This window comes from Podarcis pityusensis, assembly GCF_964106645.2.
Source record: "Podarcis pityusensis genome assembly, chromosome: 5".
NCBI classification, from domain to species: domain Eukaryota; kingdom Metazoa; phylum Chordata; class Lepidosauria; order Squamata; family Lacertidae; genus Podarcis; species Podarcis pityusensis.
Window position 1 is genome coordinate 98,284,600 of NC_138032.1, and position 65,781 is coordinate 98,350,380.

Sequence of the window (65,781 nt, forward strand, 5' to 3'; positions counted from 1 at the left end):
GCACTTAAATGCATGGACATTTGAGCTGAGTCTGCTCCCCTCGCTTCCTCGAGCACATTGGGGTATGCTTTTTCCTATTCCCCAAGTGAGCCCATAAAGCTTGACATTTTTCACACTACAGCAAGATTTTGTGTGCCATAGGAGTGGCAAATGCAATTTTCCTGTAAAGTCCCATGTGGCCCAACACGCTTTTCAGTCCTGCAAAGATCTCTCAGCACCAGCTGCCAAGTTAGTGATTTTTCTCTGTGGCCTCTGCGCTGGAGATACCACTTCCCTTCTCTTCCCCTGTGCTAACCAAAACCAGAGAGCTCTACGTAACAAAAATGCTTCTTAAAACAGATCAGCACAGTTGACTTCCACCAAAAGAAGTGGAGGGTGGGCAGTACCTCACGTAGCTTGGGCAGCAATGGCACCACATGGACAACGGCTTTTAACACTGACACAAGCTCACTTTCAGTGAGACCACAGGAAGTAGGCATAGATTGAGCTATGGCCCTGTGACGAGATTTCTTTTTAGGCCCATATTTATAGCTGCTGCTTATCAGTGCCTTGTAGAATTTCTTCACTTTGCCATCTAGCACCACCTCAGCATGGTGCAGTTGTGCTGTCCCCCTCAAACTGAGTCTCAAATTGATGTTGTTGATTTTAATGGGATAATAAGAGTAATTGAGAAGTGAGCCCATACTGATCCTATTGTTCTGTCTTTTCTATATGTGTAACTCCTCTGGGTTTCATTTCATGATGTTTCACTGTGACCTGGAAATAGTTATATATGTTGAATTTGCTGTGCTTCTCCGTTGTAAAATATATTTGATGTTGTGCTGCTATTATTTAATCAAACGTGATTGTTTTGATCCATTTCATATAAATAATGCCATGAACAAACCTATAGAAAATTGGTGGTGTAACAATTTTTAAAGAAAGCATTGGGTTAAATTTAATTTTTCACAGTTCTAAATATGCAAATATTTTCAATAATATGGACACTTTCACAGATGAAAAATTGGGAGCTATATATTATAGGAGTAATGGGCTTGTTTAGAGTTATGTTGCAGTTACAGTTGCCATTCATGTGCAGGGTTAGTTCTTCAGTGAGTAAAGGAGACTCTAATATAACTGTTTACAATAGTTATAAACCTGAATTTTACAGTTTTTAGGATTTTTATCTGTGGTCTAGTAGGCATAATTAGACCCACCAGCTTATTTCTGTTGCTATAAACTTTAGATTTAAGTATGTTTTGCACTGAATTTGCACTGAATTTGTAATTAAAACTTTTTAAAAAATATATAGGGAACAATTAATAAGCCAACATTGCTATGCAACCCACTTAATGTGCCAGCACCATTGAGATGGATGGGAGAGTTGCACAGCACCATTCCTTGGTAGGTTGTGCTATTTAATGGTGACTTTTGATTGCCCAAGGAAAGAGACAAGCCATAGAGACAGAGCCTGATGCTTCCAATTATGTCTACTTTGGAGCTAATGGAAACAAACCTCATATAAAAACATGTTGGTAACTTAAATATTTGTGATTTTAGTTTTATTTGGAAGCATTCTAATATGTTGCCTTGAGCAGCATAGGTGATACCTGCTCTACTTGCAAAGGCTTTTACTGATTGATATTTACAATTTACACCTCCTTGTGTAGAACAGTTTTAAAATGCGGGCTTGAACCAGAGTACCTAACTGACAACATAGTCTATAACTTTATTTTTCTGCACTGTTTATTTTTTTCTAGGCAGCAATAAAACAACCTGTGAAAAGCTCTATCAGATGTTTTATAACTGTATTGTAAGCTTGCTTTCTGAGACTCTGCTTCTGAATCTGTTATGCTCCAGGGTCATCAGGCTTTTCTAAAGATGTTTGTTAAATCATAATTGGGAGAGGGGGGAGCAAAGCAAGAGTTAGACTAAGAAAATGACCAAGGATCAAACCTCATGTCTGCATTTAGAATAGTTTTCACAAATGGAGACTTATTAAAGGAAAGATCTTAGGATTTCACCCAAGGATTAATGGACACTTACTCAATGAATGCAAGGTAGACTCATTACAGATACAGTGAAGGAAGAAATCCCTGAGCATCCTTTCTAATTCAATGACTTGTGTTGCTTTTTAAAAGCTTTACTAGCTAATGCCTAGGAAATGTACAATTAATCATAATTCTATCAACATGTTGATTTCCAAGGCAATGAAAGAAAACAGTTAGGGTTACACTGACATGATGGGCAAAGAGGAACAGTCATTTATCTAATTGATTCTTTCCAAAACGAGATCCCACTGACAAGTTGGCAAATGAGATGAAGGGAATCCAGGTTGCTTCAAATGCCCCCAGTTTAGATTGCCACTTGAACAATCTGATGTTTTCAGTTTTTTCAATACGCCTAATGCAACTATATCAGTTATCAAATGAGAATTCGGTTGAAGCTGGGGTTTTTTGCCTTATTTTGAATGTGGGTTACTTAATGAAATACTGGGGATGAGAACTTAACTCCAGACATCTCCCTTAAGAGAGGGCTGGTGGCCTTTAGACTTCCCAGCTCTGCCTTGCAGTTCAGTAGCTTTTAAGGAATTTTAGTAATATTTGTTCAAAACAGAGGGAAGAGAAACAATTTGGGTTCATGCTTCATGACACATGCTTCATGAGAAATGCAGCCCCTCCCCCACCAATAAAATCACCGGTGGGGGGGGGGCATGGCCTGGTTGGGTTCATCTGACTTCTCTATATAGGGAGCATCACCATGGTCTGATTTCCACAATGATTGGGATACTTTTAGAGCTGCCACTGTTGTGAGAATTTGTGCATCCATGTGCACAGTATCAAAGTACAGTGGTACCTTGGGATGCAAACGGGATCCATTCCGGAGCCCTGTTCGCATCCTGAAGTGAACGCACCCTGTGTCTGCGCGGGTCGCGTTTTGCCGCTTCCGCGCATGCGCACATCATTTTGACCGTCTGCGCATGCATGTGCGCGCAGCTAAACCCAGAAGTAATGGGCTCTGTTACTTCTGGGTCGCTGCAGAGCGCAACCCAAAAATACTTAACTTGAAGCACATTTATCCCGAGGTATGATTGTATTGAGTTCTATAAATAGTGCTTTTCTGCTAGACAGCTGCACTTCAAATAATCTATAGCTCTCTCTCTCTAGGGACTTGAGTCGGAGAAGGGAAAAGACTTGTTATGTTCACTATGAAAGTGGTAGTTGGGTAATACAAAGGGGGCATGTTAGCAGTTTTGCTTTGTTTCCCTTCAATGTGTTCCCTCATCCCACCTCAAGGGTTAACTTATTGCAAGACTTGCTATGTTTCACCTGCTTTTAAGCATGAGGCAGGGAGCTGAGAAATGCTTAGGCCTTCCACCAAAGCGGCAAAACAGCTTTTAGGAAGAGGAATGTGTACTATACTTGCTTTATAAATAAAAACACTTGAGAAATAGTAGTGGAGCAGAGCATTCCAGCTTTAATTGACCTTGCATTAAACAACAAAGCAATGCTTCACAACATTTTTCATAATGTAATAGTTGTAACTAGGGAGACTTCATCGTCTAGCACATCTGGATTTTGTGTTGGGTTTTAAATTCAGGTCCTGGTTATTGACCAGCTCAGTCTTTCAGTTCATATGATAGATAACAACATTCTGGTTGAATAAGCTAAATGCAACTTCAAGCTTCATAAAAGCTACCAGGATTAAGGCATGGGAAATCCTAGACATGCAGGTAACTTCTTGCTTTCATTTATTACCAGTGATCAGTTACAGGGTTAAAGCTGTGAAGCAGGGCAGCAGAGCAACTTGATTTTTAAAATGTTTTCCTTAATTCTACTATCCTGTCATGTGCCTTTTGGAGTGATCTGCAGGTTCAGAGACTTAAGAAATTTTGAATAGCAGTATTTAAGTACAGTATCAAAGTACTACATTCTTTGATACAAATGTATAAAAATGAAATAACTTCACACGTATTTTGGATTATTTGTTTTAAACTTAATTTTGAATTATATTGTGATGTACAATAGCCTGTGGAAATGCATCATGTTGTTCGCAAAAACTGTTGAACAGGTTTATGAGATTGGTTTACGTCATACTCTGCATTTACAGTTAAAGGAAGTGAAAATGAAACAAGCTCCTTTAAAAAAGAAAAAAGGAGAATTTGCACATTCCCCCACTGGTGGGAATGGATAGTGTGTGTGCCTGGCTGGCTGCAGGGGGCTGGACGAACAGTCTATATTCTTGTATGTTGCTTCTCTACATGATGGGGGATTCTTATGTGCCTTCTTTAGAGTAACACTAACAATGCAATCCTAGCATGTTCACTCAGAAATAAGGTTTTGCTGAGTTGAAAGGGGCTTACAGGATTGGAATCTTAACTCAGGTTAAATTCAGTAATAAAACAGCTGCATGTAGTAGCATTTAGATGTGGGTATGAAATCTCTTTGGGGACGCGGGTGGTGCTGTGGGTAAAACCCCAGCGCCTAGGACTTGCCGATCGCATGGTCGACGGTTCGAATCCCCGCGGCGGGGTGCGCTCCCGTCGTTCGGTCCCAGCGCCTGCCAACCTAGCAGTTCGAAAGCACCTCCGGGTGCAAGTAGATAAATAGGGACCGCTTACCAGCGGGAAGGTAAATGGCGTTCCGTGTGCTGCGCTGGCTCACCAGAACAGCTTCGTCATGCTGGCCACGTGACCCGGAAGTGTCTGCAGAAAGCGCTGGCTCCCGGCCTCTAGAGTGAGATGAGCGCACAACCCTAGAGTCTGTCAAGACTGGCCCGTACGGGCAGGGGTACCTTTACCTTTACTATGAAATCTCTTTAGTAAAATATGAGTTTTATAGAGGAGTAACATTGAATTCTTCCATTTTCTGCTTGCAGAAGAACTCACCCAGAATATTTAAATCTGGTCGATCCATTTTAGAATAAAAAGGCCTATTAATTGACAATGTATTTTTCTAATTTTTGACATTTTGATTTTCCTGTTCAGACAACAAAGGATTGAATAAGAAAAAATGTATTTAATGAGTCTGCTGGAATATTGTCCAAATCTGTGTGTACTTTAAACTCTGTAAGGACTGATGAATGTATGTAAAAACACTTCACAGTGTGATTTTTTCCTTAATGGTTTAAAATAGTCTTTCATAAAATAAAATATTCATTTAAAATGTATCTTAGTTTTTATTGTTATTACTTTAGATACTGAAAGCATTTTTACCCCTCCCTTTTGCCACACACAGTACAACCACAACCCTTAAGCTTATTCTGAAACACATGACACACAAGAAAAATGTAGGAAAAAAACAAACTCTGGGCACTATCACCCCCAGAGCAACACCTCTCACATTTAATGACAGCTTTTGTTCGCCTCTAACACAGGGGTGCCCAAACTTTTTTCAAAGAGGGCCAGATCTGATGATGTGAACATGCGTGAGGGCCAACCAAAGATGACCTTTTTTTAGGATTGAAGTTGTTGAGCTTTTTTTACCCCAGGAGTTTTTTTACCCACAAGGGCCAGATTAGGCCTCCAAAACAGACTTGGGTCATGCCTGCTCTAAGAAAAAGCATTGCATCTTGCACTTAATTGACTGATTATATTCCTCTTCTAAGGGACGCGGGTGGCGCTGTGGGTTAAACCACAGAGCCTAGGACTTGCTGATCAGAAGGTTGGCGGTTCGAATCCCCGCGACGGGGTGAGTCCCTGCTCCTGCCAACCTAGCAGTTCAAAAGCACGTCAAAGTGCTAGTAGATAAATAGGAACCGCTCCAGTGGGAAGGTAAACGGCGTTTCCACGCGCTGCTCTGGTTCGCCAGAAGCGGCTTGGTCATGTTGGCCACATGATCCGGAAGCTGTCTGCGGACAAACGCCGGCTCCCTCGGCCAGTAAAGCGAGGTGAGCGCCGCAACCCCAGAGTCGGTCACGACTGGACCAAATGGTCAGGGGTCCCTTTACCTTTACCTTTATTCCTCTTCTGCTTTTTGTTCAAATGAATTCTAAAGCGGCTTGCAAACAATAAATAACAGTAAAATGATAAAACACAATATAACATCACAAACACAGTATAAATAACATAGAATAAGTAACAAATCATCAGTGAAACAATTGCAATCTATAAAACACCGTTAACAAAGCAACAACTGAAAACGCCACCACAATTAAAGCAAAAGTCATATATGATTTCCCTTGGTAGTGAGAGAAGTTGGGCGTGGTTGATTGTCTTGGCTGTATAATCAAATAGAAAGAACTCCAGTGACACGGGTGTAAAACCACACATGCCCACTATTAAGTATTACCACCCCACCTCCCTCTCCCCCCTTTTCCTTCCCCAACAGTATTCAAAACAACACATTCTCACATCGAAAGTAAAGAAGATTCTACAATTTGGAAAAAAGAGAACGCATGTTCTTTTGTAAAACTAGAAAATCTTTAATAATTAAGTCATATTTGATTAACAAATCAATACTGCATTTATGAGGTATAAAACAGTATTCATAACAACAGGAGACAAGAAACAAGCTAAGCAGGGTTAAGTTCAGGCACACTCCACACCCCCATGACTCATAATCTTTCAGTGCATTAAAATACCCTTGCAAATAATGCTTGTGGCAGCAACTCCCTTCTGAAGGTTCCTCAGGCTGCAGGTGGGGCAGCACAGGTGAAACCAGCCCCCCCCCCCCATGGCAAAGAGAGTCTCCAGAGGAAGAACTGTGAGGGGAGAAACAGCTCCCCCCTGAAGACCCCTAGGGCTGGAGGGTGGGGCAAGACAGGTGTAAAAAGGCAGGTTGCAGAATTTTTTAATATAGCAAAGCACTACAGTGCTACACAAAAGAGCAACTTTTAAAATTAAAGGTGATAAAATGCTGCCTGCAACAAAGGCTATATTGAATGTGTGACGAGCTGCGAAAGGGTCACCTGCTCACATCCAAACCACACCTCTTAACACTTGAAACAGCAGAGCTAAGGGCATCTATAACTTTAGGGATTGTGCTCCTCTTCTACATTTCTCAAAGACAGACGCAGCCTTGGGAAACAGGAAAGGTGATGCTAGGTGAACAGGGCATGGCTGTTCTCCCTTAAAGGCCTTGTGTGGAAGCATCCTTCGATGCATGCAGTAGATGCTCGATCACGATTATTTCCTCTATTTCTGATGTTAAAGAGATGATCACTGGTCTCTGAAGTCAAAATGTCACCAGCTGCACACAAAAGGAGCTGTTTCAGGGGAAGGGAGGGACCAGCACGGTTGCAAAAGTACAAAACATTTAGGAACAAAAGCCATCACACTAAGGACTTGAAGGGTTTGGTGTGCATGCAATATTGGCTGAATGTTGGAGGAATGGAAAACAAGTGGAGGAATAGAGAGAAGTATCCTGAAATGGAGAACTTCATACTACGACGTTTTGTAAGTTCCACTTTACTTGCTCGTAGTTCAAAGATTAAATCTACAGCAGAAATCACTCAAATTGCACCTTCTACTCTAAAATGCGTATTTCTATCATATGCTACTGCTTAAAGTTCAAGGCTTACACAGTACTTGCCACATAGGCTGCTGAACTTTTGTGTGACTAGAATTTGTGGCTCCATTGTATAGAAGACATGCTATGTGTTCAGCAAATTTTGCACTAAGCTGACAGGCCACAATCTTGAAAAGTTCCTGCAGAAGTCCCACTGATGTGAAGAGGAGATACCAAAGATTTTAGTTTCTCTAAAATTCAATAGTTTTGCATTTTATTTTATTTTTTAAAAGTTTCTATACAATTAGATGTATTATTGGGATTTTGTATTTGATCTTTCTTGGTAGCCTAATTTAGGATGTTTGATTCCTTTGCTCATTATTCCCGCAATTCATTTGAGACTTCTAAAGATGGTAGTAAAACATGTGCTTGTTAAAGAAAGCTTGTAATGAGTGACCTGTTTGACACTAAGCAAGTTTGACTCTAAGCAAGTTATTTAGTCTTGGGATTGGGACATATTCTGAAAGTCAACATTTGCCAAGTCAATCCCTGAAAGTTACACTTTGATAAAATAACATACAGGGTTGCTGTTGGACAATCATAAATATAGCGTGCATTTTTTAAAAACAATCCTACGATATCATGACTTATTTGCTACCCTCTGGTGGTGACATTTAACACAGTAGCAAAATTATATGCACGTTACTTAGAGATGTGTCCCTCTGTTTTCAAGAGGGCTCACCTCCCAGTGGTGTTTTTTTTAGGATTGCACCTTTAGGATGCCTCCAGGTATGTGTGTGTTGTGGGATCTGTGCTCTCAAACACAAGGTTTTTTGCTGCATCCATATGACATCATGGTAATCAAAATGCCAGCCCACATTTTCCCCATTTAATTTAGTGTTCTCTTTTCTGGGGTAAGTGTAAAAACAACCACCACCTGTTGTCAATGACCCATTTGCAATTTCTCAGCAAAACCTTTATAGTATGAAACCCCTATGTGGTGCTCTACTACATCACTTAAATTCATTGCACCTATGCAATATTTATCTATGAAACGCCCTTAAAATGTAGTTTAATATCCAATAGCCAAGATGTTCAAGATAGAGAGGAAGGTCATTCAAGCTATTGTCTGTTGATGTGTTTGGATAGGCTGTGTGTGCTAAAGAGAGGTAAGACTGGTCATGCAATGGTTATTAAAATACAGCTCCAACACAAGCAGACTTCTGCAGTCCACATAATTTGCATGGCTTTGCTTCCCCCTAACAGTATTCATTTTATCCTTTCTTGCATAATTCTGGTTTTGCCAGTTGTGGAGAAGAGCAAAGGCACTGAAGATCTGCCCCTCCCAAATCACTGGGACTCTTCCTTTGCTTCACTTTCCAGCTTTCAGAAGCAATGTCTACAATTGCAGGTCTGTATTTGCAACTGAAAGAGGGTGAAGTCTTCCTTTTAACATAGCAAGCAAAATGAAGAATGGTGTACCCTGTATCCTGTTCTGTACTTTATGGGAGTTCCTGTGCAACTTCTAGAGAGCCTTAGGAATGGGCTTGGTCCTTTAAGTGTAGTTATTTCAATGCAGGCTTCCATAGTCATCGGCTGATAGATATGGACTGCTGAATTGTTGCTCTACCTGAACTACATTGAATAAGGCAGGATCTTGGTAGTTTTATTTCTTATGTTTTTAACCAGCCCTTCTCCAGCATACCTACTGGCTACTGGCTATGACAATGATTGACATAAAGGGGTAGCAAATGAGCTGCCTCGGGTGTTCAATTTAACCAACACAATTTTCATTGTTGAGCTGGAGGATTTAACTATTGATAACATCCCCTGGCATAATTATAAGATTTTAGCAGCAGGAAAAATTCTGAGGTACTGTTAAAATGTGGTGATAGCACAGAGAAGTTGGAGCCATGCTGAAAGTCATGACGACCCTTCATTGCCCCCAGGTGGTAAGTTTTTAATAAAATATGCAGAGAGGTGATAGAACAGTCGTAAATGCTCCGTTAGTTATATGTATGGTAATCACAGTTCATTATTCTTCTAATCTGGTGATAAAACTTTCCTGTTTAATCAATCAACAAGTCTAAACAGGAAAACAGCTCTGTCTGGTGGTGCTGAGGCTTGTTTCCTTACTTGCAGTGCAAACTTGTTCAGTGCATGCCTATTGTTTAGTCAGAAGTAAGCTGCACTTTCTTCACTGGGGCTTTCTGCCATGGCTGTGCTGCCTGGGGCTGAGGGATGCTCTAGTCCAAAACACCTGGTGGGCACCAGGCTGACACACTGCAAAAATTAAAATTAAATCCTCCATCTGAACTACTGCATAAAAACTGTTCTAGAAGAGATTCATCAGACACAGCTTTATATTTGTTACAAAAAACCCACTTGGGCCAAAAACAACCTAGTTTTTCTTTGAAGTCTTGGACTCTCCCTTTTTTGAAGATTGGTGTTGAGAATGAGTTTTCTTTTCCAAATCTTGCCTTATTTCCACTGGAAACTCATTTAAGTGTAACTTAAGACAGGGGAGGCAGAATCTTTTTGCGTAGAAAAGGCTACAGTCCTGAAAAAGAACAGAGAAATTCCTTAACTCACCAAACTTAACACATTACATCTACTCTTATGTATGGCCCCAATCCAGCCAAAAGGTTAGTCCAGGTGCTTTTAATGAGGCATAGTTGTGACTAACTCATTTCTTAGCTTTCAGTGGCACCTGAAACTCAAAGGACTTGAGGATGCTGCTGAACTGCTCCTCCTGCTCCTGAACCCCCCCTTGTGCTCGGCAATTAAGATACATACAGATCCAGCCACTTCTTAAAATTTAACAGCCAGTCTTGCCATCTGGGGTGGCTTGCGCTCCACCTGCTTGTATGAACTCTTTAAACGTTCCTCACAAGCAGCCTGTTTGTTTATTACATTTTACTACACCCATTTTCAGCAAGTACAATACACTGCTGGGTCCACACCCAATGGGGCAGCAGCTCGGTTGCAGCTGGATTGAGGGTGACTAATTAATGAAGCGAAATATAAGATCAAAGGTCTCTTTAATCCAGCAGGTGAATTATGATGTTCACAATCCTCCTCCACTTAAGGAAATCGTGGTCAGAAGACATGGTGATGGTCACTGGCAGTGCAGTCCAACCCTGTTCAGAAGTCCCAATATGTCCAGTAGAGCTTTCTCCCAGGTAAATGTGCACAGGATTGCTTTTTAATTTTTAAAAATCTGCAAATCCATGGTCTCTCAATGGCTAAATGGAAGCTCCAAGGTCAGAGGCAATGAAAAGCTGAATACCAAAAGCTGTGGGCAAACAACACAGCAACACTATTCTTGCTTTCAAGCCCTGCTCACCATCTTCACTGCAGCCTTTATGGAAGCTTACCTCATGCTCTCTAACCATTTGGAACTACCACTCCCATCACCCCTGACCCTTGACCAGGTTGAATGGGGCTGGTGGGAGCTGGAGTTCAACATATGCAGGGCATCAGAGTGCAGGTTGACCTATGGCCAACATTAATGGAGCCTTGGCCTGACTGCATAGGGCTCCCTGGTCAATTACAACTTGTGCAAGGTCTATATAACGAGCCTAAATAAATATATTTTGCTATAGGCCAATGAAGGGTGTAAGATCCATTCCAGGAGGAGGCCCAAACTAATTCCTATCAGACTTGCTTTGAACAAATCTGGAATCCTTAGCTCAATATCATTTTAGAGAACTGGAAGCGGGGAAAGAAATGGGTTATGAATTACGTTTTTCAGAGAATCTTACAGTTGGAAGGGAAACATTTAGCATGTAGCAGATGTGATGAAACAGTTCCTCAAGTTGCACAACTTGGGAAAATCCGTTTTTCCTGCAACGCCTCATAATGGTTCCTTATATCCACAACTCCTTCAAGTAAGGGCTGCCTGTCATGACACAACGTGTAGCAATGTGGCTATATGAGATAACATCCAGAGAAGCTTGCAACACCAAAGCAACCCACAGATCTTCATCACAAAAGAAGCCAAAGCTCAAAAGCTAAGAAACAGTCTCCCAAAAGGGCTGTGCGGTTTGCTATGTCCTGTGCAAATGAAAATAAATGGCAGAATTCTTGTTGCCCCCCAAAACTCTAGAAGCACAGCCTAGGGGAGAAGTGCTAGGGGCTCCTCAAGGGACATTCTCAATGCTTCAGCAAAATCCAATTTTTAGGATTCTTTGGAGGAAGACACAGAAATGAAAATGGCATAAAACCAATATACATTTGCAGTATAAGTATTCCCTTCATGGTCAAATAATCCAGGCATTAGATATGGCATGTTGCTATGGTGAGCAATGTAAATAACAGGCTCACACTGGGCAGTGTGACTGGTACCAACTGTCCTGAGATCACGAACACACCCACCCAGTAGTTAAGGTCCTGTGGTTCCACAGCATATTTATGAACATTCAAGCAGCTGAAGGGCAAGTATGAGATGGCCAATTGTTCACCTGCTGGTGAAGACTTTCTGTTGAGCCTGGCAGAAGATTCACAGAAGGCCTGGGAACAGAATGACCCTGAACTGTTGATAAGAGAATGACCAGAGAAAAGGAGCATTTTAGGTGTTGATCCTTCAGACGGCCATAAAAAAACTGAATTATGGAACTGTATTTTGAAGTAGTATATAAAAGGTAATGGCAAAGCAAGGGTGGAAAAAAGGTTATGTTCCACTTGGCTTGGTTTTCATCCTCTAGGTCACAGCCTATGAAACTAACATCAGAGATATAAACGCAGCAGGCATCACGTGCTACTTACTGTGCCAACACACACATGCTTGCAACACAAACTGCACTGAGATCCAAGTATGAGGAATTTGTCCTTGTCAGAGGTGAATGGATCCTTCATGACATAGCATTCCTCCAGAAGGCTGGGAAAGAATCATTCCACATTTTAAAGAGATAGCACTGGCAAGGAACAACTCACATTCCCATATCCAATCTTAAGGACCAGGTCAGTGGCTAATATTCAGCAGGGACTAGATCTGTACTGAGTAAAGGGCTGAAGGGCTAATGGCACTGAGTCAGGGCAGAGCCACTTTCAGAGGAGAGGCATGATAGCCCACAGGCTTTCCATTCACCACTGTGGGAAACAGCATACCAGACCTCCCTCAAAAGTGAACAGGAATGGAAGCTTTAGCTGAATCCTTCCCTAAGCTCCCCTCTTCAGCTGACTTTCTCAAGACAAAGGCAAAGGCTCTAGAGGCCACTGCCCATCCCAGCAAGAACCACAGCAGTGGGGATGTCAGGAGTTGCTTTCTTTCTGGCCTTCAGCAACCAACTCCCGTGCGTGAGCCAAGACACAGGCAAGCAGGAGTGAGCAGCTGAGGGGCAAAACAAGAGAAGGGATCTGCCAGAGACGGCAACCGTTTTGTGCCCTCTCTGGAATTACCCTGCTGTTTCCAAAGGACAATTCTCACACTCCAAAAGGGCACAGAACAACTTGCTCCTGGCCTTTGGCAGACACCAGATGCTGAATGCTCCAGGGACCAAAATAGATTTTCTCATCATGAAACTAGGGGACTCTTGAATGCAGCTGAAAAACAGTGAAGGGTCACTGTGAGGTAAAGGAACAGTTTTGTTTATCACTGACAGGTAAATTGAAAATGATCCTTCTCCCCACTCCCTGCAAAAAGTAAAGGATAGAAACATGGTCCCCATTAAATATCAAGCTCTCAATAAAACTGTGTCCCATGTTAGATGGCAGCAGTTTCCGCTGTCTTATTAGCAAGCCATTCTTGAATCCATAATGCAGGATTCTGCAACCTGGTGCCCTTCAGATGTTTTGACAACAACTCCCTTCAGCACAGGCCAGCATGGCCAATGCTGACTGTGGCCACTGGAAGTTGTAGCCGAAAACATCTGGAGGGCATCACTTTGCAGTAAGGCCATAGCTATAGGTCACCCTCTGGAACTTTCATTCTCAGTTCTCAGGAAACAGTGAGTAGAGCTCAAGATTTCTAGCAGGGAATTCTTGAGACCCTCACCAAGTATAATCTCTGGACCTCTTGAGAAGTGAACTTATAAGAACCAGTTGTTCTTGGATGCCTGTTTGCCACATTCATACTTTATGTGGGAAGAGGCCCGACATCAGTTCAGCTTGAAGGTGCCACAAGGCTCTTTGTACTTTTTTGAAAGCAAGACTCCTCAAATATTTCGGTCCTAGCTACACATTTGGCATTTGGCAAAAAACACATGACTGGGACTCCCCTTCTCTGTGCAGGTGCAGACCCCGTTTTCAGAAGACACAGGTGTGGGGAGGTGCTTACACACATAAACTGTTACTTTTCCTAATTTCATATAGCTGTAGGAAAATCTGCTTGGGGTGTAGCAAGGAGAAAGCAGCAGACAAAGGAAGGGAAGGGAAGCTGGGGGCCACCCATCACGGCTGCTCTGCAAATCACTGCAAAAAGAGACCAGGTGGCTGAAATTCCCATCTCTGGGCTAGCCACTGGCCCTCAGCTCCATGGCATTGATCATTCAAAGGAGCTGCTTGCCATAGTGGAGATACTATCATTGGTGGACAGCACAGGGAGTAAGTGGTAAGAGATGTACTTACGTAACACAGGCAGCATTTGGAGGTTTCTGTCCGTAGTAGCTGTATGGGGCAGTTAATCCACACAACTCACACTCGAAAGTGCCACAGCACTGGGACTCCTTGCTGCACTTCATCTGGGACTGCTGCCGACCAAATGCCCCAACAGATGGATTTGTACGTGGAGCCACTCAGCTAGTCCAGGACTGCCCAGAGTGGTCCACACGTGTTGCACCTGAAACTGAAAGCTAGACTTGCATTAGCAGCACCCCATGTTCTTACACACCCAGGGAGGGGGGACCAATCACAGTCCTGGGTCTTAATTTCCTCCAGTGTCAGAGGCAGAATGCAAACAGTGAGGCCTGCATCTGGCTGGCCACCATACAGGGAACAGAAGGTGGGGTGAGGTGGGCTTTTGATTTAAATAGGGATCTTCTCATTTGCTCAAAACAGTCAGCCGTTTCATAACATCTCAAAGCAGCCAGTGTGGAATTAAGATGGGAGTTATTATTTGCTTACTCTGAAAATGTGTGGAACTCATGTCACCAAATATTCTGGGATTAGCAGCTGGGGATAAGACAAACCTAGAACTTTTGAGTGTTCAAAGCAGATGCCACCTTTTACAAAGAGCAAGGAGGAAAGTTCTCTTCCCCAACAGGTACAGAAGAGACAGCAGAGGAAAGGAGGCCGAGAGAAAGAGGAAGAAGAATGACTGACTAGTTACAGGAGCACATGGGGATCAGGTTACATGTTTTAGCTTATTCATTACTACAATCTTGTAGATGAGAGTATCTCCATATTGCAGTTTGTAGGCATGTGCAGGATACGTGAGTGCTAAGGCTAAGGAGTAATTTGAACTGGGGACTAAATACAGAGGTACCTCAGTTTAAGAACAGCCCTGCTTATGAACTATTCGGTTTACGAACTCCACAAAACCGGAAATTGTGTCCCGGTTTGCGAACTTTACCTCGGTCTAAGAACGGAATCCGAACGGTGGAAGGGGATCGGTGGTGGGAAGCCTCATTAGGGAAAGTGCGCCTCAGTTTAAGAACAGTTTCGGTTTAAGAATGGACTTCCGGGACAGATTAAGTTTGTAAACCAAAATACCACTGTATTAACTATGCACCAAAACTCTCAGCACTTACAAACTTAGTGTACCTGGGAAATTATCATACAACTATTTGCACTAGAAGACATGCTATTTACCACCATGCGCCCAGTTTATATGCTGAGGGTTGTTATTTCCACAGGGTGGGAGCACTGGGATACGATGCTTGAACATGCTGGGCCAAATGTCCTTCACCCTCAAAAGTGTTGTGGGGGGAGGGGAGGACAGTCCCACAAATCAAGCCTAAAGGCATAGAGGCCAATGCATGTCGTGCCCACATAACACACGTGCACTGCTGGGAGGGAATCTTCAGGCATGTGAATGTGTGAGCTGGGAGCCAGTAAGGATGGAGGTTCCTTCCAGAAGCTCTGTTACAAATCCAAAGAGAACAGCAAAGTAAGGTGGGCAGGTATCGTGTTTTACTTGCTTCTCCTCTTCTTATGCAAGCCTTTAAGAGTGACTATTTTTATGTGGCTTTTAATTCTCCACAGCTGCTCTTTATCAGCTAATTGTTCTGCATATTAAGGAAGCACAAACAGATGTACTTTGCACAGACAAGCCTGAACTGAATCTTGGGTTTATGTCAGGGAGGCCTTCCATACCCTTTATTTAATTTTACCAGATTAAATTCATACTGGCACTTGTGGCCTTCCTCCGCTGCAGGGAGTTCGCACACGTGGTTATTTAAATGCCAAGGAGGACCAATTAGCATATTTACAGCTTTGGATAGCAGAGTGTTCTCAGGATCAAGCTGCCCCCATCTACCCCTGAAGGTGTAAACTGCCTCCTCACCTCCATTTAGACATGATTAAAGGGGTCTCCAAGGTATTAGAAAGTAGGAAATGGGATGCAACAAAACCCTCAAATCATGTTGTTAGAGAGCAATAAAATAAGAAGTTAGAAGAGCACAAACATTGTAATAGCTGCATATATGCTAACCATAGCATGCACATCAACGGCAAAACATGGAAGTCAGCTATTTTATCAACTCTTAGTCAATGAGGAGGGGAAATATGTGGACTACTATGTGAATGAATAAGATCGGGGCCTGTAAATATTTGGAGTTGGTGTGCTCATCATCATTTTTTCATTTATTGGTAATTATATTAAGTAACTCAATTTGCAAATGTAAAATGAAGGTATCAGATATTTATTTTTTAAAAGGGGTGTTGCATTACTAGCTGGGGGAGAAGCGACAGGGATATGCTCAGCTGGTTGTAACGCACCAGCATTTGTGGAGCTGACAGCAGGCGCTTCCTCTTTTCTGAATGTGTGCTCTGCGTCAGAAACAGAGATGGAGAGGTGCAGGCAGGTGAGAAAGACCAAGAGCATGAATTGTGACCTGTGAATGGGAGGGAGAGAGGAAGAGGCATGTGTGGTGATGAGACCTGTTCCAGCAGGACCTTGCAGACTTACCACCTGACGCTGTCTTGGTGTGAAGAGCAACAGCAAATGACCCTCTTCTAATTTTGTTATGCCACAAACCCCAAATAGCAGCCAGTTTGTGGTACCCACAGCATTTTCTCAAACTTCACTATGTGCCCCTTGGTCCACAAAGTTTGGCAGCCCCTGCACTCAAGGTCAAGAGCTCATTCAAGAATCCCACTCCGCCCCAGTAAGAGAACCATGAATGCCAGAGGATGCCCTGCGAATGTGCGAGCACCGTTGCCCTCTAGGGCAGGAACAGAACTTCCCGGTGCACATCCCGCCCCCGCCCCCCCCCGTGAGAAAACTCACAAAGCCGGCCATTACATTCTAGTTGCAATTCCATTATTGACAAGCAACTGCTCGTGGAATTTCCTTAGGGCATGTCTCTCTCCACATCTGTTTTTCGTAGACCTGGCAGCAATAAAACTGCTGGCACATTGGCAAAGTGAAGCGGGGGCCGGTATGGTTTCAAATTGGATGGGGGGGGCGCATGTTGAAACTACTAGATGACCCTCGAAGGGACCCGCTGTGCTGGACTAAGAAGCGGCGGGAAGGAAGAGACACTTGTGCAACGTGCAGCTCCGCGTGCAAGAGGGAGACGCGCCTCCGAGGGCCGAGCGCCGAGGGGCCGGAGTCTCCTCCCTCGCCCGCCAAACTTCTTCCCCACCTGGCGCGGCCCCTGCAGCAAGGCGGGCCCCGATTCCGCCCTAGAGCAGTCGAGCCCCAAGTGTCACTTACGCTCGGAGCTCCCTGGCCGAAGGGGCCGCTGCCCAGCGAGGAGGCGCCAAGTCTCTTTGCGCCCGGAGAGCGCACTCTTTGCGCGCCCGTTTTGCTCGGACCCGAGCGCTGCTGCAAACAAAAGATCTTTACTTCCGAGGAAGCAGCGGACAGGACCAGGCAGCTGCCGGCAGAAAGAGAAGGCGTGGCTTTAGCTAATGCTCCTTGCAACGTAGCTTCCCTATTTCAGTTAGCTTCGAGTCAGAACCGCCTGCAAGAAAGAAAGAGAGAGGCCCGCGGCGCGGCGCTGCTCTCCCCCTTTCGGGCTCCCAGCTCCGCAGCCCCTTCCTGTGCCTCTGACCGGCCCCTCCTTTTCAAGGAGCGCGAGAGAAAGGCTCCCTTTGCAGACGCCCCGCGGGAACCAGCTGCTTCTCACGGCCGCCTTGACTTGACGTCTTCACATTCTGAGATAGTTCGCTAACTCGGACGCAAGTCCCACTTACATGACTTCATTTCCGAGCAAAGCTATAAATAGGACTAGCGGAAGTGAAGTCTGCAAGCAATGAAAAATACTTGGAATTAAATCCCGCTGAGAGGGACAGGTCTAGGCTCCGAGTAAATCATAGACTGTAGAGTTGGAAAGGAGCCCAAGGGCCATGTGTCCCCCCCCCCGGCAAGGCACGAATCTAAACTAAATCACGCAGGTGAAAAAAACCAGTGTAGTTCTAGTTCCTCCACAGGTATAAAATAAACCCAGCTACGCCGGGGGGGATTAAATACATTTTCATCAAATTCCACATCATCATCATAATAAATAATTTAAACAGGGCTGCCTTCAAATGTCTTCTGAAAGTCTGGTGGTAGTTTTTCTTTTTGACGTGGGGTGGTTTTATTTATTATTATTATTATTTTGCATTGAGTGATTTTCATTGACACTAAATGCAAAGAGATTTTCACCTTGTTCTCAACGTGGGTCTTCATTCCCCCTTGTTCCTGATGTAGATCTTCACTCAGCCCCTGGCGGGGGGGGGGGGTGCCATTTTCTGGTTCTCCTCTGGTGCCAAAATGTCTTGGGCTGGCCCTGAATTCGAATGCCTGAATAGATCTTCCCTGCAGGCTCATTGGCAACGTCTCTCTAGAGAGGAAGAGAGGTTGCTGCTTCTTTCCCTTGCTCCTCTCAGAGCTGGCTTGCTTGGAGAGGGTGGGTAGGCGTGTGCAGGCAGCGGCAGCAGGAGGGCCTGGGAGCTCTAAGAGTTGGCAGTGGGCCCTCAGCTGAGGTGTGGGTCTTGGCAAGTGCTTAGTGATGCTGACTGTCCATGTTGACTCTGATTGCAAACACACCCCTGTAGCAGCTGCCCTTGGAAATGCCCACACTACTTGGAGAATTGGGGAGTTGCAGGTGTGAAACAGTAAGTTCAATGCAAACTTTAAAGAGGTATCATTTTGTAAAGGTTCAGCTCTAATTCTTCAGTAAAGATAAACAATAATTCTTCGATAAAATCTGCAGATAGGAAAACTTGGCTCGACTGACTAATTTTAGCCAGGATTCTGTATTCTGTTGCTTTGGCTCTTAGTCTGATTGTTAAGACATGTGATGATGTAACTTAATAGTTTCCCCTCCTATCATAAGTTTTTTTCTTATTTCCAGAAACATTTCTGGTGGCCACTGCAAAGCCTCTGAGGGTGGAGGGCACTAATTTTGGGGGTGGCATCCACACAACATTGTGCTGGAGTCAACAGCATCCCATTTCTCCCCACCCTTACTCAGGGGAGGGGATCTAGTTAGTGCAGTTAAGGGGGGCGTAGGGGCAAAAGCTTCAAAGCTGCAGCTGTTTCAAAGTGGAACCATCTGATTTGGGGAGGCGGTTGATGTCTGGCGTGTTTTGTGGCATTTCTTGGGAGAGCTGCTCTACTGCCAGGCTTCCTCAGCTCTGGTTTGGCACAGCTATCCAGCTATCCAGCTATCTATCTATCTATCTATCTATCTATCTATCTATCATCTTTGTAGCAGTGGAGCAGGACTTGTGCACCATTAAAAAGCCTAACCTGGAATTTTGCTGCTCAACTCTTTGTTGGTGTGCACGTCCCAGGGCGTTTGTAAAGTTTGCAAAACAGGTGAGGCATCAGAGGTGCTTGTGGTGAAATGGGCTGCCTCCTCAGTAGTTCCTCCTTCCCTTCCTGCAGAAACCAAGTCTGACTGGTTGTGATTCTCTTGTGGCACTGGTGGGATGTGTTAAGTCTGTAAAAGGAAAGGGGCAGTAGGAAGGGGGACAGCAAGGAAGGGTCAAGCAAGCCCTTTGCCCTTTACCATGTAGCCTCAAACTGCCCACTCAGTCCACTACACTGGGCAAGGAAAGACGAGAAGCACTGTAAAACATTCCCGGCTGGGCTTGTTGCTGGTGGCCAAGTTCTGCTCAGCTCCTATTTAAGCACACACACGTGCAAGTGCAGCAAGAATTATACACAACAATTGCACAATCCATGGTACACTCAGATGCTTTCCGTGGCCAGACAATTACAAAAAAATACTCCTAGCTTGGTCATTTTTGTACATGCTCTATGAAGTGTAGCATATGGGAAGCATGGAGAAAGGGCAGGCAGGAAGGGAAAAAATAGGCACTTTCAGTTATGCATCATGCATTGGTGTTGCCTGGATACCATAGATGTAAAAATGTATAAATCTGTAAGGAATGGTGCTGTACTAAATGATATTCTGATAAAAGTGGAATGAGAAGGTAAAGAAATCAGCAGATTTCCATCCCAAAGCACCTTTACATCTGTAAAAGGAATGGATCCCCCCCATACTCTGTCAATATCAAATGACAAAATTTCAGCTAGTGTGGAAGTAGCATAGGCAGAGCATTTTATGTCCTGTCTCATACTAGACTTTTAGTGTTCAATATTTATTGGGCCACATATGTGCCACATTTCAGTTTGCTAAGTATCCCTAACCAGGTTCAAAGGAGCTGCAGGGTTGCATGGGATGGGCTAACCCCATTGCTCCCAGTGCTGACACACCGATTGGCCGCCCACTCACCCAGCAGCACATGCAAACTGATGTACACATGCAGCGCTGCTCCAGGGCAAAGGCTGGTGGTGATGGTCCTGGCCCAATCAGGAACACCTCTTCAGAGGACGCCCTCTAGATGTGTAGTGCTACTTCTTATGTATGCTGAAGACACAGTTGCTAGGGGTGCCATGAGCAGGGGTTGGGGTAGCCTTACACAAGAGGGTTCACCTGAAATATCTTTAATAACCCATGAATTAGTGGGCTGGTCTCTAGATTCAGTAGCATATATGCTGCATTTGTCAACATGAGTACAGTGCAGTCTGTGCACACCATAGCTATTTGCATGCTCAGCTGCATCTGCATAAGCACATGCGTGGCACAGTAGTCCTACAAACATATGGGGTACAAAAGATGAAATCAAGGGCAATGTGTTTCATTCCTGAATGTTATTACCCCTCATGGCTCTGCAATTGATTCAGCCTGATATTCATAATGCCACAAAGTAATTGTAAAATTATAGTAATGTAGTAATGACATACAAATAAAATAGTGAAGCAAACAAAACGCCTCATGCAAATGACAGGACAGTTTTACTATTAAGGTTACAGTCTTCCTCTTTGGCAAAAAGGCACTCATTACACTTCTCACACACCCTCTCATCTCAAACATTGTATATTGCTGTATACAATTTATTAAGAGATAATAAATTAGGTCACCCAAATGAAATCTCTATTTGAAACAACAACAACAATAACAACAACAGGGTTTTTTAATGCAGGATACATACACCAAAGACCTGTTCCCCAACCCTTTCCTACAGTTTTATAACACTCTCCCTCCTTGTTTTCTCACCTGACAAGAGAGGTTGAGGGAGGCAGGGGTGGAGGTGTAAGAAACTGAGGTTACACCGATACTGGTTCTTCATCCAGACTAGTGGTATGGGAGTGCTTGCAGTTAATTAAGTGTAATCATTCCACAATAGCTTCTGTGAATAAATGGGATGATGTGGAGGGCGGCACTGAAAAGCAGTTTCATTGGGAATTAGCACTGATTAATATTTGGAGCAATCCATTTTTCCTTACTTCTTCCTTTCTGTCTTTTTAAATGTGCAGTTTTCATTCAGTTTTGAAAAAGTCAGCTTAAGAATCAAATGACAAGATAAACCATTTTTTTGCCATTTATTTTTCTGGCTTTGAGCCCCAGGTGGTGAGTGCTTTTCCTCTCAGGATGCCCAAACAGAACTCTGTTGAAAAGCTCTGCATCAGCTGTGGATGCTGACCTGCAGGTTACAAAAAACCAGACCCTGCGAATCTTATGAAACAGAAAATTTACTACCTCTGCTTCATCAGAAGGCTCTTCATAGACGGGTTGCTTCATGTCCTCATAGGCAGACATAATCACAGCTTGAAATAAATTGATCAAAACGCAGATCATCACCATCATGAATGAAGCTAGAAAGAGACCCCCCAGAATCCTATTGGATGTAAAGGCAGTGTCTTTAAAAGCCGAAACACAGTAAGAGAATACTGTCTGAGCAGAATGAGTCATTGTGTTGTAATTCCATTCGTGTTGTCCAAATACCAGGTAACCAAATGCCATGTATACAAAGAAGTACACCGCCACCACTAAAGCCATAGAACAGATGCCAGGAAGGGCTGCTAAAATAGATCGCTGAGCCAGGCGCACATCGTAAAAGAATCGGGAATACCGGAGAGTTTTCAAGACTATGAGGAAGACCAAGAAACCCAGAGTTATCCGCAATGTTTGATCAACATGGGAAACTTTATGGAATGGAACAAATTCATCTGGGTGAAGTAAAAACAATTCTGTTATTGCAGAAGCCAATTTAAATTTGAAGGCAAGCTGCAAAAGGAAGAAGAGACACACACCCTTTATCCCAAAATTAATTAAATTTGAAACAGTTTTTATGTATTTTAGCCTTTGTTGCTCCACCACAGAAAACTCATCGATGATGTAAAAGACAAGAATATAGCCAACAGCTATATAGACAAACTTTTTCATACCACTTAGCTGCTTGAAAATGGGGAGTGTGTATGAATGGATCATCAAGCTTGTGTTAACGGGGCCTAAATTAGAAATCTCAAATACAACTGAGATACTGCAAAATAAATCGACATCTGGATTAAAAGTTGTCATCTCAACTATCAGTGCCCAGGTATTTTCATCAAGCCAGCTGCTCCCTTTTAAAGTATTGATTCTTTTTGTTGAGTTATGCAGTTGCTCTTCTGGATAAAAATTAAAAGTGTATCCTCCTGCTCCATAAGTGTTTAGTTCTCCATATGAATTATATTGCCAAGGATCAGTGAGGGAGTGGTAAGTGAAGCCTGGAAAATTGGCAAAATTATTTGAAACAGACCTATTGGCTGTGTTTGCCCAAGACCCAAAGTGGTTTCTTTGCTCTTCACTGTCATGGCCATACTTATGAAGGCAATGGCTTGTACTAATCACAAATTTATGTACAAAACTATGTGGATAGAAACATTCTTTTATTGTATTCTTTGCTCTAACTTGCCGCATTCTGGGTAACCCAAGGATTTTGGACCAGGTATCTGAAAGATAGGATGGTTTGTTATTGTTGTGGATCAAAGGCAAAAAGACATTGCTAAGCCAACTGTAAATGTGCTCTATTTTAGTGATACTTGAAAGCTCCGGAGAGAACTTGTTTTGAATATCCTGGTTGTAGTAAAAACTAGCAGTGTTTTCCATTGAGTAAGCAATGTTTAAAACAAGAATTAAAAAGACAAAGTGACATATTATGTCCTTTATGAAAATGAAAGCTTGTTGTTCAATCTTCTGTTTTTTCTTAAAAATTGTGATTTCATCCTCTTCCAGGGGTTGGTAGTGCTTGGTACCTCTTGCTCTAACGAGATCATAATGCAATTCTCGCATATCATCAGCATCCATAGTTGCATCTTCCAGATTAATCTCTAAGAAGGTGTTTTTGCTTGACCATGGAACATTTTCACAGTATTTGGGATAAAGTGTCTCCAAGGCTGAAAAAATCCCTATGGTCAGAGTTTGAAGCAAAAATACAGATGCAGAAAAAGAGATGGTGGATGCTGTTAGCCACTCGAATGATGTTTCATAGTCATAGTGCAGACCATAAAATATGATAAAAAATGATGACATGGCAGATATGACCAAGGCCACCATCCACAAAATAGATTGATTCCACCATGAAAACACTATTTGTGGCTTTCTATAAAAGAGCATGTGGGGAATATTTGGTGGTTTTATCTGAGGATACGTATCATTCTTCACATAATTATTACTAGAATTGATATTGGGCTTAGAATCTTGGGTTATGTCCTCTTCTGTTGCAATTACATTTGCATCACCCTCAGAAATTGTGCAGTTGGTCCAACTTTTTCCTGCCTGTCGCCATTTTATCTTTTTTGATTGTTCCAGTTCGGATGATTCTGAGACACTGGAAGGCCTCCTTGGGAAATTAGGTCCTGGGATGTTTGAACCAGTTTCTACAAGGTACCACTTCTGCAGACGCTCCTGCCAATTTCTAAAGTCCCCAGACATGAAAGCAGAGTATTCTGGAGGGTAGGTCTCCATTGCATTCAGTGGTGAAGGTTCCTTCTGAGAATATTTCAGGGAAGCTGTTACAATCATTTGCAAAGGAAAAGCAATGAAAGCACTTTGGATTCCGATTATTATGGATCTCAAATACTGTAACTCTTCAGAAAACATGTTTCGATCCTCATCTGCGTTGAAGAACATAACGTTGATAAGCAGGATGCACAATAGTATTGCTAAACAACAAGAAAGCCGTTGAAGCCTGTTCAAAGAAGTTGTACAGACAGGAGCAAAGATTGAGAACCATAAGTGACAATCCACCAGGTCACTGGCAATGTTTATCATTAAGAAATCAATTTTGTTTAAAGGCGCTGCTGGCTGAGTAACAACTAATGTCCTCTCTATTAGGCCGTCTGCCTTGTCAAGAGCAAACCATTTCCGGCACATGAACACCCAAGACTGTTTGGAGTATACGTTTTCCACTTTGACTCTACTCAAGAACCAATCAGGGGAAGAACCTTCATTATTGTGCCAGACTTGAAGGCAATAAACTTCTCCGAGGTCATTCTTACTCGTCAAGAGAAAAGTATCAATGGCCCCTCGAAGAAAAGTCGGGTGTTTGGGGTGCCTTAAGCAGTGCACGTCACTGACAGCACTTTGGCCTATTAGCTGAATAAAAACATTGGCTGTGGTTGCTGCTCCAAAACGGCTGCCTGTGTATATGGTGACCAGGTAGCACACTTGATCAAAAGGATCATTGTCTGGCAAGACTATGGCATGGTCTCTGCTCTTCAAATCGGCCCTATCTTTTCTTATTGTCCAAATAGCCAAGAAGATGTATACTATCAAAATGAAAAGTACCGTCAACATTGTCACAGGATTTTTGTCGTTTGGGGTTAACTGGACCTTTTTCATTTCTACTGGACTGGGATATGCAGTTACTTCCCCAGCCAAAAAGTTGATGTTATCTCTGTAGGTTCTTCTTGGCTGAGAATTTGCAGTCCTTGGAGCACGCTTTTTGCCTGTGCAAACGCAATGTAATTTTTGCCAACTGGTCTGAGGGCCAAGGCTGCAGAGGTCTTCTTTCCAATGACTTTGGACTCCATCCATGTGTAAGCAGCTGGCAGTAAAAATCACAATGCCAACTAGCTGACTTACAGAAAGGTCGGATTGTAAAACAATGGATATGTTCAATTGTTTTGCACTGTTGCCTTGGAATATTGTTCTGAGCAATGTCTGGGAAAGACAAAATATGTACGGAGTCTGAAGTGCACAGCCATTATTACTGGAGCTATTTCCCCTTGGTATTGCAGGTTTGTTATGGAAAATACTAAAAGCCGCTACAGCAAGATTGCTGCTCCTTAAACCTAGGTATACAAATGCCTGGAAAGTGACCTTTAGTTTTGGCATAATCTGAATGAAAATATCTTTGGAATTCTTACAGACTTCAAAACTAAATTCTCCAGTTGTTTTAGGGAGTTTGCTGCCATGTCCCATCATCAACTCAAAGATGACAGTTTCTTCATTTTTTCTGGTCATTATAATTTCTGCCGTATCAGGCATGATTCCAAGCATGTCACCATTAGATTTGGTCCCTATCATCTTGAATCCAGTCACCATTGTGCCAATGTTATCTGTATTTGGCAACCAAGGAAAAGGATTCTTGTCAAACTCATAAACAACAGTGGAGATCACAGCATCCACTGGTAATTCATTGTTCTCCTGTCTCATTTTGGGATAAAAGCAGTTCCTGCAGTCTTTTCTCTTTGAGAAAGCACTGATAACATCCCACTTTTCATCTTTTCTTAATGTGATGCTCCAACCGTTGGCTTCCATAATAGTTTCACTCTCTCCAGGAACTTTACCTTGTAAAATTAGGTCCGCTAAAATCTCACTGACAGAGATGGTTTCCTTAACCCCATTTTTGTTAACAGTTCTATGTTCTAACAGAGCAGCTTTCAGGACATTGGACAATCCTGCAAAAATACTAGTGCAAAGAACCTCTGTTTCTTTAGAACCTAGGTTGTCATTGCTGTGCCTTTGCACTTCTTCACTTAAATCTTTGAGTTTTCTGATGGCAAGTAGTTGCGATTTCCTATTTATTTCAGTGGTTTCCTGTGTTATCTGAGAAATACTTGAGATCATTTGGTTTGTCCCTGTTACGTCTATTGTAGGGATAGCTGCAGACCTATTTAGAAGGATTTCCCGCAGTTCAGTTTTAGAGGAATGAAATTTTTGCAAGGTTTCAATATCATTTAAAGTAGAAGCCACCATGTAGACAAAATAACCTGCCCTAAAATAGTCTCCACTTTTGAGAAAAGATGCTATTGGAGCTGTGGGTCCATGGGTTAAATCATGTAATTCATTTATTATGGCATCATTTTGCTTACCTCTCAATGGACTATTCACTGTTGTCTGTAAAGTTATTTGGGAGTATGCTCCAAGTGCATCATAAATTTCAACATATACTGTTAAAGCACCAGTGGGTAAAAATGTTGGTGGAGTTTTAGGCTGATGCCCACAATACACAATTGTCCCCAATATACCATTGTCTGGAGAATGTAGTCTAGTAGAGGTCCATTTATCTGATACTGCTCTGACTTTATATGTAAGAGGCAAATTTTTATCTTTAAACCCACTACAGTGAACAATGAATTTTGTTAAGAATGACATTCCCATGGCAGGGCTAAGGACACACTTTCCGGGTACTGGTGGAAAGTTTACAAAAAATAAGTAACTATAGACTGATGACTCTCCTTTCCACATGCTCACTTTTAAAACAAGCATATATGATTGTTCTCTCATATTCACAAAACTCAAAGAACGTATACATAAGTATGGACTTGATCTCCCAGTTGTAGTCTTAGAGTCCCAGTCAAAATGTATTTCGGTGGAACTTGGTGAGAAAAGTGACCAGTGGTAGAGTGGTCTGCTAGATTTTCTGCAATTTAAACATTTACCAGAAAGACAAAATCTTTCTGTTGGTATTATTGACCTACCACAATTTTCAATACATGTGATATTCAGCATCAGTGCAGAGTCAGACCGCACATGTATCATTTGCTGAGCTTGAGCTGTTCGGCTTCCTTTTTGAACTACCAGGAGAAAATAATAAACAACGTTTTCCTGAAGCGTTTTGGGTAGAACTGTTTGAACTGGGTCAGAGGAAGCTGTCCATTTCAAATCCACTTGTTCTGGATAACATTTTCCATTTCCACTTAAGATCATGGATGCAAAGTCTGTTTTTTGTTTAGTGCAGTACCAAGTAAATGTGAGTCCTTCAAAGGGTTGGGCTGCGTCAGGATCAGAAGAAGCGGATCCATCCAGAGTCCACTGGCTAGAAAACCCAACTGTCTGCACAGCACCTCCAGCAATGACAGCTACAAGACTGCCTGGTCCAATCGCTACAAACACTGAATCAGAGTCTTCCACACTCTCCAAAGTATCCATTGCAATTAATTTCACTGTAAAATTAAAGAGGTACAAACCATAATCTAAGATAGATGCAGGAACTTCTAACATGAGAGGATTTCTGCTTCTAATGCCAGGTGCATTAAATGGTTTTGACCAGTCTGGAGTACTATTCACATCTGGGATTTTATAGATTTTCCAGGTTAGGTCTCGTAGTTTAGAACCTGGACAATTCACCTCTGTGTCAGCAGACAAAGTAAATGGTACCCTTTTAATATGGTTTAAGATACAGTTTTTAGGATGAGGTTTCTGGATCTTCACTTTCTTAATTAAACAACTCATTTGAAGGCAAGTCACTGTGGATTCCACAGTCTTTGAAGCATAAGTGTGGACTGTAGCTTTCAAAGCAGCTTGAGTATTCCCAGTTCTTGTGCAGTTTACTTGGGCTACATACCCTGCATACAGGGCAGGGTTGAAAGGTAAAACTGTATGAGGAATGAATTGGGCAGCATTTCTGACATGATCCCTGTAAGCATAGGTATTGTTCCAAAAGAGGTATTCTTTCCTTGAATCAAAATATTCTAAGTTGAAGGCCCACTTGAATTGCAAGAGAGGGTGTTGCACTGGAATAAACCACACAATATAGACCAAACTTTGTAAAAAAGAAGGACCACTGTTGAAAATGTGAATCTCTATATCTTTCCTTGAAAAATAACTCAGAAGGGCTCCTTTCCTGTTAAGGTATAGATGTACACTGAACTTGTACCACCGTAGTTGGATAAACTCTATTGCGATCAAATAAGACAGAGACTGATGCTGATAGAAAAAGTAGTGAGTGCTTGAGAGGTTGCCAGAGGAACTGGCAGCATTTCCTCCTTGGGTGAAATAGTAAAGCCCCTGTGTGCGGCTAAAAATGTAAGTACCCATCTTGATTTTCTGTGTGTTGAGAGTGAGGTGTGCCCGGGGCTCACTCTTTGATGTTAGATTTAAGGTGGTATTAGAGTAACCAAGTTCTCCACCTAGCTCCCCAGAGCCTGCCTCATCTACACAAAAGTAGATACTGGCCACTGTTTTCTTCCTGGAATGCTGTGGGATATGCACAACAGTGTAATTGTTCTGTAGAGCATACGGATTGTAGAAAGTAGACCAGACCCTTCTACCCTTAACATCCCATAGTCTGTAGGCCATTTTTTGGGAGTTGACAGGTAGGAGGCTCCAAGAGAGGCTGATGATCTTATGAGAGATGCTGAGCAATTTGGAATGGGTACTGCAAATGTGTAGCAGAATGGGTTCCACCTGCAAATCGAGGCTAAGGCTAATCTGGGGCCTCTGCTTGATGTGGAGGGAAGAAATATATATCCCTTGGTGTGTGTAATGCACAGTCAGGCGATAGCTGAAGAAGGATTTGCACTTGTGGTGCAGTTCACCACTATGGTAGTGGGCAAAGTGGGCAGAATCTGGATGATAACTGGTGGGGAGGAGACGACCCTGCCGACTGCTGTAGTGATAACGCCAACTTGAAGTGTTGAGGTGTGCACACCAGCCCAGCTGCACCAGCTGCCACTCGTGGATGGGGCGTGTGAGTGGCCAAAGCAAGAAGAGGTGGACATCCTGCCCAAACACTTCAATGCTCAGGTTGCGGTGAAGGCATGCAGGTGTTGTGCAGGAAGGTGACGCACACTGTGTGAGGATGCAGCGGGATGGATGGATGTCTCCTCTTGCTAACTTAGGGCCCAGCACTATCCGGCCTGACCAAAGAATCATATTACACATGAAAGCAACGTTCCAGTGCCAGCAGCAGTGAGCAGATGGTAATACTGTCTGCTGTTTCCCAGTCCTTGAAACAAATCTTACAGCTGTTAAATGATTATGCCCAGGATGCCCATCCTGCAGACATGAAGTCTGGAGTTTGTCCTCTTGTAGCTGATGGATGTAGTTTTGTTGGTCAGAGCATGTGACCAGCAATGGAGGTAGCAGTAAATAAGGGGTCATGGCTGCTGCATATTGAAAACGACCCCAGCCTAAGAAGAGGAGAGTGAAGAATAATAGAAGGTGCATCTTGAGGATGAGAAAAAAAACTTGGACCAGAAGCAGCCACTGTCTCCTGATAGCCCCAACTGCCATAGAGTGAATGACTGGGAATTCTAGAATTCTACTCATCACTGGGCAACCAGTATCCATGCTTCCCAGCTCATCAAAATAAAAATAAAAATCTCCTCCCTTGATCATAGTACCTGAACAGCAGCAGTTCCCTAAGGTCTCAGGAAGATGGTTTTAAGAAGCTGTTTCTTAAAACCCCATAAATTCATCCTCCTCAGAGGAGGAAGAATGAAAAACACTACATAATTCCTCTGATGGCTGAAGTAATCCCCCACTCCAGTTTTTGGAATTGTGCCCCAGGCACTTCAGAGGACGCTGCAGCCTTTTGCTGAGGGAGAGGAGTAGATTTTATCAGGTCGCCCTCTTCTTGATTCTATCTCAGCACAGCATGCCTTTTTCTGCAAGCACAATGTCTCTGCAGCACAGTCTATATGCTTAGACTCCTGCATTGCTTTCCTTGGACCCACAAGAGGGTTCAGGTACTGTTGCTGCCACCATCTCCTGCTCTGATCTCCTTCCTGGGTACAGAAGAGGAATAACTCAATAAAATAGCCCTTCAGCAGGGCTAAGGCTAGATATGCACCTGTGCCAGGAGCGAGGGCACAAGGCCACCAACCACACAGCAAGCATTTTGGGTGGGAAACTGCAGGCAAGCAGTAGGACTACTCTGAGGCTCCCCCCCCCCCGTCATGTCCTCTGATCACTCCCACCCGATAGCAGCAGCAAGGAAAGGGAGAAAATGAAGAAAGGTTCTTTGTAATTTCATAAAGTTTTAATGGAAAAAATAGCTGCAGAAGGAAACTAAATGTGGGTGGGGGAAGGCGCACAGCCACTCTGGAGGGTGAGGAGAAGGGCTGTGAGGGAGCTCAGGCAGAATAATCAGTAAGGCAGATAAGGCTAAAGTCAATTAGAACAAAGATAAGATCAGGAAATAAAAAGGCCCAAGTATTGCAGAGCAAATAAAAGGCTGTCAACAAGGCAGAGAAGAAAGCTGGAGATGTGCTGGCCCACTTCTCAGAAATCTCTGCTCCTTCCTTGTCATGTGACCAGGGATATCACCCGACCCAGTGCCTGAATGACACCAGAAATAAATATGCCATTTTAAAAAAAAAAAATTAAAAGACCCAACGTGCAGCATTGATAGAACAAGTTAATTGTAAGTAGTCAACTGCTGCCTCTGCTGGGGTTGGGTGGGATTGCTGAATGTTGATTGTTGCTTCGTGTTTCTCATATAAATAAGTGGAAATAATAAAGTATTTGTGGGGGGACCCATTTGAGAATACTGAGGGATGGGGCTTGCCTTATCTAATGTGGGACTGAATCCCATAACTCTGGGGCCACTGCCAAAATGGCCCTGTTCCATGTGCCCAACAACCTTTTTATCTTTATTTGAAGACATCTCAACGGGGCCTCCAAGATCATAGAGTACACATAGGTTGATACAGCTGCAGGCAAAATGTAAGGTAACCCAGCCCAAACTATTCAGGGATTTAAAGGTAATCACCAGGACTTTGAATTGGGTCTGGAAATACTGGTACAATATGTATTCTGACCATCTGGGGGTGGCTGGCACTATGGTCTAAACCACTGAGTCTCTTGGGCTTGCCGGTTGGAAGGTCAGCAGTTCGAGTCCATGCAATGGGGTGAGCTCTCATTGCTTTGTCCCAGCTCCTGACAACCTAGCAGTTTGAAAGCATACCAGTGTGAGTAAATAAGTACGATTGCAGCAGGAAGGTAAACAACGTTTCCATGCACTCTGGCCCTTGCCACGGTGTTCTATTGCGCCAGAAGTGGTTTCGTCCTGCTGGCCACATGACCTGGAAAGCTGTCTGCGGACAAACGCCGGATCCCTGGGCCTGAAGTGAGATGAGGCCTGCACCCCATTGTCAAATTTGACTGGACTCAACCATCTAAGGGTCCTTTACCTTTACTTCTGACAATCTGGCTCCAACCAGTAGACAGATGGCTACAATTGCGTCAACTGAAATTTCTGGATGATCTTCAAAGGCAGCTGCCTGCAGAGTGCCTTACAGTAGTCTAGCCCCCATGGATAACTGGGGCAAAGTCCACTCTCTCCAGATAAGCTGGATAAGGACCTAATTGGACCCTAAGCTGGTAAAAGCTCCCCCTGGCCTCTATCACCACCTAAGCATTCCCAGTTAGCGCTGAGTCCACTGAGTTCTACAAAGGACAAACAGGCCAGTCTCTATACAAAAGAAAGAATGAATACAAATTTAAAATCAGGAAAGGCCTGGGTAGCTCAGCTGGTTAGAGTGCGTTGCTGATAACACCAGATTCGCAGGTTTGAGCACCATATGGGGCAGCTGCACATTCCTGAATTGCAGGGGAATGGATGGTCCTCAAGGTCCCTTCCAACTCTGCAATTCTATGATTCTAAAAGGTGCTCTAAACACAGTCTGCCTCCCTTTTTCCCTGACTGGATTACCGAGCCCTGAAGGGTCACCACCCAGCAGTCATAAAAGACAATTGAACTTTGGAACTGGAATATACAGACTTTGTTGGATAACACAGAGAATGAGAATCCCGAGCACAGGACTGCCATCACTGCAAGAGAGTTGCAACGTTTTAACATTGATATTGCAGTGCTTCAGGGTTAGCAAAATGCTTTTTTGTTTTTTGTTTTTTTTGTTTTTTGCATTTTCCTGCATCATCAGGACTATGAAACATTTCAATTAAAGCAAGGCTTTTCTAAGGTTTGTGCTTGTTTATTTTGCTTTGCATGACCTGCAATATGTATTTGTATCTTGCTCTTCCACCAGGAGCTCCAGGTTATATGCATTATTCCCTCCACCTGTTATCTTTGCAACAGCCTTATGAGGTAAGGTAGGCTAAGTTCTTGCCAATAGATCAGAGCTTTCCAAACTGTGTGTTGCAACACACTAGTGTGTTGGCTGCAGTGTGTGGGTGTGTCGTGCAAATGCTCCCCGAGCTCTTATGGATTAGTTTAACCTCCAGTTTGCTAGTAAAACTGAATTGCTGTGTCATGAAATGCTGCAAGTCTAAAAAGTGTATCACCACCATGAAAAGTTGGGAAAACTCTGCAATAGATTGTGGTGTCTGCTATGTGTGAGCAGAGGAAGGCAATCTACAAAGAGTTTATTGAAGGGAAGTTTTTCTTTCTGCAGTTCTCTTACTGCACATAATGTGGCATTGTGGGAAGTCTTACTATGAAATCTTTCTATGCTTACTATGAGAACTCTTGCTTCTTTTCTCTCTTACATTCTGGGAAGTTTTTGCCTCTGCACATAAGTCTGAGAATGTTCTGAACAGTTCCCATTGAGTTCATGAAACAGTGTATCCTGACCTGTTCTTAATGCATTGCTGACCACATTTACGGGACGTGATTGTTGTATTCCTTCATGTTATGTTCTCTCAATATCAATCTTTAGTTATAATTTAATTTGGAGGTTTCATGCCTGTCTAGTTCCAGCTCCGTTTCCCAGTCTTTGAACTATCAGTGATTAATGTAATATGTTATTCCCGCCTTGTACCTATGTTAACCAATCAGCAACAAGATGCTTTGTGTTTGTATCAACCAATCAGCCACAAGCACACCTGTGGCAATGTTTGTAATATTCAATAAAAGAGAGTTCCCGGGACTTGTCCCGGCAGACGTCTCTCCTTTGACACCCACCACTCGTCTGTCGTGATTTCAACCCAACATCTGGTGACCCCTGACGTGCCAGATCCCTTACGCAGCCAAACCTCATACTTCACCCGACTGGAAAAGTCTCAGCGCGCTACTTCGTGAGTATGGGAGGGGACTTGACTAAATTCCAGAAAGAGCATGCTAAAGAATTGCTTTATTTAGTTAGGCAGCGGGAGGTGGGTGTTAATATTTCCTTAAAAGAAATTGAACCATTGCTATGTGAGATTAATTGCCAATGCACCTTTTATCCAGAGGCTGGTTCTTTGGACGTAGAGACTTGGCAAAAGATCGGAACAACCCTTTTTGCAGAACCTAGGGCTCCGATTCATTGTCTGCTCACTTGGCAGAAATGTGCTGATGCCGTTGCTAAATTACCACAGGCGTCTCGCTCGCCACCAGCGCTTTTCGCCATCGCAGACAATCCCCCCCCTTACCCGAAACTTTTACCTCCTTCTCCTTTGCAGCCCAGCCAATCCCTCCCTGCCTCTCACCCTCCTCAGCCTGCATCCTCCCCCCCCATCCCTCCGCCTCAGCCTGATTCCTCCCCCCCCATCCCTCCTCCTCCTGCCACAGCCCCTGTTTGCTCTATAGGAGCTGTGCGTGCTGCACTCTCTCTGGCAAGGCAAAAAGGGCTCCTGTCCTTAGAGGAGGAGTCTGAGTGGCCAGGTGAAATGCCGTCTGCTTTCCCTATCTCTTATTCCAACCCTGGAACTGCTCAACAGCAGATTTATTATGAATCGCTTCCTTATTCTGTAATGAGGGAATTAAGGAAAGCCATTGCTGATTCTGGTCTGAAATCCTCTTATGTGACAGGGATGCTAGAAGGCATAGCAACTGGTTACATTATGCTACCTCAGGACTGGAAAGACCTGATGCGCATGCTTTTGTCCCCTGCTCAGTATGTGGTGTTTGAGAGTGAATTTAAACATAGCGCTTCAGCCCTGTCTGATCCTCAACATACTGCCAATGAACTTTATGGTGCTGGTCAGTTTGCTGATATAACTGCCCAAGCAACACTGACACCTGTACATTTTGTTCGCACCGCGACCTGTGTACAACGCGCCTTTCGGAAAGTCCCTGTTTCTGGGCAACCGCTGAGCTCCTTTGTAAATATTAAGCAACAGCATTCGGAGCCATACCATCAGTTTATAGATAGATTGAAAGAATCAGTCACTAGGCAGATTGATAACACCACTGCTCAAAATGAATTGATGAAAAAATTGGCCTTTGAAAACGCAAACACTGATTGCAAGAAAGCTTTGCAGTCAATCATACATCGCCCTAAATATGAACTGGCCGATATGATTCAAGCTTGTGCGGATGTCGGTAGCCAGAGCCATGCGATGTCCTTGCTTGCCGGCGCAATCCAAGCAACCACTAAGCCTACTGGTAACTGCTTTAATTGCAAGCGCCCAGGCCATTTTGCCAAGCAATGCAGAGCCCCTGGCGGGGGGGCACACAAGGATGGTTCTGCCTCTAAGGCTAAACCTTCTAAAAAGTGCCCGAAATGTGGCAAAGGCTATCATTGGGCTAATCAATGCAGGAGTTCGGGAAACTGCATCCTGGCCTCTCTCTCGGGCCAGGAAAATTAGAGAGATTTCCACCTTTAATTTCTGCTGCTGCAAACTTTTCAAAGAACACACCCTCTGAATTTGCCATTGATTTGATCAATCAAGAGACCAAAGACTCTGTTCTACCTGGTGAAATTGTGCTTATGCCCACTCAATTGGCAGGTCCCTTGCCTCCTAAAGTCGCAGGTTTAATTTTACCCAAATTTTCTGCGGCAAAGGAAGGAATCCAGGTTATTCCTGGAGTTCTGGATCCTGACTATGTAGGCACAATAATGGTTCAACTCTGGAGCCATATGCCCATGCAATTAAAAAAGGGTGAGTCTTGGGCGCATTTGGTGGTGCTCCCTTCTCATCCTACTGCTTCTATTATGGATACTAATTTGCACGCGCTCTCTTCTTTCCCTCCACAGCTGTTAGCTGTAGTCCAGAGGATTGGTGAGAAGAAACTTCTTCGTAAGTATAAAATCAATGGTATTGTGCTGGAAGGCTTGATTGACACAGGCGCAGACGTTTCTGTAATTTCTAGTAGTTGCTGGGACCCCACGTGGCCCCTTGAGTCTGCTTCTGCAGTCTGGGGTGTGGGTGGCCCCCAAACCTCTTCCAAAAGTGTACAGTGGCTGCCTGTTTCTCTGCCTGACAGCTCTGAAACCATTGCTTACATCCAGCCCTGTGTGCTGAAAATCCACCTCAATCTGTGGGGAAGAGACTTGCTACAGCAATTACAAGCTACCATTCAATTTAATGAGTAAGCTTGCACTTCCCCTCAACTGGAAATCTTCTGGTCGTGTCCTGGCTATACGTTTAATTACATTCCAGCAATACATCAGCCATGGCACACCTTGCTGTTTAAGCCGTTTGTCCATCATTTTATCGCTGCAATACTGAATTGACTAATGATTGCGATGCTTTTGTCTCTCTTCTCAGTAGGTCTGAATATATCTCTTTAGTTGTTTCTCTCTTAGGAGTCCCTGGATTGGCTGTACGGAATCGTATGAACATTACTTCTTTAGCTTGTTATGCAGCAAAAACTCTGAATTATACTCCTCAAGCCCTTCACCCTTTGAATAAAGAACAGAGTGAACTATATAATGGACTTTTATGAAATCGTGCTGCTATCACTATTTGCTGATGTTTCATCATTATGGCTGCGAACAAGTGAATGACATGTGTTGTTTCAATATTACTGACAATTCTGAAGAGCCATTCAAAGTCAAATCTCTCATTTGCAAAATCTTACACATCACATTAAACAGGACATTGGTTTTCCTGGCCTCTGGGATTCTTTCACCCAGTGGCTCACCGCTTGGTTGCCAAACCTTACTTGGCTTCGTAATCTTTTTCAATATGCTATTTTCATAATTTGTATTCTTATTTTACTATGCTGTTTCCTTCAATGCGTTCCTAGCCTCATGAGTCTTTTCTCTCGGCTTCTCTCCCCCCCTCCACCACCCAGTAAACTCCTTGCTGCTTACATTGCGAAATGGCAACACCAACAGTAAACCTTAGGGGAGATGTGGGCGGATTTATTTTGGGCATGCGCTGGCAAACCACGTATCCTGAAGTATTTTTGTCCCATCGACCCTGGCAGGCTTATTTCGGGCATTCGCTGGCACACCACTAATCCCGAAGTATTTTTGCCTTATCCACCTGAAATGCCTCGCAAACAAGAAAAGAAAGGGGGAGATGAAGGGAAGTTTTTCTTTCTGCAGTTCTCTTACTGCACATAATGTGGCATTGTGGGAAGTCTTACTATGAAATCTTTCTATGCTTACTATGAGAACTCTTGCTTCTTTTCTCTCTTACATTCTGGGAAGTTTTTGCCTCTGCACATAAGTCTGAGAATGTTCTGAACAGTTCCCATTGAGTTCATGAAACAGTGTATCCTGACCTGTTCTTAATGCATTGCTGACCACATTTACGGGACGTGATTGTTGTATTCCTTCATGTTATGTTCTCTCAATATCAATCTTTAGTTATAATTTAATTTGGAGGTTTCATGCCTGTCTAGTTCCAGCTCCGTTTCCCAGTCTTTGAACTATCAGTGATTAATGTAATATGTTATTCCCGCCTTGTACCTATGTTAACCAATCAGCAACAAGATGCTTTGTGTTTGTATCAGCCAATCAGCCACAAGCACACCTGTGGCAATGTTTGTAATATTCAATAAAAGAGAGTTCCCGGGACTTGTCCCGGCAGACGTCTCTCCTTTGACACCCACCATTCGTCTGTCGTGATTTCAACCCAACAGTTTATTGGGCCCCCAAAATCCTGTCGGCATCCCTGCTCTGGAGGAACATTTAGTTGTCATAACCAACAACCTCCCCGCCCCCCAAAAACTTCAGCTACACAACCTTAAATTGCTGTGGCCCAAGAACAATACCTTCAGCTTCATTCACTCCACTCCCCATTGCCATCAAATGTGTTGTGCTTTTCTTTTTTCTTTTTAACATTCGAGTTTTATGTGTGATCCAGCAGCTAAAGTAATGCGTAAGGTGTTACGGGAGAGGCAGTACCTCTGGTGGGGGGCATGTTGTGCTCCTTCTGGTGTCGCCACCCGGCACTTAGCTCTCACCTGGGGCTCCTAGAAGCTGCCAGCGTGTGACAGAGGACACACCCCAACTGGCTGGCTAAAACAGGTGAGGGTAGGCAATGGGTCTCAAACCCTTGGGGAGTTAGGAACTTTCTCTGAAAGCAAAGACAGCTTGTAACTCCTTCAAAAAAGGAAATGTGATCTGTCTGACAGGACTTATTTTTGAGAAACCCATCCTGGGTCTTAGTAGTCACAGCATCTTTTCCTAAATGCTCACGGAAAGACCATTTGATTATCTTTTCTAGGACCATTCCTGGTAGAGTGGTACCTCGGGTTCCATACGCTTCAGGTTACATACGCTTCAGGTTACAGACTCCGCTAACCCAGAAATAGTGCTTCAGGTTAAGAACTTTGCTTCAGGATGAGAACAGAAATTGTGCAGCAGCAGCGGGAGGCCCCACTAGCTAAAGTGGTGCTTCAGGTTAAGAACAGTTTCAGGTTAAGAACGGACCTCCGGAACGAATTAAGTACTTAACACGAGGTACCACTGTATTGATGTCAACCTCACCGGTTCTTCCTATTTTCCCTTAAGCATGAAAGGAGTGATTTGCTGTTGTCTTTTGAACCTATGTTTTGTTAGTGTTAAGTAGATTTATACTTTAGCAGAGCAACTTGTAAAATTTGGGAGGCTGAATTCAAGTCTCATAATCAGGTATCAAATCTTATCATCACTGCACAATACAGCTGCTTCACATGGCTCCTATCACTCTGCCACTGGGTATGGAAACATCTGCCATTGCAGGAAAAGGAAGGAAGAGCACCCAGCCAAGCCCTCAGGGACAGAATGAAAGGGAGAGGGCACAGCCACAACAGCAGGGGCAGACTTAGGGGAGCGCAATCCGTTTGCTCGCACTGGGTGCTGAGCCAAGAGGGGGTGCAGGGGGTGCTGCAACAATGATAAATAACAGAAGGCAAAGTGGGGGCACCAACATTTGGCACCACACAAGGCGCCACTGAAATTTTAAAGCCCAAAGTCCACCTATTCCTCTCCAGAGCAATACTGTGTGTCAGTCAGATGGGTAGAAGCAACCTTATTTTAATTATGTTTTATTATTTTATGTAAATTAAAGAAATAAACACAATTCAAGGAGGAATTGTCAAAGACCAAAACTTTGTGAAACCTATAGAATTTATTCAAATGAGCAGGAAAAGTTAACACTTAAGGGATGTTTACTATGGTTTCATTAAAGAAGAAAACCCCACCCCACTTTAACTTCTTAAACATCAAACATATATTGTGCAATAACAGTGGAATTCTTAAGAAAAGGTGTAGACTAATTGTATGAACAAACACTTCTAACTACATAGAGTAACTATTTTGTGTTAACAACTAGGTAATGTTAAACTAAGACACCTGGATGCAGCCACAGAAAACTGGCTTCCTGGAAAATGATGAAATTTGAGTTTAAAACTCAGAGAGGAAGGCATGCATTTCTATTTCATTACCATCAAAAGTTTCTATATATGCAGTGAATCTTGCCTGCTGGTTATCTCTGGTTATCACTCATCTTTATTTGGAAAACTTTGGAGCTGTTGAGGTAAATTTGTGGTAGGGATACAGGCTGGATAATAACCACAATTCAGCAGCTGTGTGCCAAACACATCCCCAAGGCTTCCCAAGCATAGCAACATCTATTTCACATTTAACTGGTCAGTTCCCCATCTTTTTAGAGGTTCTCACTCCTGTGCAGAAACATGTGCATGCTGAGAAGTTCCTGAAATTACTGAATCAGTGTATATTTAGAATGTATATGTTCACTGATAAGTCTTCTGCCAGTAATTATGGAAATCACTAGAGATATCAGAGATGGGATCACTGAAAGGTGACTGATATGTTACCTTAACGCAAGTTTGGGTATTTGGATGATATAGCAAGAAAATGTATAAGAAATGTATAGGAAAACATGGCAGAAATTAATCAATTTCTTATCAATCTCTTTTTCAAACTGGAAGGTAAGCTATTTATCAATTATTCTATTATTATTCTTCCTTTTTAAACTGTTGCACATAGTTTTTTCTTTGTTTTCCATACAGCATTCTGTTAAACATGACTGTCCGTGTTGTGGTCCGTTTACCAGTGGTCACAAAAACCCATGCACTATAGATCTTTTGGATCACAAAATCCATCATTTCAGCTTCATGTGCATGTTCTGGATAGATAGATCTCTTTGCCTCCGTATAAGCAGAGATCATAATAGCTTGCAATAAATTGAGGATAACACAAATCATCACAAACAAAAAGGAAGTTAAAAAGAGACCTGCCAGAAACCTATCAGCTGCAAATTCAGTGCCCCTAAATGCTAAGGCGCAGTAAGATAACACAGTAGTAAAGGAATAAAGCAAAGTACGGTAACTTTCTTCATGTTGGCCAAATCCTAAATACCCAACTGACATATATGCAAAAAATAAAATGGCCCCTCCTACAGACAAGTTAGTAATTGTAGGAAGAGCTTCAAACAATGACTTTTGGGCCAAGCGAACATCAAACATAAACCTGAGATACCGGTATGTTTTCATAACTAGGAAAAAAGCCAATAATGCCTTAATTGTTCTGACAACTCGATCAAAATGAGCAGCTGCATGGAAGGGAATGAATTGTTCTTGATTATACAAATAAAACTGCATTAACTCAAAAGCAAGCTTCAATCTGAATAGAATCAGCAGCAAAAAAATTAGACAGAATGTCTTAATTCCAAAATTAATTAAATTGGCAGCTGTTTTTATATAATTCAGCCTTTCTTGACGCAGCATGCGATATTCATCCACAATATAAAATATAAGTATGGCTACAATACATAAAAATAAGAAAACTTGACTACTGGTTTGGTCGGCTAAAAGTGGGAGCTTATAAGAATGAACTGACACACTGCTGACAAGAGGGCCAACATATGAAAATTCAAATATGACAGAAATACTGCAAAACAGATCTGCATCTGGATTAAAAGTGGTCAGCTCAATAATAGTTACCCAGGTCCTGTGATCAAGCCAGGTGTTCCTTTCCAAAGTCTTCAGTCTTTCTGTTGAATTTATTTGTGGTTCTCCTGTGAAAAAATAAAAGCTGTATCCTCTGGATGGGTAGCTGTTTAATTCTCCATATGACTCATATTCCCACTCAGCAATGCTTTGTTCATAAGTGTAGCCTGAAAAGCTGGTGGGTTTGGCAGCTGGACGATTGACTGGAGCTGACCATGACCCATTGTAGTCAGCTTGATCTTCTGGGTCACCTCCATATCGGTGTACGCAGTGAATATCCGTCAGAAATGCTTTTTGAAAGCTATGTAAATAGGTACATGCCCTGTCAGAATGTATACCTCTTATTTGTCTCATTCTGGGCGACCCAAGGACTTTGGACCAGGTCTCTGAAAGATAGGTTGGTTGATAGTCATTGTGTATCAACGGCAGAAGGATATTTTTCACCCATTTGTAAATATCTTCTACTTTATTTACTTCAGATAAACCAAGAGAAAATTTCTTACGCATAAATCGATTGTAGTGAAAGCTACTGGTGGTTTCTGTAGGATGAGTATACTTTAAAATTAAAGCTAAAAAGACAAAGTGACAGACCATATTTTTTGCTAAAATATAACCTAGACTCTTAAGAGTTGCTTTCTTCCTCAATATTATAAGCTCTTCGCCTTTAATTGGTTGGTATTTCTTTGAAGCTCTAAGTTTGACAAGGTTATCATGTAACTGTCTCATCTCGTTTGCAGGGATAGTTCTATCATTAAACTTAAGATCTTGGTATCTTGTCCATGGGATATTTCTGCAGTATTTTGGATAAATGGTATTCCAGGCTGTAAAAAAAACTACCTTAAAGGTCTCAAGGAAAAGCACAGTTAGGCAAAATGAGGTAATGGAAGCTATTAACCACTCAAAAGAGGTTTTAGTGGAATAGGATTGGCCAAGTAGTACAATGAAGAATGAGAGCACACCAGATACAGAAAGCACAATGATCCAGGCGATGTATAAAACCCACCAAGTAGACTGTGGTTTATGTATTTTCTCAGAAAATGTTTCATTTTCTGTTGCGACATTATTGCTGGAATTGGTGTCTCTGTGGGGGAATTGCTGGGACTTCATCTCTGAGGGTGGAGCAGCTTTTAAATTGCCTTCTTCACAAAGGTTTTCAGATGAAAAGGAGGAACTTCCTTTTGGGTGAGCTTGAGCTGCATTCCAGGCTGAATGTTTCTTTGATAAATGCTTAAACAAGGTTACCAGAACCAATTGCACAGGAACTGAAATCAAAGAACTTTCTATTCCAATTGTTATAGATCTCAAATACTGTAGTTCTACTGAATAAATATGTTGATCAGTATCGTTGAAGAATATAGTGTTAAACATCAGGGAGCTTAACAGTATTGCTAAGCAACAAGTCAGCCTGAGGAATCTGCTGAAAGAGTCATCATCTAAATGAACAACGACAGACAGCCAAAGATGGTTCTTGAACAGGTCATTGCTAATCATAATACAAAAATAATCAGTCTTGCTTAAGGGTACACTGGAATTTGTAACAGTAAATGACCTTTCTATTTGGCAATCATCCCTGCCAGGATCAAACCATTTCCTACATATAAATAGCCATGACTGTTTAGTATCCATGTTTTGTACTTTGATTCGGCTTAAGAACCAGTTAGGACCAAAGCCATGATTATTGCGCCAAATATGAAGAGAACAAATGTTTCCTAAGTCTCTCTCAGTAGTTAAGAGAAAGGTGTCAATGGATCCGTCCTGAAAGATCCCTGGGAACTGTGGATGTTTTAAATGATGTACATCACTGGCCCCATTTTGGCCAATCAGTTCAATGAAGACATCAGCATTGGTGCCTGATCTTAAACGACTTCCTGTGTATATTGTGACTAGATACCTCACCTCGTGAAAGGGATCATTGTCTGGCAAATCTATGACCTGATCCCTGATGCCAGCTTTATCTTTTCTTATGACCCAGATAGCCAAAGAGATGTAGATTATAAAAATAGCAAGAACTGTCAACCCTGTTACAGGATTTTGGCCACTCAATGCTAAAAGGAACCTTTTCATATCAACTTGATTGGGAAATAAAAGTACTTTGGCAGCCAAAAATTGGATACCAAGTCCTGAGGTCCTTGATGGCCTGGGGTTGGCTGTTCTTCTGCTACGCTCTTTTGCTTTACAGATGCAATGTATCTTGGAATAGGTGGTCTGAGGGCCAAGATGGCAACTCCCTTCTTTCCATTGGTTCTGAATTCCATCCAGGTCTAGGCAGGCTGCTGCAAAATGAGCAATGCGAACTATCTTTGTGGTTTGGTCTCTGACAATTGGATGTGATTGTAAGACAACAGAGATATTCAGTCTGTCTGCTCTATTGCTCTGGAAAAGAGACCAAAGCAATGACTGAGGAAGACAAAGGATATATGGAGCCTTAACTGCACAATCAGTGACATTAGTATCCATTTTAGTTGGTGTAGGAGGACTGGAATGGGAAGCAGCATACACAGCTACAGGGGGGTGGCTGATATTGTGGCCTAGGTATATAAAGACATGAAAAGTAATATTTATTTTAGACACAATCTGGATAAAAATATCTTTGGAGCTTCTTTTTACTTCAAAACTAAAGCCACCAGTTGTTTTAGGGAGATTTTTGTCTGGTCCTATTGTCAAGTCAAAGATGGCCTCCTCTTTTCTAGCCATGATCATTTCAACCACATGAGGTGTGATACTGATTACGTCACCGTTAGCTTTGGTTCCTGTCATTTTTAATCCAGTCACCATTGTTCCAATATCTTCTGTATAAAGCAACCATGGAAAGGGATTTCTGTCAAATTCATAAAGAACAGTGGATACCACAGCATCTACCTGTAATTCAGCATGATTACTCTTTTTCAGTTCAGTATAAAAGCAGTTCCTGCAATATTGTCTGTCAGAGAAAGTTCCTGAAACATCCCATTTCTCATCTTTCCGTAAATGCATGGCCCAGATTTCAGTCTCCATGTTAGTTTCTTGCTCCCCAGGGACTTTACCTTGTAAGACTAGATCTGCTAATATTTCTGTCACTGAAATGGTTTCTTTAATTGCATTGGCATTGACATTTCCATGGTTCAAGAGAGAAGCGCTCAACACACTGGACAACCCGATAAATATACCATTGCCAAGGATCTCTGCTTCCTTAGAACCTAAGTCTTTGGCCCTGAGCCTTTTTAGAGCTTCACTGACCTCTCTTAGTTTTCTGACTGCAAGCAGTTGTGATTCCCTGTTTACTTCAGTAGTTTCATGTGTTACCTGACAAATACTCAAAATCACTTGGGTTATTTTCAGAACATCAGTTGTAGGTATCCTCATAGTTATATTAAGAAGGATTTGTCGCAAATCAGTTTTAGAGCCTTGATTGGTTGGCAAAGTCTCTATATTATTTAATACAGAGGCCACCATATATACAAAATAACCTATATTAAAGTAATCTTTAGCTGCAAGCAAAGTTGTCATAGCAGCGGTTGGTCCACTGATTAAACCATGTAGATCGTGCTGAACAACACGAGTTGGTTTATTTTTTCTTTGATCATACACAGTTGCTTGTAATATTACCTGAGAAGATGCTCCAAGGGCATCATACACTTGAACATATATGATTAAGGTAGAGTTCTGAGATGGTATACCAACTGGAAGAAAAGAACGAGGAGTTTTAGGCTCATGACCAGCATACACTATTATTCCCAAAACATTATTCTCTACTGAAGATACGGCACTGGTTTTGATTTGATTTGATGATGCTATCACTTTATATGTAAGAGGTCCATTTTTGTCTTCAAATCCACTGCACTGAATGATGAATTTTGTTAGGAATGCCATGCCTATCTTTGGATTGATAACACACTTTCCTATCTGAGGTGGGCCATTCACATAAAAAGAATATTCGTAGATGGCTGACTGTCCTTCCTTTGTGGTGACTTTCAGACTAAATGTAAATGACTGCTCCGCCATGGATACAAATGCATAAGCATTTATATGCAGATATGGATTGGATCTTCCAGTTGCACTTTTTGAAGACCAATCAAAATTTATTTCACTGGACTGTGCTGAGTAAAGTGACCAGTAATAGAGAGATTTGCCACTTCTGCAATTTAGGCATTTGCCAGAAAGACAAAATCTTTCTGTTGGAATTACTGACTCACCACAATTTTCAATACATGTGACATTTAGGATTATGGCAAGAGGAGCTTGCACATGTACTATTTGTTCCGTCTGAGCTATTCTGCTACCATTTTGAACCACCAGGCGAAAATAATACACATTATTTCCTTGAAGTGTTTCAGGTTGCACTCTTTGAACTGGAACAGAGCATGTTATCCATTTTAAATCTACCTGATCTGGATGACATTTCCCGTTTTCACTTAGAGTCATTGATGTGTAGTCTGTTTTTTGTTTGCTGCAATACCACGTAAAGGACAGCCCTTTAGAGGGTTGGACTGCCTCACCATTGTAGTATGCAGATCCATTAAGTATCCACTCATCAGAAAATCCAACTGTCCGGATACTGCCTCCAGCAATGACAGCCACAAAGGTATCTGATCCAATCTTGACAAACAGTGAATCAGATCCTTCCATGCTCTTCCATGTATCCAAAGAGGTTAAATTCATTGTAAAATTAAAGAGATACAAGCCATTATCTAAGACAGGACCAGGTACTTTTAATATGGTGGAATTTCTTCTTCCAATGCTAGGTGGATTAAAAGGTTTTGACCAATCTGGTGTAGTAGTCAGATCTGGAACTTTATAGATGTTCCAAATGACATTTGTTTGATTAGGACCTGGACAAGTGATACGTGTATCAGCAGCCAGAGTAAACTCTGTTCCTTGGGTATAATACACCACACGCTGAGAAGCGTCTGGCTTCTGGATACTAATTTCCTTAATAGAACAGGGTTTTTGATGGCAAGCTATGCTAAATCTGAGGGCCTTTGAAGCATAAGTGTTGACTGTGGCTTTTAAAATAGTTGGCATAAGTCCATTTCCAATGCATTTCACCTTTGCTACAAAACCAGTGAAGAGGGCAGAGTTGAAAGTTAAGAAAGAATCAGAAATGAATTGCATTGCATTTTTGACATGATTTATGTAGGTGAAAGTATAGTTCTGAACTGGGTACTCGCCTCTAGAATCAAAAAGTTGAAGGTTGAAGGTCCACTCACACTGTAGCAGTGGATGTTGCACAGGAATAAACCACACAATAGAGACCAAACTGTCTTCAGGAGAACTGTTATTGAAAATGTGAACTTCAATATCTTTTTCTCCTAGAGACCTGAACAAAGTCCCTTTCCGGTTCAGATACACATGGATGCTGAACTTGGACAATTGCAGCTGCATGAATTCAACAATGATCAGGTAACAGAGGCTCTGCTCCTCGTAAAAGATATAGTGGGAGCTGTAGCCCTTCCTAGTGGTGGTAGTAGTGCTGTCTTCCTGTGTAGAATAGTACAATCCCAGTGTATGGCTAAAAATGTAGATGCCTCTTCTGGTTTTCTGTGGATTGAGTGTGAGATAAGTTGCTGCTCCAGTGCTTGCTCTGAAAATCAAAGTCTGATTAAAGAAATCAAGTTTTCCTGCCAGTTGTTCAGGCATCTTCTCATTAGTACGAAAATAGACACTGGCCACCACCTTCTCCTTGGAGTGATATGGTATGGGAACAGCACAGAAATTGCTGCGTAGAGCAAAATGGTTGTAATTGTAGAAGTGAGACCACTCTCTTGTATCACGCGTGCTTAATAGTTTATAAGCTACTATTCCTTGGCTGAGCTGTAGAAGACTCCAGGAAAGGCTGATTGTCCCATGTGGGTGGCTCAGCAATTTGGAATGTACACTAAAGACATGCAACAGGGCAGGCTCCACATATAATTCTATGCTAAGGCTGATCAGAGGTCGATGCTGAACACTGACTGAAGCGGTATAGAATCCACGATGGGGATAGCATACAGTCAGGTGGTAGCTATAGTACGATGCGCAGACCTGGTACAATTCTGCATTAGGGTAGCCAGCGAATGGAAGTGGTTCACTGTGCTGGTTGCTGGGAATGAGGAGATCTTCTGGACTACCCCCTCGGCTCCTGAAGCGATAGCTCCATGAGGAACTCTTAAGGCGTGCGCACCAACTCAGGTGCACTGGCTGCCATTCAAAAACTGGAAGGGTGCGTGGCCAGAGCAGGAAAAGTCGGACATCTTGCCCGGTAACCTCAATGCTCAGGTTGTGGTGAAAGCACAAGGGGGCAGAGCACAAAGTTGATGTACACTGTACTGTGATCCGACTATAAGCCCATGGTGGATAGGGACCTTCCCCTGGCAGGCCTGGACCCAGCACCAACTCACCTAGCCAGTTCTCTGTACTGTTTACCAGGATGGAATCTCGGTACCAGTGGCAATGAGGAGCGGGTTGTAAGTCTGTCTCTCTCTTTTTAGAATTCACTCCTCGTGCTCTTGAGTAGCACAATTCAATGTATTCATCCCACAGACATGAAACCTGGAGTTCGTTATCTTGACGTTGATAAACACGATTTTCTGGCTTTGAACAAGTGACTAACAATGGTGGTGGAAGGAGATCAAGAGGAGCTGCCACTCGGTATTGCAAGCAACATGAACAGCAGAAGAGGAAGACATGACATAAAAGGTACCTCATCATTGACAGGAAAAAGAAACCTGACTCAGTAGTAACAGTTATCTCCTAGCAACAGCACAAAAAGAAAGTCTGCATGGATTCTAGAACCTTTCTGCTGTTGCCTTAGGCAACTCATGCCCATTTTCAATGTGGCCACAATAGTCCTTGTCTCTTCATAGTCCTCACGTATCACATTACCCTGGATTTGTATAAACCTGTGTTACTGCCACGTTGCCCAGATGTATCTATTACAATTTTAATGGAGAATATTTGGTAGGACTTTAATTTTGAAAAGGCAATGACTGTGATAAAACTGGAGCTTGACTGATTATTTCCCAGGATTATATTCCATCTAAATAGCATGTATGCTTATCTCTATATCTTATGAATCCCATAAGCACTGGAAATCCCAGATCTTGAATTTTCTCTGTAAATTACCCCATGAGAGATGGGAACATATTACAACTGCTACCTGTTGGCTTTTGGGTAAAAGATGCCTCTCTTTTCTTTCAAGCCAACTCTTCCTATGGAGTCTTTGGCAGAACCACTGAGTACACAACACATCACACAGAAATTTAGCCTAAATAACTTCTCCTTTCCCCCTTCACCTCCCCCTCCTTCAAGTTGAATTTATGTCATGCACATTAATGATACTATTAAAAAGGTAAAGGTAAAGGGACCCCTGACCATTAGGTCCAGTCGTGACCGACTCTGGGGTTGCGGCGCTCATCTCGCTTTACAGACCGAGGGAGCCAGCGTGCAGCTTCCGGGTCAGGTGGCCAGCATGACTAAGCCACTTCTGGCGAATCAGAGCAGCACACGGAAACACCGTTTACCTTCCCGCTGGAGCGGTACCTATTTATCTACTTGCACTTTGATGTGCTTTCGAACTGCTAGGTTGGCAGGAGCAGGGACCAAGCAATGGGAACTCACCCCGTCGCAGGGATTCGAACCGCCAACCTTCTGATCGGCAAGTCCTAGGCTCTGTGGTTTAACCCACAGCGCCACCCGCGTCCCATAATGATACTATTAGAGGTCACTATTAGAATGAGTAAGTGGTAAAAATGGTGATATTTAAAACATGTATACCTCAGCTTTCCACAGGAATGGAATTCAAAGGCAGTTTACAAAAAAGAACAGCCTATAATGAAATCTCAAAAATAAGGAATTAAAATACAGAACAAATGGCTTACAAATACACTGTCTGGGATAGGCCAGATTTACAGAAGCCCAAGGAATACATAGAGATAAACCACAAACTAAACAACTCTACATATAGTTTACAAAAACTCATTAACAGTAATATACAGCATTCCAACAGTACTATACAGCATTTCAAGTCCATGAGAGAAACTCTCTGTGTGTAGACTTGTGCTGGTGCACTTCCAACGGAACTCTAACAACAAGGTACCCAGATTTCAATCTCTGTTTCATGAATCTGTATATTACTATTAACGAGTTTTTGTAAACTATATACTGTACAGAGTTACAGTGGTACCTCGGGTTACATACACTTCAGGTTACATACGCTTCAGGTTACAAACTCCACTAACCCAAAAATATTACCTCGGGTTAAGAACTTTGCTTCAGGATGAGAACAGAAATTGCGCACCAGCGGCGTGGCAGCAGCAGGAGGCCCCATTAGCTAAAGTGGTGCTTCAGGTTAAGAACAGTTTCAGGTTAAGAACGGACCTCTGGAACGAATTAAGTACGTAACCAGAGGTACCACTGTATTTAGTGTGAGATTTACAGAAGCCACTGTGGCTTCTGTTTGAAATCAAGGGTGTCTTGCTTCCGCTGTCTTGCCACTGCCTCCTCCAATGTGGCAGCCATGAAAGCTGCCGCGGCCTCCATGGCGGCCTCCACTGCACTCCCGGAAGCGGGGACAGCACATCTAAAAGCACACTTCTGGAAATGCATGCACCACTTCCGGCAGCCACAGTGAGGCCGCAGTGAGGCCAAGGAGACCACAAAGAGGCTGAGGAGGCTGAGGTGATGTGGGGACAGGGGGACAGCATGATGCGGGAAAGGGGATGCCCCAGATTTGGGTGAGGAAATGTTGGAGGGTATGGCAGTGGAGAGGTGCAAGTGGAGGTTTAAACCTCACAATCCTGGTGCACTTAGGGTGAGTGCACACGTGACAGACTATGGCTATGTATATAACAGAGTATTAAAGCACATACACAGATCCGATTTTTCCATGTGCACTTTTGTGCACGCCTTCAGTTGAACTCTATCTCAATATTTCCAATCCACACTAGTGGGTAGTGCTTGATGGAATGTATTCACACTGTTTGTCTCCCCATCCCCTCAATTACTACTTCCTATCCTCCCAGAGGGTTCTATGGGATGTTAGGTGAAAAACAGTGCCTCTAGTGGGGGGCATGTTGTGCTCCTTCTGGGGTAGTTTGTCCTCCCTTGGTCCCCACTCTGTGGCTCTTAGAAGCTGTCAGCATGTGACAGCGTCCACACCCCGGGAAACAGCCTGACTGCCAGCTAAACCAGGTGCAGGTAGCCTATGAGCCTCACCTGCATGCGAAGACAGGCTCCGGCAGATTGAGCAGACGAGACCAATTGTGGGTCCAATAGTCAAGAAGGCAGCTTCTGCACATGTTATAGAGGGAAGTGTGAGGCTGGTCAACCAAGGAAGATAGCTCATCTAGGAGAAGGAAAACTGATAGTAAACAACCGCTGCTTTGCAGAATATCTTCAGGGGAAGAAAAGGCTAAGGAATAAACCCTACACGAACTAGGAGTGAAGTTCCTAAGATGGTTGGATGGCACCTTGTCTGCCTCCTTCTGGCAACTCCTGCAGCCAAGCTGGTGCTAAACGCATTGCCCTGCTTTCTTTTGGACCACATCACCGAGGCCAAGAAGGAGGTCTTGTCTGGGCAGCCCAGGACCTCCATATGCACTGCTCAAGCCACACTGGTGCTGTTGATGCAGCAAAACATGGGAGGCAGCAGTTATGAGCAAATGCTGTGATTCTTCAACAGTTTGACTTTGCCCCCAGAGGCGCACTGTCTCTTCAGACAGACAGATGGCAACAACAACAAACAACAAAATCCTCTGAGAGTTCTGGAAACCCAAGGTCCCTTGTGGGCATGTGCACAAGTATTTGTTTGCCTGTGCATTTAGCCATTCATTCATTTATGAGATACAAGTTTTCTGATATGCCAGACTTGGAACAAAATAGCCAGTTGTCTTTTTAAAAAAGTGTGATCCTGTGCTCAGTCTCACCAGCAGCTCACCAGGAATGCCTCACCAATGAAAGCAGGGGAGTGTGGTGATAAAATGGCACCCACCCAAACATCCCTGAACATGTTTTAAAAACCTACCCATACAATGTGCTACAGTACAACCAGTTGGGTAACATTTGATTCTATGCTGGATTTTTTTGCCTTACCACATTTCCCACAGATTGGAAGAATTCAAATTAAAGGGGGGTAAAGTGCAGTTTGCCAGTTGGATGAGGACAATCTCATTTGGAGAATCCTTAAAAAATGCAAATATTGGATAGATCAAATCCACTTTAAAATGCCTTGTGTACATAGCCTGTGTGTGTATCTTTATGCATGTGGGGCTGAGTGCAGGGGGAGGAGGCTTTGTGATATGATCGACAGACAGACAGACCTTCTGAGTGGACAAAAGCTGTGCGTGTATATGTGTGTGTGTGTGAGAGAGAGAGAGAGTGAGTGAGTGGAAAAGGTGAGCTTAGCCTCCCCCCCCCCCTTGGCACATGGCATCTGACCCACCCCTGCAGGCTCTGCTTGGGATGACTGGTCTATTAAAGGACATTGAACTAAATATCCTTTTCCTAATTTTGTATAAGAGTTCATACGTACTTGAAACCAAGGAGAATCAGTTTTAAATTATGAGACAACCATCTGAAGTGGAAATAATTATGAAGGAAGAGAATGGAAACTGTGGAGATCAGCTTGGGACAGAAATATTATGCAATTTATTCAACGTTTACTCTGTCTTTCTCAAACAGAAAGATAAACAATTTTCTTGCCATTTACTTGCCTGCTTCTCAAGCCGCACACATAGTCATCCTTGACCACAGATCTTCCAAATATTACAGTGCTGACATGATCACTGTCACTTGTGGGTGGTGTCTGACGGGTGATGGAAAACCAAATACTTTGGATCTTCAGAACCACAAAGTTTATTGCTTCTGCTTCATCAGAATGTTGTTCATAAGTAGGTTGTTTCATTGAGTTATAAGTAGAGATTATTAGGGCTCTCCATAAATTGATGAAAATAAACATCATTGTAAACATACATGAAGCCTGAAAAAATATCCCTAGCCACAGGTTGGATGAAAAACTAGCTAGTTTAACTGCTCCAAAACAATATGAAACTACAGTCTGGAGGGAAAGAATCCAAGTATGAAAACTCCACTCACTTTGGCCAAATGTTAGGTACCCAAATGATGTGAATACAGAAAAGTATACGGCCGCAAACAGAGTCAAATTAACAAACTCAGGAAAAGCTACTGACATTGTTTTTTCTGCAAGGCGCACATTGTACAAGAATCTGAAATATCGGTATGGTTTCAAAATCAGAAGGAAGACCAAAAAACCTGAAATCATCATGTAGAGTTGATCGATTTGGGAAACTACATGGAAGGGAACAAATTGTTCTGGATTAAGTAGATGAAATTCCAACAATGTAAATGCCAGCTTAAATTTCAGTGCAATTAACAACAGAAAAAACATAGAGGTTGTCTTTATTGCGAAGTTATTTACGTTAGTTGCTGTTTGAAGATAACCTATCCTTTCTTGACGTAACATGTTAAATTCATCAGCAAGATAAAAGGCAAGAATATACACTATAACTCCATACACAACCCTCTTAGAGGTGGGTTCATACTGGAAAATAGAGAGTTTGTAAGAATGAACTACCAAACTTGAATTAACGACACCTATATCAGTAGTCTCAAATACGATAGAAATGCTGCAGAATAGATCCACATCTGGATTAAAAGTTGTTAACTCAAAAATCACTGCCCAGGTCCGATTATCAAGCCAGTTGTTTCTTTGCAGATCATCCATCCTCATTGTTGTATTGGGTCGTTGCTCTCCAGGAAAAAAATAAAAAGAATATCCTCCAGGCCCGTATGAATCTACAACACCATATGATTTATATTCCCATTGGTCAATGTCTGACTGGTATGTAAATCCTTGAAAACTGCTGGAGTGCTTGGAAGTTGGTTGATTGGTTGGGATTGTCCATGACCCAAGATAGTTACTTTGATCTTCTGGATCACTGTTATATTTATAGCGGCAGTGGCTTTCACTAATCATATGACCTTGCGCAAAGTTGCGAGCAGGGAAACATTCCTTTTCAGTATTCTTCGCTCTTACTTGCCTCATTCTGGGCAAACCAAGAATTTTAGACCAAGATTCTGAAACATAGGTAGGGTGGTAGTCATTATGTATTAAGGGCAGAAAGACGTTGCTCGTCCACATGTAAATATGCTCCAGCTTATTTACATCTGATAAACCAAACGAGAATTGATTATATATAGCTTTATTGTAATAAAAAGTGGTGGTGGGTTCTGCGGAAAATGCAGCAATGAAAACACAGGATGAATAGACAAGGTGAATTACGATGTCCTTTACAAAGACAAATGCTAAGTGTTGAGCCCTTACTCTTTTCCTCAAGACTATGACTTCATCCTCTGTTAAAGGTTCATATTCCTTGCTGTGTCTAAGTTTGGAAAGATCATGGTGAATCTTTCTCAGATCTTTCTCATCCACACTTGATTGGATCAGCTTCATATTCTGGTACTGTTCTGTGCTTATCCAGGGGATGTTTTTACAGTATTTGAGACTTATAGTACTCATAGCAGATATGAGAGACAACTTCATGGTTTGCAGCAAAAACACACTCTCAAAAAATGATGTCATGGATGCTATAAACCACTCCATTGATGTTGTATAGCCATAGGTCAAACCATATAATATAATGAAAGATGAAGAAACTCCAGATATGAGAAAGACCAGTGTCCAAGAGACATATCTGCACCACCATGAAAAGCGTGGCATTTTATTAAAGAACATGAACTCTGGGTGCAGCGGCTCCTCTTTTTCGAAAGTAGTACTTGTGTCCTTGTCTGTTGCATTATTGTTGCTAGCATTGCTTTCTGATAATGGCAGATGCTGGTCTTTCCCATTTGAATATGCTGATTTGCCTTCTTTCTCAAGGGTTTCAGGCATAAGAGAGGGGCTTCTTCTTGACCCATTTCTCGTGTTATGCAGCAAAGGCTTCTCCTCGGAATATGTAAACAAGATTTGTATGGTCAGTTGTAAAGGAATAGAAAACAAAGCGCTCACAAATCCAATATACATAGATTTCAGATACCGTAGTTGCACTGAAAGAATCTCCCGATCATCTGCACCACTGAAGAACATGATGTTGAATAGCAAATTACACAGCATTATTACTAAGCAACAAGATACCCTTTGTACCCTCGTGAAAGAACCGGTGACAACCTGAGAAAATATTGAGAGCCATATATGATTGTCTTCCAAGTCCTTGGCAAAGCTTATCCAGAAGTAATCCATTTTATCTAAGCTTGATTTTAGGTTTTTAGCAACAATTGATCGTTCTATTTTGCCATCAGCCTTGCCAAGACCTAACCAGTTTCTACATATAAACAGCCAAGATTTTTTAGTGTGCATATTTTGTACTTTGATTCTGCTTAGGAACCAGTTAGGGGAGGAACCCCCTGTATTGTGCCAGACATGAAGAGAAAGAAGATCCCCTAAATCATATTTAGTAGTTAGGAGAAATGTGTCAACAGCTGCACGAAAGAGAGTTGGAAACTGTGGGTGTTTCAAGTGATGTACATCACTGACACCATTTTTACCTATCAATTCAAGAAAAACATCTGCTGTGGTTCCTGATCCCAAGCGACTTCCTGTGTATACAGTGACCACATAGCGCACTTTATGGTAGGGGTCATTGTCAGGTAAAACTAGTATTTTGTTTTTTCTTTTCAAATCAGCTTTATCTTTGATCATGGCCCAGGTAGTACACAAGATGTAGCCTGAAAAAATGAAAAACACAGCCAGCATTGTCACTGGGTTTGTGTCAAAGTCTGCTGAGAGGACCTTGTTTATATCCAAAGGATTAGGGTACAAAATGAAGCTGCCAGCTACAAATCTGACAGCATGAGAAGCCTCCAGTGATCGGCGTCTGCTTCTTGTTGTGCTGTGGGCTTTTGCTTCACAGATGCAGTGTATCTTGGACCAGGTGGTCTGAGAGCCCAGACGGCACAATCCTTCTTTCCACTGTTTCTGAATGCCATCCATACCTAGACAATTGGGTGTATAAACAGCAATGCGGACAATCTTTCTGGTTTGTCCTCTCACAATTGGGTGTGATTGTAGTACAACTGAAATGTTCCACTTGCTTGCTTTATTGCCTTGGAGTGGAGACTGAAGCAATGACTGAGGAAGACAAAGTATGCGCACAGCCTTAAATGCACAGTTAGTGATGCCAGGATTCATTTCACGTGGTGCTGGAGGTTTGTCATGGAAAACAATATAAGAAGCTATTGGAGAATGGCTGACATTGAGTCCCAGATAGATAGATATGTTGAAAGTAACTTCCATATTGCACAAAATCTGGATAAATACATACTTGAAGTTTCCTTTGACTTCAATACTAAATCCACCAGTTGTTTTGGAAAGCTTTTTATCTGGCCCAATTGTCAGATTAAATGTTGCAAAGTCCTTATTTTTCCTTGCCATGATAACTTCCACCACCTCGGGGGTAACCCCCAAGATATCACCATTAGCTTTGACTCCTACCGTTTTGAATCCAGTCACTACTGTATGAATATCTGCTGCATCTGCCATCCAAGGGAAGGGATTCTCTTCAAACACATAATGAACTGTGGAAACCACAGCATCTGCTGGTAACTCAATGTGGTTCTCCTGCTTCAGCTGAGGATAAAAGTAGTTCTTGAATTGTCTTCCCTTAGAGAAAGTCCTAGAAACCTCCCACTTTTCACCTTTCCATAAGTGAATTGACCAGTTTTTAGCTTCCATATTAGTTTCATGTTCCCCAGGGACTTTACCTTGTAAGATGAGGTCAGCTAATATTCCTGTCACAGAAATTATTTCTTTAATTGCATTGACATTGACATTTCTATGGTTTAAGAGAGAAGCACTCAACACATTGGACAAGCCAGTAAATATACCATTGCCAAGGACTTCTGCTTCCTGTGACCCTAGATCTTTGTCCCTGAGCCTTTTGAGAGCTTCAGTGGCCTCTTTTAGTGTTCTGACCGCAAACAGTTGTGCTTTCCTATTAACTTCATTAGCATCCTGTGTCACTTGACAAATACTTGAGACCGTTTGGGCTATCATCTGTATTTCAGTCAAAGGAATCACTGCAGACACATTAAGGAGGATTTCCCGCAAATCAGTTTTAGAGCCTTGACTGGTTGGCAGAGTCTCAATATTATTTAATACAGAGGCCACCATATAGGTAAGAAAGCCTATATTAAAGTAATCTTTAGTTTCAAGGAAAAAGGACATAGGGCCACTTTGCCCACTGATTAAACCATACAGTTCACGGAGAAGAACAGTTGGTTTACTTCTTGGATCATAAACATTTGCTTCCAAAGTTACTTCAGAAAATACTCCATAGGCATCGTATACTTGAACATATATGTCTAAGGCATACTTTTTAGATGGAATACCAGCAGGAAGAAATGATGGAGGGGTTTTTTGCTGATGACCAATATACACTATTATTCCAAATGTATTATTTTGCACAGAAGATATTGCAGTCATTCTTGTTAGATCTGAATGTGCTATCACTTTGTATGTAAGAGGTCCATTTTTTTCTTCAAATCCAGTACACTGGACAATGAATTTTGTACGGAATGCTATGCCTTCCCTTGGATAAATGATACATTTTCCAGTCCGAGGTGGAGAGCTAACATAAAATGAATGCCTATAAACAGCTGATTGTTTTCCCTTTGTGCTTACTTTCAGGCTAAGAGTATAGAATTTGTCTTCCATGTATCTGAATGCCAATGAATTTATATGCATGTATGGCTTTGATCTCCCAGTTGTAGTTTTGGAAGCCCAATCAAAATGTATTTCCTTAGAGTCTGCTGAAAGAAGTGACCAAAGGTAGACTGTTTGACTAGTTTTTGCACAATTTAGACATCTTGCGGACAGAATGAATCGCTCTGTTACTTTGATGGTTTTCCCACAATTTTCTAAACAAGTGGCATCCAGTATTGGTACAGAACCAGGCAGCACATGAACTGTTTGGAATGCATGGGCTGATTTGTGCTGCTTCAGAATTACTAGAATAAAATAATATTTTGTGTTTGCCTGAAATGTATTAGGTTCTACTTTTTGAACTGGAGCACTTGAATGTGTCCAGCGTATATCTACTTGATTTGGACAGCATTTTCCCTCTGGGCTCAACCTCATTGTTGAATAGTCCAATTCCCGTTTGGTGCAATACCAATTAAAGGTGATTCCTTCAAGGGGGTTGGCTGAATAAGGATCAGAAGAAGCAGATGCATCCAAAGTCCAATGATCAGAAACACCAACTGTCCGGAACAAACCACCAGCTATGATTGCTACCAGGTCATTTTCTAGAATTTGGAGAAATACTGAATCAGACTCCATGATTTTTATATTATATGCAGGAAGGTACACTGTCATGGTCATATTTACATGATGAAAGCCATAAAATAAGACATTTCTAGGTATATGAAATATGATTCCACTTGTATTTATCTCATCAGGTAGCTTAAGAGGATTTGGCCAGTCTGGAATAGAATATGCAGCTTCAAGGCTATAGATTTTCCACAGTATATCTATATCTGCACTTGTCCTGCACTGTGCCTTTGCAGTTGCTTGCAAAGTAATTGCTGACTCTCTCCTATAATGTATGATTGGATCAGAGAAATCAGGTTTATGGATTATAGCTGTCAGTTCATGACAGTAACTTTGCTGACAGGCCACTGTTGGGTGTAGGACCTTTGACGCGAAAGTATTGATACTGGCTTTTAAAACAGCACGTGCAAGTCCACTTTTGCTGCAATTCACTTTGGCTACAAAGCCCATGTATTGTGAAGGTCGGATAGATAAAACAGAGGGAGGGAGAAAATGGGCAGCATCTTTGACACCGTTACTGTAAGAATAAGTGTTGTTCCAAAGGAGGTACTCTTTCCTGGAATTAAAAAGTTGAAGGTTAAAGACCCACTCACACTGCAGCAGTGGATGTTGCACGGGAATAAACCACACAATATAGACCAATCTTTTGTCAGGAGAATGTCCATTGAAAACGTGAACTTCAATATCTTTTTCACCTAGAGACCTGAACAAAGTCCCTTTCCGGTTCAGATACACATGGATGCTGAACTTGGACAATTGCAGCTGCATGAATTCAACAATGATCAGGTAACAGAGGCTCTGCTCCTCGTAAAAGATATAGTGGGAGCTGTAGCCCTTCCTAGTGGTGGTAGTAGTGCTGTCTTCCTGTGTAGAATAGTACAATCCCAGTGTATGGCTAAAAATGTAGATGCCTCTTCTGGTTTTCTGTGGATTGAGTGTGAGATAAGTTGCGGCTCCAGTGCTTGCTCTGAAAATCAAAGTCTTATTAAAGAAATCAAGTTTTCCTGCCAGCTTTTCAGGCATCTTCTCATTAGTACGGAAATAGACACTGGCCACCACTTTCTCCCTGGAATTTTGTGGTTTGCGAACAGCACAGAAATCACTTTGCAGAGCAAAAGGATTATAACTGTAGGAGTCAGACCATTCCTCCAAACCCTGCACATCCACCAGTGTGTAAGCTGTTATTTTGGAGCTGAGGGGTTGGAGAGTCCATGAAAGATTGAGGGTCCTGTGAGGAAGGCTGAGCAGTGTGGAGGAGGTGCTGAACACATGGAGCAGAGTAGGCTGCACATAGAAGCTCAGGCTACGTCCAAGTGGAGGTCCATTCTCAATATGGAGTGAAGCGGTGTAGAATCCACGGAGCTGGTAGCGCACAGTTATGTAGTAGCTGTAATATGATGTACATGCTTGGTGCATTTCTGCATGAGGATAAACAGTAGGTGCAAGTGGCTCGCTATAGAGGTTGCTGGGGATGAGGAGGTCTTCAGGAACACCCCCTTGACTCTTGAAGCGGTAACTCCAGGTGGAACTCTTGAGGCGTGCGCACCAACCCAGCTGCACTGGTTGCCACTCATGAATAGGTAAAGTACGTGGCGAGAGGAGGAAAAGACGGACATCCTGCCTGGAAATTTCAATTGTCAGGTTCTTATGAGCACATGTGGCTACATGGCACGAAACGGATACACACTGCACTGTGACACGAATAAAAGCCCATGGTGGATGGAGGCCTCCCCGAGTCAGAGCTGCACCTAACACCAGCTCACCTGACCAGCGATTTGTATTCTTTACCAAGATGGAGTCTTGGTACCACTGACAGTGAGGAGGGGGTACCGTGTCCAGCTTTTCCTCCTTGATCTCTGAAGGCAGACTTTGGGCTCTTGAATACTTCAGGTCAATTCTCTCATCCCAGAAGCATGAAACACGAAGTTCGTTGTCATGCTTCTGATAGACACGGTGTTGTGGGTTTGAGCAGGTGACCAACAGTGGGGGTGGTAGAAAACGAAAGGGTACAGCTGTTGCATACTGAGAACAGTAACAGAAGAGGAAGACAAGAAGCATCTTTGGTTTGATGGTTCAGGAGCAGCAGCTGACTACCAGCATCAACAGTTCCACACACAATAATTGTTTTAATTCTAGAATCTTTTACTTGTTGCCCCAAGCAACTAAGGTTCACGTGCAATACAGAAGTAACATTTCTTTCTTTATATTCCTGATTCCATATATATATATATATATATATATATCTCAAGTTGATCCTGATCTTTTTAAATATAAAGCAATGATTATGTTTGTGCTGTACAAATGAATAAAAGGTTATGTATATTTACTTGAATAAATTGCTGGCTGTTTGCATTTTAGAAATTCCATAGGCTATTAGAATCATAGAATCATAGAGTTGGAAGAGACCACAAGGGCCATCGAGTCCAACCCCCTGCCAAGCAGGAAACACCATCAGAGCACTCCTGACATATGGTTGTCAAGCCTCTGCTTAAAGACCTCCAAAGAAGGAGACTCCACCACACTCCTTGGCAGCAAATTCCACTGTCGAACAGCTCTTACTGTCAGGAAGTTCTTCCTAATGTTTAGGTGGAATCTTCTTCATGGATTTGAAAGTAGCATGCAGTAATATTGCTAGACTCCCACTGGGTCAGAAATTATAAACAGTAAATATAGTCGCCTATTTCCTATATATCAGTACAGTGGTACCTCGGGTTAAATACTTAATTCATCCCGGAGGTCCGTTCTTAACCTGAAGCTGTTCTTAACCTGAAGCGCCACTTTAGCTAATAGGGCCTCCTGCTGCTGCCGCACCGCCGGAGCACGATTTCTGTTCTCATCCTGAAGCAAAGTTCTTAACCTGAAGCGTATGTAACCTGAAGCGTATGTAACCTGAGGTACCACTGTATAGGTTAAAATTACTTATAAAATATAGACACTTGTTAGCATCAGCAAGAATATATATTGACATTTTTAAATTTAATTTTTATATGAATTATATGGTTAAAGTTTTAGATGAGTTGAAATTCACTCCTGTTGCTATTTTGTATCAAAAGTTGTTATTACTGATGTATTTCTTTTATCCATGATTTGATTATGGATGAGGAAGCTGAGTTGGTTTGCATTATCAAGACCTGTCTGGATGAGCACGGTGGAGATGGTCTCACCCTGCTTTGCCCACCTGGGTATTCAATGGAGCACTGGGCACACTCTGGGGTCAGATAGAATTTACTGTAGTCTATAGGAATTATTTCTCTCTCCAGGCTTTGCCCTGCTTGAATGGAGACCTAGAGGGCTTGTGCCTGGTACTGGACAGTTGGTACAGATTAAGGATTCTGCTGGTTTACTGCCTGCCTCACTGCCCAGCAGTCTCCCTGCCTGAGCTGACAGAGATAGTCTTGGAGGTGGAGTTGAGGACTCCAAAACTGTTGGTTCCATTAATTCTGGGGCAGCTCAGGACCTTATGGCTGCTATGTTGAAGTCCTGGCTGACTTGTGGAATACACAAATGCCCTTGGGCCATGATCACTCCTGCGTGCCCTCTCCTGCTTTACCTTCTTCTTTTTCTTCTTTGATCACTTGTAGCAGAGTAAGATTGTCTTCCATGAACACAGTATTAACAGTGAGTCCGTTATGGGGTTTTGGAAGATGCCTGTGCATGAATCAGATCAGTGCATGCTGACCACCACACAGTCTTTGCAGTAAGGCTCTGTTACGATAGCATGCTGCAACCTTCATTTGCCTTCACAGCCATTGTAACATATCACTTATCTTCTGCCTATTTTGCCATTGAGGACTTCCTGGATCATTCTTTGTCTAGTGCTGGGATAGGCAACCTAAGGCCCTGGGGCCAGATGCAGCCCAATCACCTTCTAAATCTGGCCCGCAGATGGTCCGGGAATCAGTGTGTTTGTAAATGAGTAGAATGTGTCCTTTTATTTAAAATGCATCTCTGGGTTATTTGTGGAGCATAGGAATTCGTTCATTCCCCCCCCCCAAAAAAATAGTCCGCCCCCCTACAAGGTCTGAGGGACAGTGGACTAGCCCATGGCTGAAATAGGTTGCTGACCCCTGGTCTAACTCCTTCCCCTTGACCTTACTGCCTTGGGTGACCCTACCAGGAGTACGAGACTCCGGACGGCTTCACTCACAAGGGTAACAGGTACAGATAGGTAGCCGTGTTGGTCTGCCATAGTCAAAATAAAAAAAATCCTTCCAGTAGCACCTTTAAGACCAACTAAGTTAGTTCTTGGTATGAGCTTTCGTGTGCAAGCACACTTCTTCAGATACACTGAAACAGAAGTTGCCAGATCCTTCTATATAGTGAGAAGGTGGGGAGGGGTATTACTCAGAAGAGTGGTGGGAATGGGAGATTGGCAGATAGCTGAGATGAGCCTGCTGACGACTCTTAACGACTGTAATAGGTCTTACAGGAAAAGGCAAGGGGTGAGAAGGTGAGAAATGGCTTAGTCATGTATAATGGGATAAGAATCCAATGTCTTTGTTCAAACCAGGTCTCTCCATGGTTTTAAGTTTGGTAATGAGTTGCAATTCAGCAGCTTCTCTTTCCAGTCTATTTCTGAAATTCCTTTGTAGTAAAACAGCTACTTTGAGATCTTGTATAGAATGTCCTGGGAGATTGAAGTGTTCTCCTACTGGTTTCTCTGTTTTGTGATTCTTGATGTCAGATTTATGTCCATTTATTCTTTGGCGTAAGGTTTGGCCTGTTTGTCCAATATAGAGAGCTGAAGGACACTGTTGGCATTTGATGCCATACACAATGTTAGATGATGAGCAATTGAATAGTCCCGAGATGGTATGTGTGATGTTGTTGGGGCCAGTAATGGTGTTGTCCGGGTGTATGTGGCAGCAAAGTTGGCATCTGGGTTTATTGCAGGCTCTGGTGCCAGTGTCCGTGTTAAGTCTGGTTGTAGTATTATTGTGGGTTAGGAGTTGTTTAAGATTGGGTGGCTGTCTGTAGGCAATGAAAGGTCTTCCTCCCAGAGCTTGAGAAAGAGAACTGTCATTGTCCAGGAGAGGTTGTAGATCTCTGATGATGCGTTGTACTGTTTTAACTTGGGAGCTGTATGTGATGACTAGAGGTGTTCTGTTATTTTCTTTTTTGGGTCTGTCTTGCAGCAAGTTCTCTCTGGGTATAAGTCTGGCTCTGTTGATCTGTTGTCTAACTTCATCTGCTGGGTATTTTAGTTCTGAAAAGGTTTGCTGTAGATCTCTTAGGTGAGAGTCTCTGTCTGTAGAATTGGAACAGATGCGGCTGTAACGTAGTGCCTGGCTATATACAATGGACTGTTTGGTATGTTTGGGATGGTAGCTAGAGGCATGTAGATATGTTTGTCGGTCAGTTGGTTTACGGTATAAGGTGGTGTCTATGCGCCCATCCTGTATTTTTATAGTAGTGTCCAAAAAATGTATTTCTTGCATAGATTGATTCATTGTAAGGTTGATTGTGGGGTGAAAATCATTAAATTTCTGGTGAAAGGTGTCCAGGGTCTGTTGACCATGTGTCCAGATGATAAAAATATCGTCAATGTATCGCAGGTACAAGAGAGGTTTGAGTGGGTAGGAGTTTAGGAAACGTTGTTCTAAATCTGCCATGAAGATGTTGGCATACTGTGGGGCCATGCGGGTGCCCATTGCTGTGCCGCTGATCTGAAGGAACAGGTCATCACCGAATTTGAAGTTGTTGTGGGTAAGGACAAATTGGCAGAGTTTGGTGGCAAGGTCCGCTGTGGTTTTATCTGAAATGGTGTTCCTTATAGCTTGTAAACCATCGTTGTGTGGGATGTTGGTATACGGAGATTCCACATCCATAGTAGCTAGTATAGTATTGTTGGGAAGATTGTTTAAAGATTGTATTTTCCTCAGAAAATCTGTGGTGTCACGTACATAGCTGGGAGCACTGATGGCATATGGTTTCAGAACAGAGTCCATATAACCGGAGACACCCACTGTAATAGTGCCAATACCTGAAATGATGGGGCGTCCTGGATTTCCTGGTTTGTGTATTTTAGGTAGAAGATAGAAAGTTCCTGGTCGAGGTTCTGTTGGTGTGTTGGTGAGGATCTGTTCTTGGATGTGTGGGGGTAGCTCCTTAACAATCTTGTTCAGTTCTTTCTTGTATTCTTGTGTGGGGTCTGAGTCCAATTTTGTGTAAAAGGCGGTATTGGAAAGTTGTCTGTGAGCCTCCTGAATGTAGTCAGTTTTGTTCATGATGACGACAGCTCCACCTTTGTCTGCTTCTTTAATTATAATGTCTGGGTTGTTTCTGAGATTATCTATGGCTCTCCTTTCAGCATGGTTTAGATTTTGTTGTAAGCGATGGTGTTTTCTGGTCACATCTGTTTGGATTCTGTGGCGGAAGCAGTCAATGTACAAGTCCAGTGTGGTATTGCGTCCATCAGGAGGGGTCCATGTGGAGTCCCTTTTTGTGTAACACTTTTTCGGAGGTAGTTGGTGGTCAGTGTTCTGTTGGGAGGGTGGTTGTTGTTCTCCAGTGGGTTGAGAGGTGTTGTGTTGTGAAGTTGTTGTTTGTTCTGATTTGTCTTGTTGTTGTGTGTGTTGAAAATACTCCTTCAGGCGTAAACGGCGGAAAAATGCTTCCAAGTCCCCGTAGAACTGAATCATGTGTGGGGATTTGGCAGGGCAGAATGACAGTCCATGTGAAAGGACTGATTCCTCGGCTGGGCTGAGTGCTTGCTGTGAGAGATTGACAATATTGTTGATCTTGTTTTGATTAGTAGCCTGTAGGTTGGAAAGGTTAGAGAGTTTCTTGTTTTTCTGTTTTTTCAGTAGCTCCAGTTGAGAGTGGTAAATGTTTTGTTTTTCCTTTTGGAACTCTTGCCAAGCTTGGTGGTTCCTGATAGAGTTGTCTAATACAAGGAGTTCCTCCTTTATTAGCTTCTGTTTAGAGTAGAGAACGCTGATCAGATGTTTGAGCAGCTTCTTAGAGAAAGTGTTGCATAGTTTTCTTGCATATTCAGTGGGATACGTGGATTGTAGAGGGTTCTTAATTCTAAGACCCTTGGGTATAATGTCCAGGTTCTTGCATTTAGTAAGAAAGAAGATATCAGTCTGTACCTGTGCAAGTTTCTTGGTGAGGTTGATGGACTTCCATTTCATGCGGCTCAATGTGGTGCCTTCCATGGTTCCAGTTACAGATAGGTAGCCGTGTTGGTCTGCCATAGTCAAAATAAAAAAAATCCTTCCAGTAGCACCTTTAAGACCAACTAAGTTAGTTCTTGGTATGAGCTTTCGTGTGCAAGCACACTTCTTCAGATACACTGAAACAGAAGTTGCCAGATCCTTCTATATAGTGAGAAGGTGGGGAGGGGTATTACTCAGAAGGGTGGTGGGAATGGGAGATTGGCAGATAGCTGAGATGAGCCTGCTGACGACTCTTAACGACTGTAATAGGTCTTACAGGAAAAGGCAAGGGGTGAGAAGGTGAGAAATGGCTTAGTCATGTATAATGGGATAAGAATCCAATGTCTTTGTTCAAACCAGGTCTCTCCATGGTTTTAAGTTTGGTAATGAGTTGCAATTCAGCAGCTTCTCTTTCCAGTCTATTTCTGAAATTCCTTTGTAGTAAAACAGCTACTTTGAGATCTTGTATAGAATGTCCTGGGAGATTGAAGTGTTCTCCTACTGGTTTCTCTGTTTTGTGATTCTTGATGTCAGATTTATGTCCATTTATTCTTTGGCGTAAGGTTTGGCCTGTTTGTCCAATATAGAGAGCTGAAGGACACTGTTGGCATTTGATGCCATACACAATGTTAGATGATGAGCAATTGAATAGTCCCGAGATGGTATGTGTGATGTTGTTGGGGCCAGTAATGGTGTTGTCCGGGTGTATGTGGCAGCAAAGTTGGCATCTGGGTTTATTGCAGGCTCTGGTGCCAGTGTCCGTGTTAAGTCTGGTTGTAGTATTATTGTGGGTTAGGAGTTGTTTAAGATTGGGTGGCTGTCTGTAGGCAATGAAAGGTCTTCCTCCCAGAGCTTGAGAAAGAGAACTGTCATTGTCCAGGAGAGGTTGTAGATCTCTGATGATGCGTTGTACTGTTTTAACTTGGGAGCTGTATGTGATGACTAGAGGTGTTCTGTTATTTTCTTTTTTGGGTCTGTCTTGCAGCAAGTTCTCTCTGGGTATAAGTCTGGTAACTGGGTATAAGGGTAACAGGAACATTCAAGCCCACTCCCCATGACAAGGTGATGATCCTGCTTTATAGAGCCCATCTGGCTTCTTGCTATACATCAGAGCTAGGGAAATTAAACAAGTTGAGGGACATGAAATATACTCAGAGGCAAGAGTGGATTTCATGCTCTTTATTCAGCTCATAGTGGGGAGGAGGAATGAAAGTTCCCCCCAAAATCTGCTTTATATACATTATTTACACAATGGGCCACACGTGATTGGCTAATTCTGGGATTCTCCTGTCAGGTTGCGGATTCACTTCCACCTGGAGCTGGATTGGGTGGCTCCTGCGGACCAATCATACTGCTGCATTGTTCTAGGACCAATCAGACTGCTGCATTCTGAATCCTATTGTTCTAGGACTGATCAGACTGCTGCATTTTGGATCCTATTCAACTCAGTACATAACAGGACAGATGTAAACAGGGCTTTTTTCAGCCGGAACATGCCAGAACTCTGTTCCAGCAACTCTCAGGCAGCGTTCAAAATTAACTGGGTGCCAGCCCTTTGTGAGGAAATGGAGGTGTCCAGGCGCCAGGTCAGTGCCAGGCTGGTGTGGCTGCAATGACATGCCAGTCAGCTGTGTGCACAGCACCAAAAGACTCCCCAGCTGAAAGAGCCCCCATCCTGCTCCTGCTTGCCCGCCAGCAGCCTCAGGCAGTCCCACTCTGCAAGCCACAGATGGGGCGGCTTTGCACCCTGGGCCTTGCAGACTTCGCCCCCCAGTCACACGTCAGGTTCTGTGCACTTGGCTAGCGCCGCCTGTTCTGTCTTTGGGGAGTGGGGGGCGAGCGGGAAGAAAGAGGCAGCTCACCTGCCCCAGGAAGGAGCCTCAGGAAGGAGCCCCAAGGAAGGAGAGATGGGCTGGCTCATCTGGGGAGCTGAGCGGCAGGCCTGCAAGGCGCTGGGCTGAAAGCGCCTCAGCTCCCGTGGGGAGAGCTGAGGTGGTTTATAGCCAAACCATGATGTTTGGCTGATGATACATTGTGATGTTGAAAACCGAACACTGCCTAACCCCACCCCCACCCCCCAGTTACGCATTTCCAGCAAGTCACACGGGCATTACACAATTCTCACAACTTTAGAGTTTCACCCTCAAAAGGCCACCAAGTTATGGGCCACTGTATTCCTTCCCATACTCCGATGGGGGCCTGACCTTGAAATCCAGACAGGGCAGGG

The 65,781-nt window shown here is 42.8% G+C and overlaps 3 protein-coding genes and 1 pseudogene across 7 annotated transcripts; all 4 read right to left on the bottom strand.

The window, feature by feature from the left end:
* Positions 1 to 7,371: 7,371 nt before the first annotated feature.
* Positions 7,372 to 17,498, bottom strand: CDPF1 (cysteine rich DPF motif domain containing 1). 2 transcript variants are annotated; one of them, XM_081005791.1, is made up of 4 exons: positions 17,245 to 17,498; positions 13,995 to 14,211; positions 12,195 to 12,306; positions 7,372 to 9,987 (listed from the first exon to the last, which is right to left on the bottom strand). In XM_081005791.1, the coding sequence occupies exons 2-4, from the start codon at positions 14,105 to 14,107 to the stop codon at positions 9,829 to 9,831; spliced, it is 384 nt and encodes a 127-aa protein (XP_080861917.1). In that variant the 5' UTR covers positions 14,108 to 14,211; positions 17,245 to 17,498; the 3' UTR covers positions 7,372 to 9,828. The 2 variants fall into 2 exon arrangements, with proteins under 2 accessions (XP_080861917.1, XP_080861916.1); XM_081005790.1 differs by lacking the exon at positions 17,245 to 17,498 and having other exon boundaries at positions 13,995 to 16,784.
* A 171-nt stretch (positions 17,499 to 17,669) lies between these two features.
* PKDREJ (polycystin family receptor for egg jelly) lies at positions 17,670 to 31,048 on the bottom strand. 3 transcript variants are annotated; one of them, XM_081005355.1, is made up of 2 exons: positions 21,086 to 31,048; positions 17,670 to 17,748 (listed from the first exon to the last, which is right to left on the bottom strand). In XM_081005355.1, exon 1 carries the CDS (start codon positions 29,417 to 29,419, stop codon positions 21,380 to 21,382), a length of 8,040 nt encoding a protein of 2,679 aa, XP_080861481.1. In that variant the 5' UTR covers positions 29,420 to 31,048; the 3' UTR covers positions 17,670 to 17,748; positions 21,086 to 21,379. The 3 variants fall into 3 exon arrangements, with proteins under 3 accessions (XP_080861481.1, XP_080861480.1, XP_080861479.1); XM_081005354.1 differs by having other exon boundaries at positions 17,670 to 17,776; XM_081005353.1 differs by lacking the exon at positions 17,670 to 17,748 and adding an exon at positions 20,802 to 20,911.
* Positions 31,049 to 43,620: 12,572 nt separating this feature from the next.
* LOC308477653 (uncharacterized protein) lies at positions 43,621 to 46,757 on the bottom strand (the record flags this gene model as incomplete). Its single annotated transcript, XM_081006382.1, has 2 exons — positions 43,621 to 43,753; positions 44,457 to 46,757. 2 exons carry the CDS (start codon positions 46,755 to 46,757, stop codon positions 43,724 to 43,726), a joined length of 2,331 nt encoding a protein of 776 aa, XP_080862508.1. The 3' UTR covers positions 43,621 to 43,723.
* Positions 46,758 to 50,673: 3,916 nt separating this feature from the next.
* Positions 50,674 to 58,648, bottom strand: LOC308477120 (polycystin family receptor for egg jelly pseudogene; annotated as a pseudogene). Its single transcript has one exon. The product of its transcript is annotated as a polycystin family receptor for egg jelly pseudogene (transcript).
* Between the last annotated feature and the right edge of the window lie 7,133 nt (positions 58,649 to 65,781).

Excerpts from the sequence above, each read along its gene's own strand:
- CDPF1 (XM_081005791.1), bottom strand. The coding sequence starts at position 14,107 with ATGAAGTGCAGCAAGGAGTCCCAGTGCTGTGGCACTTTCGAGTGTGAG. Across the intron at positions 12,307-13,994 it reads CCAAATGCTGCCTGTGTTAC|CCTTCTGGAGGAATGCTATG; the intron begins GTAAGTACATCT and ends ATTCTTTCCCAG. Across the intron at positions 9,988-12,194 it reads AGCATGTGTGTGTTGGCACA|GACTGTAGCCTTTTCTACGC; the intron begins GTAAGTAGCACG and ends GTTCTTTTTCAG.
- PKDREJ (XM_081005355.1), bottom strand. The coding sequence starts at position 29,419 with ATGATCAAGGGAGGAGATTTTTATTTTTATTTTGATGAGCTGGGAAGC.